This window comes from Bufo gargarizans, chromosome 9 (genome assembly GCF_014858855.1).
Source record: "Bufo gargarizans isolate SCDJY-AF-19 chromosome 9, ASM1485885v1, whole genome shotgun sequence".
Lineage (NCBI taxonomy): Eukaryota > Metazoa > Chordata > Amphibia > Anura > Bufonidae > Bufo > Bufo gargarizans.
In genome coordinates, this window is record NC_058088.1 from 175,634,140 (window position 1) to 175,706,228 (window position 72,089).

A 72,089-nucleotide genomic window follows, 5' to 3' on the forward strand; every position below is an offset into this window, starting at 1 on the left:
CCACCCTTTGGATTTTTGTCTTTTCCATCAGACCAGGAGCCGACGGGCTCCTTATCTCTGCTCTCTGACATCTTAAACACGCCTTATAGCTCAATCTTTATCTTACTGATAAGAATGCGGCAACAAGTGTTCATGATCTCTGATTTAGAGTAGTTTAGAGATAAGGTTTATTAGATGACTGCACAAAGTGAAAATACCAGTCGCACAGCTAGAAAAACTGTTAACCCTTTGTGACAGAACGGCTCAATATTTTTAATAAAGGCCAATTGGAAAAAAGATTTTTAGCCAAAAATAAGTAAAATGCAATCATAATTTTAAAAAATGTGCCTACTAAGGTGTACATGGCCTTTAAGGCTTGCGTGCACCTTACATACTATACTCTATGACTTTAGCTTGCTGCAGCCATATTCACTTTGTAGCAACCTTCTATAGGTTTCAATACCATGAATTATCAGCATAAGTGTAAATTAGGAAACCAATGGATCGAAACGTCTAGAAGTAAGACAGCGGGGAATGTGGAAACTTTTGATTCAGGCGAGCGACAGATGTATAATTGCTCAATAAAAAGAGAATAAAAAAAACATTTACAGCTCCCCAGTGTTTGTGGTGCAGTCAGCTCGCATGAGAAACACTGAGCAGACGAGGGGATGGTTCAAACATTCGGTTAGACAGGAAATATGGGAGTTTTCTGGACGTATCTGTCATTGTTCTATTTTTTATTGTCAGAATTAATGAGGGGCCTGGTCATCTTCAGACGTCTATGTAGTTTGGAGCATGAAATCTTATAAACTCACTCACTCACCCTTTTAGTTTGGGAGGAGAGGAGAACATTGATTGTCCAGGGAGTACTACTTTCCCAAAGATCACTGACCTCTATGAAGAACCTATTTCAGGTATTACACATGATGCATGCCATGCACTAGACATCCAAAGCACATGCTCCCATGGTAGGCCAATAACCGCTGGTATAAGAGGCTGTGCAAAAGAGCCTCCAGTGCGCAAGTGAAGGTGATAACATATTTGCTTATATTGGACAATGCTCTCTTAGTAGTTTCAGCTCCAGCACTTTGGTGATCACCTTGTTGCTCATATAGGTCAATGTTCTCCTAGAAGGTCCAGCACTTTGGTGAGGAGCTTGTTACTCACAAAGGTCAATGTTCTCCTAGAAGGTCCAGCACTTTGGTGAGGAGCTTGTTACTCACAAAGGTCAATGTTCTCCTAGATGGGCCAGCACTTTGGTGATCACTTTGTTGCTCATATAGGTGAATGTTCTCCTAGAACAGGGGTCAGCAACCTCCATCACAGCTGTTCTGAAACTACAACTCCCAGAATCCTCCTTTCACTTCTGTGGGAGTTACAAGAACAGCCAAGTAGGTTTTCATGCTGGGAGTTGTAGTTTCACAGAATGCTGAAGGTTGCTGATCCCTGTCCTAGAAGGTCCATCACTTTGGTGAGAAGCTTCTTACTCACATAGGTCAATGTTCTCCTAGATAGTCCAGCACTTTGGTGATCACCTTGTTGCCCATATTGGTCAATGTTCTTCTAGAACAGGGATCAGTAAACCATCGGCACTCCAGCTGCTGGGAAACTACAAATCCCAGCATGCAACATGCTTAGCTTTTATTATAACTCCCATAGAAGTGAATGGAGCATTATGGGAGTTGTAGTTTCAGAACAGCTGGCGCTGCCGGAGGTTGCTAATCCCTGTCCTAGATGGTCCAGCACTTTGGTGATCACCTTGTTACTCATATTGGCCATTGTTCTCCTAGAAGGTCCAGCTCTCTGTTGATCACCTTGTTGCTGATGATGGTCAATGTTCTAGAGATCAGCACAAGGAATGTTGATCACTATTGAAAAGCTAGTAGTCTAACAGGGTTAGAGCAAGGTGGGGGTTAGGGAGGTAGAGTAGAGAGACAGTCATCTGCAATAGAATAGCTGAGGGTTTCTCGATAGAGAAGCACACAGTACAACATCATGGGAAAGGTAACAAACCTCATTTATCTTTCAAGATGTTCTATAGGGAAGAGAGTGGCTTCTCGATGAAAATAAAAGCCTTGAGCCTTGAGGCGGTTAGCACATTAACATTATGTTAACCACGTATAACATAGAGAAATTAATAGATTAGGTGATTAGAAAATATGGCTGCCTTTGTCCATAAACAGAGCTACTCTTGCCCTTGGGCCATGTCGGGTATTGCAGCTTGGGATCATTCAAAGAAAGAACACAGAGTAAGTTGATTGGGTCTGTCTCTGGAACCCCCTCCTATATCAAGAATAAGACCTCTATGATCCGTTTCGATCTTGAGAATGGCTCCCTGTCTCGTGGCTGCTGTGAATGGATAGGTGGCCATACATGAATGACTATGAGAGTTCCAGAAATAGCCAAGAAAGCATGCTCAACTATTTTCATAAAAATTCCATAGAAGTGAGTGGAGAAAGCCAGGCGTGCGGGACCACCTATCCATTCACAGCAGCCATGAGACTGGGTGCCATTCTTAAGATAGGAGTGGGTTACAGGTGGGACCCGCACCTATCAGACATTGTGTAATGTCATGCCCGCCGGCATCTTCCTGCTCCTTCCCAGCTGGAATGCTCATTGGTTACATGCTCCAATGTCTTGGCGATCTTGGCCTGATGGCATCTTTTTGCTCCTTCCCAGTGGGCACACCACCAGAATAGCACTGCTCCATCCCACTCCATGCTGGGTTGGGGCCTTCACCTTGCCTCCAGTGCCTTGAGCACCTGTTCTCCTGCTAGCTTCTTTTAAAGACCCAGCACGTGCATGTCCTAATCTGCCAACCTATGGCTAGCCTCCCCAGAGGATTTAAAGGGGTTTTCTAGGAATAATTACTTTCTATATAATGCCCACAGCCAACGACTGGCTTCAGCAGTGATGTGCTGCTTGTGGCCATGTCACAACTGGAGCCAGTGGTTGGCTGCAGCAGAGTATGTGACCATGCCCATGCAGGATCGAATGTAAACTGCAGGGAACTAAGACATGGATGCAGTGGGGAGGACTGGAGCGATGGAAGCAGGTAAGTATGAATATTGTGTTTACAGATGCATACTGTGGGCATTAGATAAAAAGCAATTATTCCCGGGAAACCCCTTTAATAAGGGTCTGTCACCAGGATCAGCCCTATTAAACTAGGCATATAACCTGGTAGAACGATACTTTTATATATTTTTTGTACTGTGCCTGATCTCTGCCTGTTTAATGGATTTAACCTTGTGCTGCCTGCCCTGACTTTTGGTCTGTTACCAGACTGAACGAACTCTGTCTGCCCTGACCTCAGTTTGTCCACTGACCACAATTTTGCCTGTCCCTTTTGGTGCTATCCACAAGTGTCTCTTGAGCTGTCACTGAATGGAGACTACTCCAAGAGGTAGCAGCCTGGTGGTTCCCCTGCAGCAGAGACCAGATTCCTGTATAGGGGTGAAAGACATGGGGAGGAGCCACTTAGGAGTAGCCTTAAAGGGGTTCTGCAGTTTGTTCAAACTGATGATCTATCTTCTGAATAGATCATCAGCATCTGATGGGCGGGGGTCCGCCACACGGGACCCCCACGATCAGTTGTTTGAGAAGGCAGCGGCGCTCCAGCAGCGCCGTGGCCTTCTCGCTGTTTACCGCAGGCCCAGTGACATCACGACTTGTATCATTGGCCTGGGCGCGGCTAAGCTCTTTTCACTGGAATGGAGCTTAGCCCTGCCCAGGCCAGTTGATACTAGTCGTGACGTCACTGGGCCAGCAGTAAACAGTGAGAAGGCCACGGCGCTGCTGGAGCGCCACTGCCTTCTCAAACAGCTGATCGGCAGAAGATAGATCATCAGCCTTCTCAAACAGCTGATCGGCGGGGGTCCCGGGTGTCGGAGCCCCGCCGATCAGATGCTGATGATCTATCCAGAAGATAGATCATCAGTTTAAACAAACTGCAGAACCCCTTTAAGCCAAATCCATTCAGAGACGCAGTGGTTCCACACCCGCTGTATTACACATTTATGGCAGGTACTAGATTGAGATGGGATACCCCTTCAAGGCTGAGTTGTTATCTACACTGATACATTGTACCAAACCCAGCAGTAGTTTGCAAAGGACATAGGATGGATGGATGGGAATATAAATGCAGAATGTGTCCATGTACTGACCAATAAGCCATCTGACAATAAATCTTTATTAATATCTCTGGGCATGAGCACCAGCACTCACCCCTTTATAATACATTTCCACATCTTGGGATCAATGGTAGTGGAACAGTATGGTAACAGTTTGGTTGCCTGCACTCATGCTCAGCTCAGTCCTCTCTAAAACCTTCTTTTTACACATGAAGTTAAGCTGGGATGGAAGCTTCTTTGGTTTCTTTGACCTCCACATTTTAGTACTCTTCTTCATATTCTTCGTGTTGAGGTCGCAGGATGACGCTGTAGTAGGTTTTAATGCAAGAAAATGCAGTCGGTGGGATTAGACGTCGGTCGATGTAGTTGTTTTCCAGATGCACAGAGACCAGATTGGAGTCTTCAGATATTCTGGTATCACAGATTGAATTGAGAGGTACATACCTATGGAGTGTTAAAAAATAATTATATTTCAGATGAAAATTATATTAGGAAGAAAAGTCGAAAGAGGGTGCATTCCACCCTGACTACTGCCTATAAGGGACCATTTTGGTGTAGAACCCCTGTAAGATACAGATTTAGAGACATAGAAAGTGGAATCTATACAGATGACGCAACTGTTTTGGAGCTCCATGGCCCTCTACGCTGTTTGTATAGAGCACCTTTTTAATATGCAATACTCCATCTGTATAGATGCTGCTTGCCACCCCAGTTTTCAGGCTGCTCTGCAGTATTAAAAAGGTAACTTCCATCATCCAGATGTTTTGGTAGTCACTCCATGTGTACTAAATTCTGTACAGTATTTAACTTCCCTTATGGTAGAGGGTCTCACTTAACACTCTCTGTCAGACCAGCAGTCAGACCGGGGAAGAGTGAGGGGTGGTGACTAAATTAAAGCACTAAACTCCCCGTATGCTATCCCAGTAATGTAAATGGACAGGGCGGCTCACATTATGCTAATCAATGCACTGCTCCTCTGTAGACATTTATCTAGGCCTATCCAGTGGACAACAGAGCTGTCATTCTGACAGTCATTCCAATCCTCCACCTACTATTCTAATGATGATTACCTAGCAGATAAAACCTTCTTGCTGCAGCAGTGATGCAACCTGAAATTATTTTGCACTCCCATTGAGGACGTTTATCATTCTGTACTGACTGCTTCCGATGGACAATAATTTAGACATCAGCATTTAGACCGGGGAAGAGTGAGGGGTGGTGACTTAATTAAAGCACTAAACTCTTCGTATGCTATCCCAGTAATGTGAATGGACAGGGCTGCTCACATTATGCTAATCAATGCACTGCTCCTCTGTGGACATTTATCTAGGCTTATCCTGAGGACAACAGAGCAGTCATTCTAATCCTCCACCTACTATTCTAATAATGACTACCTAGCAGATAAGACCTTGCTGCAAACTGAGATTATTTTGCACTCCCACTGAGGACGTTTATCTCTCTATGTTGACAGCTACCGATGGACAATAATTTGGATTTAATGATAATGGCCTAATACCTAAGAAATTAAAAAGTCTAAAGTTTTAAGAAAAAATGGTTTTCTACCAATGTAATACCCCTTTCTGATGGAAGGGTCCCCTTAACTAAATGCATTGCCTCCTCTTCATGGCATTGCTCCACAGTATTTAGCCCTGGGCTACTATGAGCTTGTTTGTTTTCATGTTTTTTTGATAGGACACAGATCTTGGCATCAGATCCAACTTTATCTACTGGGGGCCATTTGGTGCAATCCAGAAGAATACAACATAAAAAAACCTGTGTACTGGTTAAAATCACTCAGGCAACCTAGAACAAAATATTTAGTAAAGTTGCAAGACGTCACATAAGCAGAAAACTAAAGACATCTGAAGGTGGTTAAACACTGGATTTCCTAAAAATCCTAATATTATGAATGTTTCTCTATTTAAAGGGATGTCCGGGAATACACACTGATGATCTACCCTTAGGATAGGTTTTGACCTGTAGGGGGCCAAACTCTAGAACCCCTACAATCAGTGAAAAGAAGAAGAAATACTCTTCATAACACCACAAGATCTGATGCTGCTTCTCTAGAGCTTCTTCTCAGAGCTTCTTCTAAATGGTATTTGGCAATCTTTGTCTACTAATTATTCCTATTATGACCAATAATAGTTTCATAACCATGTGTTTAGTGCATTGCCCCGGAGGTTGTTGCCTTCTGTATATCATCTTTGACTGCACCCACTTGGCCTCCATAACTAATACAGGCCACAGCTGGACGTGCTGCATCCCTTCTGCCTTTCGACAGAACTCTAAAACCAAAGTGCAGAGAGTTTCTAGCGTCGTATATACACATATGTATAGAAAGCATATGGAGAGACTCAGAACTGAATATATGTGAGATAAAGAGGTCAACATGGAACAGACATTTTTCTGGGCTTTCCATCAGGAATCCCATTGAGGAACACTAGGGTAAGTATCTCCCCAGCCTTCAGTGACTTATAACAGGGAATATATTACTTCAACCATACGGTAGTCCAGTAGAAATGGGCTTTAGGTTTAGTGTACCTCTCGGGATAATTGTTTGATTTCACCCATGGGTCTAGTTTTTACCCCTTTCCACTTCTGCTCAATAGATTGAACTGAGCTCTGATGGACATTCATGACTACAGGATTTTCTCAAATACGTTAGAATTCCTACCTCTCTCATAATTGAGATTGTTGGCTACTTTTCTGTCCAGCTTTTTTCCCCTGGTAGTCTACATGGTGCTATGGAAACTCACAGAGAGACAGGCAAAGTGAAACCACTTCAAAAGGCCACCTCTTTGAGAAGAGCACCCCTTTGTCTAGACCAAATTTTTTTGACAGGTTTTCAGTTCTTTCATATACTCTGCATACTGGTGTCACAATCCACAGGCTTACCCCTCTGGGTGTCCCGCATCTTCTTCCTGTCCGAATGGCTGTGGGTTGTGTGTATGGTCTCCTAAACAACACACCCATGACTCTAACCAAAGCTCCCCAGATATTTTCAAGGACCGTTCCCCATTGCTCCCTTCCTAAGCAAGTAGGTTATTTTGTTTCATAGGTCTGCAATGATAGCTTCTGTTCCTGTTCTGTTTAGTATCCACCTGTCTTGAGTTCTGGACCAGGTTTTTTTTGTCCGCCCCCTGTCCTGCTGCCCATTCCAACTGCTGCCTTATGACTGAACTCTGCTCGACCCGTGCACCTTCTGACTATGAATCCTGTTTGCTGCCTCGGTACCACAATTTGGTGACTTCTGCCTTTCTATGCACCAGCCATTGGTAAATGACACTACTTCAGTAGGATGGAAATTTCCTGTTGGGAAGTCCATACCCACTTGTGGGAGTTAAGGGTGAGAAGCTCCAAATGCTTTAGACTCTGCTCCCTGGTTTAGCCCTGAACGATACAGTGGTTCCACCTCTCCCATTGGCCACATTACAATAGGCTATGGAAAAACGAACCTTCTAGAATACCATTTTTATGCAGTTTGGGTGGTCATTTATGTTCCAACCATCAGTTCTATGATGACAACTTAATTATGATTTGTTACAATGAGAAGCATGTGACCTACAAAAATATTGAAGAAACCATATCTCACCTTATTTTATTAAAGCTGAGGCGGAGAACCTGCAAGGACTTCAAATTCAGGATGCCACGTGGAATGCTCTGAAAGATTGTTGTTATCCAGCAAGAGTTCATTCAGAGATTTGTAGAGGCCAAAAAATGATACTGGCATGAACACCATCATCTCTTAAATGATTGTGTGACAGATGCAGAAATTCCAGCCCAGGTTTCATATGAGCAAATACATAGCCGGGAATAAGCTCAATCTGGTTGTGATGTAGGATCAGTTGCTTTACTCCTCGGGGCAAAAACGATGGCACATGTACCAAACGATTATGAGACAAATCAAGAGATTCCACATTCCTGGGCAGACAAAAATGGATATTTACATTGATGTTAGGCTACTAAGTCAAATGGGGCCCCTTATGACCCAGTTGTAGACACCACTTCTTTATGTGGATCAGATGACCTTTGATAGATATTCAATTCCTTGATGCATAATGGTCATCATTAGAGATGAGCGAATTTCTTGAAAATTTGATTCGGCTGATTCGCCGAATTTCCCAAAAGAATTCGCTTCGTGACTTATTACTTAGTTTTTTTTGTAAGTAGCTGGTGCAATGACAGGGAGCTGCGATAGCACCGCTCCATCATTGTACCACTGAGATGCCACGTTCATACATGATTGCGGCATCTGAGTGTAAAATTAATAATAAAAATTTAAATCAAACTTACCGCCTCCATTTGTTCGCGATGAGCAGGCCTCCGCCATCTTGCTTGAAGATCTCGACTGAAATCCTGTACGGCTTGAGATTACGTCATCGCGCCGGCTGGCGGCCCGTCGCGAACAAATGGAGGCGGTAAGTTTGAATTGTTTTGTTTTTTATACTATTTCAGGTTAAATCGATTGGCTGACACAAAGCACAAGGAAATTCGGCTTCTAGGTGAATCAAATTTATCCTGAAATTCAGGATCGAATTCCACAAGATTTCGGCCGAGATGTTCAAGCAAGATGGAGGCTGGCGGCCTGTCGCGAACAAATGGAAGCGGTAAGTTAGAATTTTTTTGTTTTTTATACTATTTCAGGTTAAATCGATTCGCTGACACAATGCACGAGGAAATTCGACTTCTAGGCGAATAGAATTTATCCTGAAATTCGTATCGAATTCCAATTCGTGGGATTCGATTTGCTCATCTCTAGTCATCATCTTGGAGATGACCAACCTGCTAGAAGATCACTTTTCAATGCAGTTTTGGCAGTTTTCACTGCATATTCCAGCATTGAAAGTGTGAGCTTTTGCATAAAACTTTGAGGCTGAAGCTAGCTAAAGGCTACATCATCTTGGTCATACATTTCACTTCTTCTCTAGTAACGTCTTCCGTGGTGGAGGAACCTGATTACTTCCTATGGTGTCATACCCCCAACAGCTAGGTCATAAATATCTGATCAGCGAAGTGCGAATCCCCCAGTACCGCCAATCAGCTATTCGAAGAGGCTACGGCGCTCTGGTGAGTGCTGCATCCTCTTCCTAGACCAGTGACATCAAATTCATTGGTCCCATGACAGCTCAGTCCCATGGAAGTGACTGGACCTGGGCAAAAAAAATTGATTGGTGGCGTGGCCTGGTGTCGGATCCCCACCGATCTGATATTGATGACCCATCCTGAGGAAATCCTTAAAACATGACCTATTGGAGGAACTTAATAAAAACATTAGGGTGACAGTACTTTTTTATAAAATGAAAGGCCATAATAGGTCGAAAAGAAATTGAAGGAACCCATAATTCTTCATGGCAAAATCCATAATGACTACAGGCAATCTCAATTGTTGGCAATAAAAAAATGCAGAATGACCAGTACCATTGGGCCAAGCATGGTAAAGGAGCCCAGGGTTTACATGATGTGAAAAATATGGCAATTATTCATGTTTAAACCAATGCCCGTAATTTATTTTAAAAAAAACTAAATACTTACATGAGATGAATCCAAGCTCGAGGGGCGATGCGGTCCTCCTGAAGCCTGTTGTTACTCAGGACAATAACACTCAGGTTGAGGGTTTTGTTGAGTAACCCTTCCGGTACGACTTCAATGCGGTTATTGTCTAAATGCAGTTCCTGCGCCAGACAAAACGGTAAATCTGAATATTTGATCTGTGAACAGACATCTGTCACGTATTAGCAGGCCTGTGATTTCTGGGAGCTGCTGCTAGGATTCAATAGCTACATCTCTTTTGATTAAAGTCAGACATGGAGAAGACGTACAAATGAGATACACAACTCCACTTAGGATCAGCCTTGTGCGGATGGAAGCGATGCAGCTGGGTGGTTCCACCGTACGTTTAGAATAAGGATCTGTAGATACATTGCCAAGGCTGATGATGACCCTTATTTCCCACTTAAGACCTTTATTCTATCACCACCCACATGCAGGAAAAGACCACCTGCACCAACAATAGTTGAGTATGAAGGTCAGTGTATACAAAAAGAGGCAGAGGCAGAATTCATTTAAATCTGGCCCCCAAACAACGACATACACAGTTATCATAGGGCCCCATCACAATACTTAAAGGGAATTTGTCACCTGGTTTTATCATTTTAAGCTGTCACCATGTAGTTCCCCAGCCCGCCTTCATTTTAAGCCCAAGCACGCCTCCTGATCCAGAAATATCCTCCCACAGCCGAGGCAAACGGTGCCGCCCCCTCCGCTACGTCATCTTTAACCTTCCAGATACACCCCGTTTTTCTTCATGTCTGCCGCCGGAAATCTGGCGTGGGCGCAGTGCCGCCGACTGCCTGCGCCTGCGCGATCATAAAGCTCCTGAGGGCAACAGCCTTAAAATTGTCACTGGGAATGTGCCGAGCCCAGTGACGTAATCTGAGTGCTGTTGCCTCAGGAGCTTTATGATTGCGCAGGCGCAAGCAGTCGGCGGCACTACGCCTGTGCCAGATTTCTGGCGGCAGACATGAAGAATAACGGGGCGGATCTGGAAGGTTAAAGATGACGTAGCGGAGGGGGCGGCGCCGTTTGCCTCGGCTGTGGGAGGATATTTCTGGATCAGGAGGTGTGCTTGGGCTTCAAATTAAGGTGGGCTGGGCACTGCGGGGGGGGGGGGGGTGTTAATGGGCTCCAGAGATGAAAAAAAAAACACCTTGGAGCTTTATTTGCATAACAGAAAAAGAGCTTCTTTATCAAAATGACAACACGAAATGAAAAAAGAAGACCACTACAGGAAATAAGGTAGTTTATTGAACATGCCAATGGTGACAGCTTAAAATGATAAAACCAGGTGACAGATTCCCTTTAAGGCCCCCAGTGAGTTTTCTGACAAATGTACTAAATTTTTAACTTGTAGAGACTTATTTTAAATGGAAAAAGTCACACTTTGCTCACTCGGAGCGGGTACTTTATTAATGACGCTCATTCCGAACACCATATTTCTCAATGTACTTATACTAGACACCTTGCATAACTACATTGATACAATTCACTGCTCCTCACACAATATAATATAAAAGTGTCTCTCTGCAGCCACCACTAGAGGGAGCTTAATTCATAGGACTTTATACAGTTACAATTGAACTTGATGGAAGCTGTAAAATCTGCAGTAAAAGGCAGATGTTTTAACTCCCAATGGGCCACACAGCAGTGACGTGGACTGCCTTCATGGTAAGTATGCCACTGACTATGTACCACAGAGGTAACCAATGGGACACCTACAGACAAGGATCCTGATTTCCATATCTCTTATTTTAAAGGGGTTATACCACGAAATGTATATATCCGCAGGATAAGTGATAAATATCATATTAGAGGGGCCTGACCACTGAGACCCACAGTGGTTCCTAGAGCAAGTTAGTTTGCATGTAGGCCCAACGCTCCATCTTCTTCTATGGGACTGATGGAGCATAGTTTATGGAAGTGAATGGAGGACTTCCACTCCGTTTAACATTTGGAAATGTATTATCTACCTTGTGGATGGGTGGTAAATACTTTTTGTGGGAAACCCCTTTAATGGGTGATGTGAATCTGTGCAACAATGCTTTCTCAACATAATATACGACCCAAGGACCAGGGAAGTATTGGGGTAAACAAGCAACAAGATGGATACAACCATGTACCTATGTAATCTACAATTACCCGACCCCATATTTGCCCTCCCCATTTAGGCACATATGCTAGCAAGTTATTCAATATAACGCAGGGGCGTAGCTAAAGGCTCGGGCCCTGGTGCAAGAGTTCAGCTTCGGCCCCCCTTGCCTTAGTGCTTTGTGGCCAGGGGCAGGGAAGTAGATAGCCTTCATGCTGCCTGGGGCAAAAATTGAAACGGCACCCCCCCCCCCCCCTCCTCTCATGCACAATTCTTGACCTACGCCCTTCCCTCCAACCAGATATGTAACTCATGCACTCATATGTAAGCCTGCACTTTCTATAATACCGGTGTCTTTTTATGTGATACAAAGGTCTTTGGGCCCGGTAGCGACTACTACCTCTGCACCCCCTATAGCTACGCCTCTGAACATACGTGTAATTTTTGTTTGTGAATACTATAACAATTCGGACTGCAATGTTGGCTTCTGGTGAGACATCACGGGAGATGCGGACTCTGCTATTTTGACTCAAAAAGGATGCTTGTTTTCCTACGGTCCAAAGAAAACAGTAGTTCTCTTTCCCCTGTGAAAAAAATAACCCTTTGCTCAGATTTTTGGAAGTAGAACACAATTCTTGTGGTTTGTAGACTCCGGAGTGACTGTTTGCCTTTATGCACACTCATGCACTGTATGTCCACACATAGCTACAGGAAAAGACTTGCCAGTTGGCATAAAAGATAATTACCAACCAGGATCATGTGTTGGTTACTTTGGCCAGGACTGAAGACCCAGTGTTGACCACAAAAAATATCACTGTATAAAGAATTCAGGCTGCTGGAGAACTATGTAGATTGTAGGGCTGTAAATCTCCAGGAACCATGTTTTGGAGATCCATAAACAGATGGTATAGACCAGTGATGGCTAACCTTGGCACTCCAGCTGTGGTGAAACTACGACTCCCAGCATGCTCCATTTATTTCTATAGAGTTCTGAGAGCAGCCAAGCAAGGAGGGCATCTTGGGAGTTGTAGTTTTACCACAGCTGGAGTGCCAAGGTTAACCATCACTGGTATAGACAATGTCTTTTTGAATTGTTGCAGGCTCTATTGATTTTGATTATATTACCATTCCCTACTGCCAGGGCCAGATTAAGTGCATGATAGGCCCGGGGCTGTCTACCCAACTTGGACCCCTCCCTCTATTTTAGTTTAGGTTTTTTTTTTGTATGAAGAGGCTGCGGTGCTTCATGAGTGCCACAGTCTCTTCCTAGGCCATATGACATCTTCAGACAAATAAAATACCCCAAATTGGGTCCTAAACTGAAAAATTTGGTTGCCAAATTTAAAATACATATAATTATGTATGGAGGAGAATACAGCACCACATACCTCTTACATCCAGGGACATCTCCTGTCATGTAGACCTTCTCTTTCCTCTTCTCCTCCATTTGACCCAGACCACTATGGCAAATTCTTTCAGCCACATCTCGTCTCTACAGTTTGTAACACAGACACGTTAGATTTCTAAATTTTTCCATCAACCCTCTCATCCTGGTGTCCCCACAATGTCATCCTGCTGCCACCCCCAATACTGTGCCCGTTTTGCTCCCCAATGTCCAAGGTACTATACTGCTGAAAAAATTGTGACCCCAGTAGACATAATTAGAGTCATTTATCAAACTGGTGTAAAGTAGAACTGGATTTCCAAAAGAGCTGTCAAATATGAAAGGTGGAATCTGATTGGCTGCTATGGACAACTAAGCCAGTTCTGCTTTACAGCAGTTTGATCAATTACCCTAAATGTTCCTATAGTGTCTACAGCAGCTATAATGTCCCCTAGAGACCCCCAGTAATAATACCACCCTCTATTGTGCTCCAGGCAATAATCCCTGTATAATGTCCCCAAAAATAATAGAATTGACCCTACAGTGCCTCCCCAATAGCAACACCCCCATATAGTAATTTCCACCACACTGCCCCATATAGTAATCCCCCATAGGTATTTGCCCCCACACAGTAATTTCCCCCAAACTGCCCCATATAGTAGTTTGCCCCCACACAGTAATTTCCTCTACATAGTAATTTGCCCCACACTGCCACCACATAGTAATTTCCACCACACTGCCCCCACATAGTAATTTCCCCCACATAGCAATTTCCCCACACTGTCCCCACATAGCAATTACCACACACTGTCCCCACATAGAAATTACCCCACACTGTCCCCACATAGCAATTACCCCACACTGTCCCCACATAGAAATTACCCCACACTGTCCCCACATAGCAATTACCCCACACTGTCCCCACATAGAAATTACCCCACACTGTCCCCACATAGAAATTACCCCACACTGTCCCCACATAGCAATTACCCCACACTGTCCCCACATAGCAATTACCCCACACTGTCCCCACATAGAAATTACCCCACACTGTCCCCACATAGCAATTACCCCACACTGTCCCCACATAGAAATTACCCCACACTGTCCCCACCTAGCAATTACCCCACACTGTCCCCACACAATAGTTTCCCCCACACTGCCCCAACATAGTAATTTGCCCCCACACTGCCCCATATAGTAATTTGCCCCCACATAGTAGTCCCTCCCATAATAATTTGTCCCCACATAGTAATTTGCCCCCACATAGTAGTCCCTCCCATAATAATTTGTCCCCACAGCCCCCACATTCTCCCCCCATGTACTCGATGTCTCTTAATATGTCCTACTGTTTATCCCCCACCCCCCACATGTCTCCCAAAGTAGGCACATGAAATAAAAAAATAAAAAAATGAAAAGCGAAATACTCACCTATGTCCAGGGCCAGGCGCTTGCTCGCAGAGGAAGGCGGGATGAGGCAGTGCTGCGTCCCGGCACAGGCGTGCAATGACGTCATCACGCATGCCTGCGCCGGGATTTCAGTACCTGAAGCCTATGGCGGTGATCGGCGACGGGACAGGGAGCTATGCGCTCCCATGCCCCGCCGCAGTATGTGGGCGTTTGGGTCGGCGTTGGGTCCCCCAGCGGTGCTGGGCCCAGGGCTGCCGACCCGAACGTCCCTATTGTAATCCGCCACTGCCTACTGCTAAGTGTCACAAACCAGCGGGTGTGATTCTGTATGGGACTGAGGTATCGTTATAGCCATCCCTCGTCCTCATACTGTAAAAGAGATCTGACATATGTGACACTGAGCAAGCAATTGACTTGTCGGGAAGGAACGCTTTCTTCCTGACAGTCGGCCGCTCCATCTGCCGGGTTAAACCCACCTTAAGGGTCCATTCACATGTCCGCAAAATTTTGCGGAACAGGTGCGGACCCATTCATTTTCAATGGGGCCGGAATGTGCTGACCGCATCTGCATTTGCGGATCCGCACTTCCGTTCCGTCAAAAAATAGAACATGTCCCATTCTTGTCCGCAATTGCGGACAAGAAAAGGCATTTTCTATGAGAGTGCCGGCGATGTGCGGTCCGCAAAACACATACGAATGTGTGAATGGACCCTAAGTGTGATTTATCAGCTCCCTAAAAGAAAACAAACATAGATGGAAGTGAGGTCACTGCATAGAGTACTGGCAAAATGGAGACACCCTACTGCTTGTGAGAGAAATGCATCTAGCTGTGCAGCTAAACCAGGGAATAGTATGGCAGAAAGAGACTTTAGGGAAGCCCAAACATAAGTGTTTCTTCACAGTTATGACTGTACAAAGAAGCACAGCCATTATGCAAACTTTTTTTTTGAAAACTCAGGTATGCTTTAAGGCTTGAAAAAATAGCACCATTTAAGTTTAAAATATAACAACGGTGGACAATCCCACCATCAAAATTACTGTCACTCTCTGCAGAGATTTGATGGGATAATCATCCTTTGCTTAGTACAGAGTAAGAAATCATATGTAAGACGTATATGGAGGATAAAGACAGTGTGTGAGTCACGGAGCGAGAGCCTACACAGAGCCATTATTTTACTGGAAGCCATAATGATTATGTTTATTACCAGCCTGTGAGTGACATTCCCCACATTTATCCAGACTAGAAATATGTACTTGGTATAGGTATCATTTAGAAAAAAGGTCATGTCATTTAAGACGGTGTGGGCGGCAGACACGAGGGCCTCGGCTTTTAAATGTAGGGTCTGATCTGCAATGTAAAAAGGAGCTGGTGTCGAGAAATGGGCACAAGGTGGGAGATAACCAGCATGAACATTATGCAACCCTTTCTGCCTCGGGGGGCATTAAGAGGCAATACTTTTGTGAGGGAGAACTAAGGGAGGCATTCTCACTGTGAGAGGGGCATTAATGGGATATAACTACTGACTGGACATTCTTGCTATGAGTGGGCACCGACGGGGCATAATTACTGTGTGGGAACACTAAGGATTGATTCTAGTGTGTGGGCATTCTACTGTGTTGTGCCACTAAAGGGGCATTTTTACTGTGAGAGGGGTACTAAGGAGGCATAACTACTGTGAAGGGGGCATTCTTACTGTGAGGGGTACTAAGGGAGCATTCTTACTTTGATGGTGACTGTAAGGGGGCATAACTACTGTGTGGGGACACTAAGGGTTCATTCTACTGTGTTTGGACATTCTACTGTGTTGTGCACTAAAGGGGCATTTTTACTGTGAGAGGGGTACTAAGGAGGCATAACTACTGTGAGGGGGCATTCTTACTGTGAGGGGGACTAAGGGGGCATTCTTACTGTGATGGTGACATAAGGGGGCATAACTACTGTGTGGGGACACTAAGGGTTCATTCTACTATGTTTGGGCATGCTACTGTGTTGGGGCACTAAAGTGAAATTCTTACTGCAAGAGGGGCAATGAGGGGGCATAACTACTTTGAGGGGAACATAACTACTGTGAGGGGGCACTAAGGGAGAATAACTACTGTCAGGGGACTTCCTTACCATGAGTAGGCATTAAGGGGACATAACTACTTTTGGGGGCACTAAGGGTACATTTTATAGCTTTCTGCTGTGTTGTGGCACCAGAGGGGCATTCTTACTGTAGGGGAAGCCTAAAGGGGCATTCATACTGTGTTGTGGCACATAGAGGATATTTTTACTATGAGAGGGCACTTTACACGGGCCAAGAATCGCATAGATCATCGTTAATGACCGTTCATGCTTGTTAGCAATGATCGAGCGGTGTAAATGTTCTACCAATTACCCGATGAAGGGGCGAAACGTTGGATGAACTAAAATCCTCGTTTCCCGACAGCAGATCGTGTTATGCTGCCGGGAAACAATGAGTCTGTGTAGGGAACAGAGATGGTATTAGTGAACTACTCCTCCCCATACTCTGGAGGAGCTGGCTGCATGTAAATACAACATTCTCCTCCACCAGCGAGCAACAGATTGTCGGGAAGTAACACTTCCTTCCCGACAATCTGCTGTAATATCATCCCATGTAAAGGGACGTGTAAAGGGGGAATTCTAAGGGTCCCTTTACATGGGACGATATCACAGCAGATTGTCGGGTAAGGAAGCGTTCCTTCCTGACAATCTGCTGCTCGCTGGTGGAGGAGACCTCTGTATTAGTGCCATCGCTCTTACCTACAACGAATCGTTGTTTCCCAGCAGCAGGCCATGTTTACAACACGATCTACTGTTGGGAAACGAGAATTTTCACACCAACAATCCAATTACCGGATGAACGAGCGCAACGCTTGGCAGTATGTTGACACTGCCAGATCATCGATAAAGAGTGGTACTATGAACGCTCGATAGCGATGATCTATGCGATTTTCGGCCCGTGTAAAGGGGCCTTTACTGTTAGGGGGATAAAACTACTGTAAGGTGGCACCACGGGGGTATCTTTACTCTGAGGGTGCACAAAAGAGACATAATCATTTTGTGGGAACACTTTATTACAGTATGCCTTCAATGTCAAACAAAGAGGACACTGTCAAAGTGTGTGAGGCACAAAGTGGCACTATTACTGAGTAAAGGCACAAAGGAGGCTAAGCAGGATTGGGCATGTACTGTATGGATGAAAATTAGACTAAAGGTGTAATTTAACATAATAAATTTGCCATGATGTGCTGCACAAGCCGTAAACTTTACCCCTCATTGCTTTCTTTGAAGGTTGGGAGGCATGCATCAGCTCGATATGCCCTAATAGTGTATTTGATAAGGAAATGGACATTTAAATACCTTTTTAAATTTGGTAAATCTTTCGATTTCCAATCTGTACTCTATAGGGGGAAGACGAGGAAGTAGAAGCACCTGGGCCCACATGCCTGAGGAAAGGCCGCATAAGAAGACATCAGTTTGATATGCGCCGGACCTATTAAAATTTTTAACAGGGGCTGAGGAGCTTTAAGTTATACCTCTGGGACTATGTAGTGGGGTGACATATCCTGTGGCCAATTTGTGATTGGCCCTATGGTCACATTACTAAAAGAGAAGAAGACCTCTCTGAATGTATCATCTGTCTGGATAAATTCACGGCTCTAATACTCGAATGAGCAAAACCTATTTTCACACCCCTGTCATTTGACTTTCTGGAAGCTTTTAATTCAACAATAAATGTTCCAAGTCAGACTGAACTACTCTTTAGAAAATTCAATGGTATGATGCTAGGGAAACGAAAAAGTGAGGGCCAAAGAAGGAAATAGCCACGTAATTTAGCCCATTCTGGCTAGATCCCTCGACAAATATTGAGCAGCCAGGTGGAGCGTTTGCGCAGACTGAGGTTGGGGAGAGCAATGAGAAGACAACGTGCACTTTCCATACTATATGGCTTCAAAGTCTCTATACAAACACTAAATGTGAAAGAGCCCCCTGTACCAAAGCTAGGAAACCAAGGAAATCTGGAAACCAAAGAAAAACTGCAAGTGTTCAGTCCAGCAGCTGCAAAGCCGCAAAAGATAGAAAGTTCGAGGAAGATTTACTACACTGTCTGTGCAGTAAACTTCTAGTAGTCTTGAATTTGATAATCCAGAATGTCTGATGATCTGATATATTTCAGATCCATTAATATTGGATTAAAGGAATGTCCTATAAAGAGTGCAATTTTTTACAGAAATTAGGTCCTACTGTGCCTTTCACTTAAAATACAGGTGAAAAGAACTGTGCCATATTCCACTGAAAGCCATATTACCAAGGCACTCAAGCATGGGGGAAACAGCTCACTACAGACATACATTGGCACCATATGGATAAACATGAAGTTGTACATGTGCCTCTAGGTGCATTACCATACAAACTCTGGTGGACTTCAAGGATGACAACTAAAGACGTGTTGTATGGTAAAATTGATACAGTTTCCACTAAAATCCTCCTGGTATTTACCCCTGCACACCTACGCTTAAGGGTCTTTTATTGCCAAAGCACATATACTCCATGGTATCTATCACCACACACCTAGACTAAATGTCTTTCATTGCCAAGGCACTGATACCTCATGGTAGTTATTCCTACACATCTAGGATAAAGGTCTTTCATTGCAAAGGCACTAATACCCCATGGTAGTTAACCCTAAACAAGCAGATTAAAGTCTTTCATTGCCAAGGCACTGATACCCCATGGTAATTATTCGTACTTCTAGGGTAAAGGTCTTTCATTGCTAAGGCACTAATACCCCACAGTAGTTAACCCTAAACAAGCAGATTAAAGTCTTTCATTGCCAAGGCACTGATACCTCATGGTAATTATTCCTACTTCTAGGGTAAAGGTCTTTCATTGCTAAGGCACCAATACCCCACAGTAGTTAACCCTAAACAAGCAGATTAAAGGTCTTTCATTGTTAAGGCACTGATAACCCGATGGTAGTTATTCCTACACATCTAGACTAAAAGGGAACCTGTCATGTGGATATTTGATTATAATCTAACTAATTATATACAATCATTAACTACTAAAAAGTACCTTAGATGTATTCACTTACTGGTGTGACAGATGCTTACCTCATAATATACACACAAAGATGCCACATGTCGCATGCTAATGAGCTGATTTGAGTCCAGCGTGATGTCACTGAGTCCAGCATATTTTTAATTAACAGCTATAGCCACTCCCCTGCCCACTTGCTGCTGATTCATATGGAAAAAAACTGTCAATCAGCAGCAGGTAGGCGGGGCGTGTCAGGAGCTCATAAATATGTATGACTCATCATTATCAGCTGGAGCTTTTCAATACAAGATGTTGGCAGATTGACTGGGTCAATTAAAGAAAGTGACCCAGCATTTTGCTAAGAGAATCAGTCACTTATTTATGTTGCCCTTAGTTTGGACACCATAAAACTGGTGACAGGTTCCCTTTAAAGGTCTTTCATCACCAAGGCACTGATTTCTCATGGTAGATATTCCTACACATCTAGGCTAAAGGTATTTCATTGCCAAGGCACTGATACCCCATGGTAGTTATCCCTACACACCTAGACTAAAGGTCTTTCATTGGGATGGCACTAATACCCCATGGTAGTTATCCCTAAACATCTAGATGAAAGATCTTTCATCGCCAAGGCACTGATACCACATGGTAATCAACCCTTCACACCTAGACCAAAAGTCTTTCATTGTCAAGGCACTGTAGTTATTAAAGGGGTAATATTCGAATTCGCAATATTTTGTATTTTTATATTTGAGAATTCGAGAATTCGTGATCTCCAGTCATTATTTTCTTGATTGCGAATATCGGCAATCGGAAAATTCGCGATACGAAAATTCGCGATCAACACTACTCTTAAAGTCAAAGATATTGCAGCCTTCTTATTGGCCCACAAGCAAGAAGCAGTGAGGGATCATGGGTACTGATGAAAAAAAACTTGAATATCTGCGATTACGAAGATATAGCAGTATATTCTACATATTCGCGAATTCTCGAAGTGCCAATATTCACGATAAAAATTTGCACTTAGAATATTCGCGATCAACACTAAGGGGTATTTCAATGATTTTATCAGCTAATTCAGAAGTAGCAAGAGCACTCCGATGTTACTGTATGCATGTGTCACGACCATGTTTATGGCCGTGACTCCTTGGGAGCCGCATACAGTTGCCCGCGGTTTGGGTTGTTGTGTCAACCGCAGCTGGAGGCATAATGTTGTTTGCCTCAGGTGCGGTTGCCGCGGACAACAGGAGTGTGTGCGGTTTCCTTGGAGTTGTGTGCGTGTATGTATGCACTTTTGTATGTCTGTGTGCACTCTGTTTTATGTGTGGTGTGCACTGACATCTTTTCTTTACTGTGGCTGCCCGTGGCAACATTTGGTTGTATGTGTACATGTGGTGGCAGTGTCCCGGCCTTCGGGCTGACTCCCAGGACATGGTTGCCACCCATGTCGTTGCCTGCGGCAACAGCCACAGTGTGTTCTTGTGTTGGACACTTTCCCTTTAAGTTGGTGTTTCCCTTCCCTGGTGCTGGAAGGGTTAACTCCCTTCCCAGTGTGTGTGTGAGTCACTGGGTGTGTCTGACTGTGGGGTGTGGCTACATGGGCTATAAAGTCTCAGTCCAGATCAGTTCTCTGGTGGGGTACTCCAGGCATGTTGCTGGAGTCGTCCTCCTGGTATCCTGTAACCATCCTTCTAGTAAGGGCCACCCTTCCGGTCATAAATCCATTACCTTGATGTTTTGTTGATGTCCTATGTCTTTGGGTTTTTAGTGCAGCTATGGATGTCCTGGTTCCTGAGTGTTCTTATGTGTGTGCTGTTTGTCTTATGTTTGTGTGGACAGCGTTTTCTGAGCACGGGTTCCAGTCAGCAAGGCTGTGGCAGGTTAGTGTGGAACTGTTGCGTTCACCTGTCATATCCATAGATCTGTTTATGTTCCCCATCTCCATGCTGCTTGGCCAGTGCAGACTCCTGTTCCTCCGTGCCGAGGAGGAACAGGTCGTCTTATCCTGCTCCTTAGTTCAGGGCCATCCTGAGGGCTTGTAGGGACTATTACGTTCCAGAGTATGAGCCCTCCTACCATCAGGGTCGGCTCATATGGACAGGAGACAGGGTCAGTGTTAGGGACGCAATAGGAGGTGACCTGCTCCCTAATTCTGTTGCCGAGTAGCGACCGGACATCTTCTGGCATCGCACGGCTGAGGGTTTTCCCCATCCTCAGCCGTGACAGCATGACCATCAATCCATGCAAATACCTCCTCTCCGTGCTTGTATTGGTGAGAGGGCAAAGGTCTTTAGCCAGGTTTTAGTAATTGTTGGGGGTCCCATCTGTGAGACTGGCACCAATCTAACATTTATCACCAATCCAGTGCAAGAGAGGAGAGCGTTTTCCATAATTAACATTTATGGTACAACAATTTGATCACTAGCACCCCACCCCCAGTTTCCTGCTTGGTCACTTTACCATTGAGCTCTACTGGAGATACAGAAACAGTTGGGTTGCGCAGTATAGTGGTGTTCTTAGTAAATAAGGAAGTAGCTAGCTTCTCCATTTACTTTGGTTAATAGAGCTAGTAGCTTAAGGCACAGAGATGATCAATATCCCAATTTGTGACCACTCTATATTGAACTCTATCATTGAGAAGTAAAAGCTGGAACTATAATTCACTGGCAGCCTCAATGAGGAAGGAAGTAGCTAGCCTTTCCATGTATTTGGGTTTCTGTATCTCTGGAAGCCTAAGACATAAGTTCATGGAAAGAAAAGCATGAGATTTTACTGTATAACCTTTGCAATGTTTGCTCAGATCTCTGAAAAGTAAGCTTTCAGTACCTGAATGGAGGCCGGGAGTCCTGATGGTACCGCACGGAAGTGATTGTGGTTAAGGCGTAAATATATCAGCTTCTTTAACGGCTGAAAAGTCAAAGGGGAAATGTTTCCATCATGAAACCCATTGCCCTCCATTTCCAGATTTAGCAAGTTACCCAAACCTAGAGAAAGAACAAACAGATTATCACACCAGAAAATTTAGAAAAATAAAATTGTAATACGTTTTTGTATTTTTTGTCTCTAATTCAATGATTTGCATGTAATTATATTAAGACCTGTTTACAGGTCTCTTTGTATAACTCATTACTGATACATGGATGGACGCTGAATGGGCCATACAGGACTACTAGGGTTTTACACTCCTCAACATTGAAATTGCAACACCAAGAAGGAACATTTGTGGAATTATGGAAATCACAGGATCAATAGACATCTTAATGACATGCAAATGACTCATAAGTGGAAGCAAAATATTCAAAACATCTAAGTTTATTCAGTGCACTTACAAACCTTAGGATAATAATGGTTGCCTGAGCAATGTTCTGCCAGATTGAATGCACCTGGGCATGTAAATCATCAAGATCAGCTGCTGGCAGCTCCCTTTGCAGTTACTGACCAATGATGTCCCAGATCTGCTCAATGGGAATGAAATGCTACAGACGATGGTAGCACGTTCAATGGAACACCTGTATCTGCATGTCTGGCTTGTAGCCCAATGTCGTGCAGAGGTGTTCTGATGGTTTGTGTAGACACTGTTTGCCACCCTAGGCTTGGGATGTGAAGTCCAATGTCACCTGCAGTACAGAATAGATCACTACGTGCCATTGTTCTAATCAGACAATCCATCCGTGCAGAGGTTCACCTCTCTGCACCGTCTGCTGTCATTCATTGTTCTTCCAACCACCAGAAAACATAACTTTGAACAGCTCTGTAATCTCGGCCTAGGTGCATAGCGATCTTCCGGAGTAATAAACCATGGTCTCTCAGTTCAAGGATCCTGTCCTTCTCAGTTTGCGACAAGTGGTGATAATTGGAACGTTGACGAACAGTAGGCATCGCATAATCATCCCACACGACTTGATCAGATTTTTTAGGTTTCATGTGGCTAAAAAAACCTTGAATCCGGCTTTTATAACCCCCTATATGGCACAGATTGGAGCTAGGTGCATGACATTTTCTGAATTTACAAAACCTTATGGCTTGTCCTTCTTGTTATTTCAATATTGAGGAGTGTATAAAGATTACAATGGGGTAAAAACGACCACTAAAGGTTACTGCATTTATAGAATCACCCCATTCATGGTCCAGCAGCATCCATAGCTCTTGGCCACCATGTTCTCATGCCTTTGATTATTTGACCCTTCTCTATATGTCTGGATTTCTAACATCGACTAGTTTGACTTTGTCTTATAGTTTGTGTCCCCCTGTGCACTGTGTTTTTGGCTACTACACTTCTTTTTTTTTACTCTGACTAGCATGTCTGCTACATTTTTGCTATATTCTTTAGCATTGCAATGGTCTGATTAATCATGATGTCTACATGTTAACCTATAGCTATTGACTAATACTTGCGCCATTAGGTTTTTTCACTCTAGGTTCTACCAACACTACCCAGAGAATCAATCACAAGATAACCAATGCACTTCAAAGGGGTTTGTCTCACCATAGACATTGATGGCATATTGCAAGGATGTGCCACCAATGTCTAAGCAGATCCTAATGTTGTGACCACCACCGATCGGTAGAAAGAAGTCCACTAAGAGGACATTGTGCAACTTTGCCTCTGGTCACTTCACTTCATTTGAAGACCGTATGGTTGGCCTATTATAGTCAATGGACAGAGACAGCAGACAAAGGGACACAGTGCTGTTCTTCCACCTTTGTCTCTTCGATCTAGTGATTGTTGAGGATTACAGTGGATCTCAAATGATTATACATGGCAATGTCAGTGTCTGTCTTGTCACATCCCCTTTAATTCTAGAGGCTAGTAGAGTTTAGAGCCTAAAAACTTACAGGAAAAAGGCGTCCTGGTTTCCTGGACATCAGTGGAACCAGGTCTTTAAGATAACGTCACTTTACTTCATTGAAGACCGCATGGTTGGCCCATTATAGTCAATGGACAGACAGCAGAAAAAGGGACAGGGTGCTGTTCTTCCACCTTTGTCTCTTCAATCTAGTGATCGTCGGAGGTTACAGTGGATCTCCAATGATTATACATGTCTTGACACAATCCCTTTAATTCTAGAGGCTAGTGGAGTTTAGACCCGAAACACCCTAAATTTACAAAAAAAAGGGGGTCCTGGTTCCCTAGACATCACAGAACTAGGTCTTTAAGATATTGTGAAAAATCTGCTTTGGTAATACGGTAAATCTTGACCATTGCGTCCGTTCATCGGTTAGACAGCCCCACACAAGTCATCGCTGGTCCTGCCTCAGGAGTGGTTTCAGAAGACATGTAGCATATGTTAGAACAATACGAGGAGGTATTACAATCTCAACTATACAGTACGCTGTAATGTTTTCTGTTTACACAGCGTATTTCATCATAGGATCTGCATAGTGTAAAAGCAACAGTAAACCCTATCCTGGAGCATCTTCAAGAAAATCTGGAACTTGAGAAGCACACGGTGTCACATGAACACATGATAAATCCCCATGATATCTAACACATGTGCTGCAAACCTCAAAACAATATTGCACAATCACAGCAGTGACTAGGACAGATAATGGTTACGGAAAGTTTAAAAAATAACAAATTCTAAAACAAGAATAGGACATTTTACTTCAGATTGAAAATGGGTAAAAATAAGAAAATAGTTCTAATAGACTTAATGAAATGTTTACTCCATCCAAAAGTTCACTGATGAGTACATGTACTGCTGGCGGAGGTAGCGAGACACAATGAATCCGGTGGAGTGGAGGACTCTATGGTGTCCCCACATGGGGATAACTAACAGATAACTAACTAACCTTCCGGAATATCCCTTTAAGCCCTTTCCTCAGTAGAAATGTCTCATTTAAAGTTTAAAATGGGACCCTCTCATAACATTTGAATGTCAATTGACTAAAGATGGTAATGGAACAATCACACTCATTTATTTGGACCATATCAGGGCATAATATCTTTGGATATACCCAACATGATATGTGTGAAAGGCCAATATGAAACCTGCGGAAGTCAATGCCCCTGAGATCAGCATTCAGGATTGAATTTATCAGAGTACATTAGTAGTTTTTGAGGACTTCATGTAAAACAATTTAAAATAAGGGTTCTAATGATTCAATTTGGCATCAAGGATAGACTGGCCCATCTTATTACCAGGGGTCCTAAGGTACAGTACGTAGGCCGACCTTGACGTAGTAATGAGATCAAGTTTTAACAGTGCCTATGAGGTCCTAAGAAAACACAACTTCTTCTAAAGTTAACAATGCATGCTTGATAAGTTCTAGAACTTTTTGTTTTCAATAACACAAAGAGACTATCTTTGAGATTTTTGCCTTGCATATTCCCAAAAAGTTTTTCCTCCATGAACCTGAGGAAAAATGATAACAGTCTTAATTGATATGTGGGAAACACATATCCTGTGTAGCGGCATGGTAGGACCTCACAATCATGCACTTTGGTAAGCTCAAGGTCACCTTCTCGAACACTGATGGGTATCATGACCTTTGAAGGTTCCCACTTGAAATCTTGACTTTACCATTAGTCAGATAAATGCCCAGTATGCTTCTCAGTTATCCAGCATTGGACAGAAGCCCTTTGGGCCCACTATAGGAAATGATTCTGAGGGCCCATCCTCTGTGTACTTAGAACCTTAAGGGCCATTTTTATTATTATTTTTCATTATTGTCAGAGGTTGGGTCCCCCAGAGGAACCTCTGGTGCTTTGGTTGACCAGTCCCACCCTGCAGTTATCTATCACAAACAGCCTTGAATCTCGTAGTCAAGTATGGGATAATGACGCACAGGGTATTACTTAAATCTTAAAGAGGTTATACCATGATTAATGTATAAAATGAAAATCAGACATCATATAGTACATGACAACCTCTTTCTAACAAAGCTAGAACCAGCCCTGCACCTCACATGGATCCAGAGATCTCCACATTTATTGTTCCAATTGCTATACTAAATTTCTATCAAGCTAGCTGCTTAGGGGGTATGTCCTTTCTGCAGCAGCTAAGAGTGTGTGTCCTTTTTGCTTTAGCTCAGAGGGTGTGTCCTTTCTGCTGTAGCTCTCTCCCTATCACAGCTCAGAAGGCAGTTGAAGGATGGAACTGAGCATGTGCGTCCACTCCAGTAAAGTGGACAGAGAAATAAGAAAAGAAAAAACAGCAGGTGGCGCTATACAAGTATATTTTATTGAATAATTCAGTGGTTATTGTACAATTTTAATTACATGCAATTACAAAAGTATTCAGATCCAGGTGCTGGTTTTAAAACTGAAATATATTTTTTTGTAGGAAAACCTCTTTAAAGGGGTATTCTGGTAGGTACAAGTTATCCCCTATAAACAGGATTGAGGATAACTATCAGATCGGTGAGGGTCCTAACACTGGGACCCCTACTGATCACGAGATTGGGGGCCCCGTATCCCCTGCAGGTCCCTTGCTGCTCCCCTAAATTTACAGGAGCGGCCGGTCGCACATGTGCGTGGCCACTCGATTCAAGGGAGTTGCGGAGATAGCCAAGTGCTGTGCTATCTCTGGAACTCCCATATACTATAAATGAATGGAGCTTATGCCCTATTAGTCGCTCCATTTATTTCAGGGAACTGCAGGGGGTACGGAGCCCCCATTGCCATGATCAGTGGGGGTCCCAGCCCTAGGACCCCCACCGATCTGTTAGTTATCCCCTATCCCGTGGATAAGGGATAACTTGTACCTTCCGTAATATCCCTTTAAGCCCTTTCCTCATGTACGAGAAGATCAAGTAATCCCTATCCACATTTCGTTCTTACCACGAAAGCTGTGATGGTTTAGTTCTAGCAGCTTATTGTCATTGACTTTCAGTTCCTGGAGAGATGTTGGGAGTTGTGGTAGTACAGTCAGATGGTTACCATCCAAATTAAGCCTCTTCAGTTTGGTTAAATTCTAAAATACAAGGCTTGATTATTTCTACTGTTTAATGACAATGATTTAGTCAATACAAGTCTAAAACATGTCACAGTGAAGAATCAGAAGGCACTTATAATTTTTATGAGAAGCCATTTTAATTATCTCTAGATATGGGTGCATTCACATGACCATATGTATTTGGCAATCTGCCTAACATGGATCCGCAAAAAATATGGTTGACGCCCTTGTGACATCCGTGTTGCATCGTTTTTTTTGTGGCTCAATTATAACAACATCTGCAAAACGGGCAAGAATAGGACATGTTCTTTTTTGCGGGGCTACGGAACGGTTATACGGATCAGCGAGCGGTGTGCTGTCCGCATTTTTTTTTTGCAGAGCTATTGAAATGAATGGATCTGCATCCTATACGCAAAAAATGTGCATCAAATGCAGACCAAAATATGGTCGTGTGAATGCACCTTAGGTATGACATGAGGTTCTCCACCCAAATGTAAGCCAATAAAATATTTAGATAGTATGGTTTGAGTACTGCTAGGCCTCCTTGCCCCTTTCTTGCCCTTGATCTGTAGGTCCAAGTGATCTGAGAAAGATTGGTTGGCAGACCTTCATAGTACCCTAAACAGTCCATAAAGACTATGGATTTTAGGTAGTGTACTTATAGAAACCATACTAGTAGACATGACTCAAGTATAACCCAGTTCTTCAAAATAAATGTAGGTGGAGAACTTTTAAGTAAAGGTCATGCTTGAAAGCACCTTGACTTAGGTCATTTTTCCAACGTAGGGAGACTCTCCCTCTTCACCACAGGATCGTCACATATGCATGACCACTGGTGATCCCACTGCTAGGACCTCCACGATCTTTACAACAAGGGCCCAAGTTTCCCGTTCCTCCCTGCCACATGACGAAGTGAAGTATGATTGGAGCTGCAGTCAAGAATGTGTGCTGTCGCTCCATTTATAGTCTGATTTATAGGACTGAGGGAAAAGGCAGAGTACCTAGGTTAGGAGTAAGGTGGGACTTGCAACCCCTTTTCTAAAGTTTTGTGGGGGACACCCCCTGTGCTCATACATTTATCAACTATCCTGTGGATAGGTGTTACATGAAGTGGTGTCAAAAGAATGCCTATGGGGCAAGCTCATGAACATAGAGAGGTAAGCTTACGCTGATCAAGAGAGTAAAAGAAAAGTCAGATAAGGAATCCATGGTCCAAATGGGACATGGCTTTAACTCATGAACTGAAATATCTTCTGTATAGCATAATATTGAGGGTTCATGCACATGGTATTGTCATGTTCTTGAGGCTAATATTAGAGGAAGCCAATTAACCTAAGAGTATGTTTTTGACCACCAAAAACTCCCTCGGACATAAGGAGAACATGCAAAGTCCTTAGCTGTTGTTGGCCCTTGGTTGGGTAGAATGTCCCAGGACTCAGGATGTGCTGCAATTCAAAAGTGCTATTATACATTTATAGTGGCCGGGTTTGGGGTGGTCCTAAAGCTACGCTGGGTCCCCGGACACTTTTGAGGTGTCACCACGTGTTGCTGCTCTCCAGAAGGGATAATAAGGGGTAGTCAAAAGGATGCCTATGGGGCAAGCTCATGAACAGAGGTAAGCTTACCCCTGCCTCTTACTTAAAAAAGGGTGAAACCCATATCTTGTTTTTTTCTTAGAATAAGCATTTCATTCATAAACTTCAAGTAGCAATTATAGAGGAATGGCACAATATAGAGTTGTAAGAATAGATGCTCCAGAATTGTTATTACATGGGGAATGCAAGTAGTTACTAAATGAGACATGTCAGGAGAGGTACAGCTCCTTTTTAAGTATTGCAATGCCCATCAAAGTTGTAGTTTCCTTAAATATAGTATTCAGTTGTCATACAGAACCTTCAGGAGAGCATGGTTGTGTATGATGCGTTTTATCCTTGCAGTGGAGGCCATCTATGCAGCACATCAGCACATCAGCCTGTCCTTTACATCCTAATGCAGGGGTGCACAACCTGCGGCCCGGGGGCCACATGCGGCCCTCGATACCATTCTGTGCGGCCCTCAACCATCTTTCATGTATTTTCCCATTAGATGGGAGTACTAGAAGTGTAAATAGACATTTATGGTATATACTGTATGTTCAATATGCCATGAATACAGTAGTTCAGTTGGTAATACCATTTTTGGCCCTTGGAATTGGTTCAGGCTGAACATGTGGCCCCCAACCAGAAAAGGTTGTGCACCCCTGTCCTAATGAGTAGGGCTTGAATATGTGGACAGGACAGGATCTAGAATATGTAAATCCACGTCTCTGAGAGCCTTACCTTGAAGACATCATATGATAAGCCTGAGTCACCCAGTTTGTTCTTACTTAGGTCCAACCACTCTAAGTTTGGGAGGCCGGCAAAGGCCCTAGCGGGAAGCTTGGAAATCTCGTTCTCTGGAAGAAAAACATGAAAATAAAACAATTTTGTTTTACCTGGATTTATGCCATAACCGTCCTGTATTCAGGGGTGACTTTAAAGGGAATGCAACTAGCCTTGATGACCTGAGCACCTAGAATCTGTTCCCCGATCTCACCACTAGCGCTTATATACCTAATGAAATTTAGACGAGGGTGGTACTAAAGCAACTGTGCAGTAGAGTCATATGGGCACTGTATGGCTGTATAATTTGGGCACTATATGGTATAGTATAAGGGGGGTCAATTGACCATATTGCACAGGGAATCAACCAACCTAAGGCTAGCCCTGGCTGCATTTTTATATCAAATATCCTTTGGGATCACATAATGCAAAACAGATGTTGGCTTATTAGATCCTTTACTGATTGCTTTGATTGCAGTCCTTTGTAGTTGAGCATTTGAAGAAGCGCTCCTGAAACCATCACCAGAGGGGCCTAGGGACATGTTATTTGGGCTTCTTACAGTTTTGGAAGTACTATATGGTTGCTATTACATGTGCAGCTTCAGCTGTGGGTTCCACACCTCCAAGCTGAACAACCTTAAACCAAAGCAAGTACAAATGTGACTCAGCAGCCAGCAGTAACTGTGGTGTGGTACCGCCAACTCAGCCGCACACTTCTATTGGTACTCTGGTAGTCCTTGATGCTTATACAAAGCCAAGATCCAGAGAATGAAAGAAAAGTCAGATAAGGAATCCATGGTTCAAAAATGGGACATGGTGTTAACTCATGAACTGAAATATCTTCTGTATTGCATTATATTGAGGGTTCAAGCACATGTGTATTGCCATGTTCTTGAGGCTAATATTAGAGGAAAGCCAATTAACCTAAGAGTATGTTTTTGAACACCAAAAGCTCCCTCAGACATGAAGAGAACATGCAAAGTCCTCAGCTGTTGTTGGCCCTTGGTTGGGTAGAATGTCCCAGGACTCGGGATGTGCTGCAAGTGCTGTTATCCACTTGCAGTGGCTGGGTTTGGGGTGGTCTCAAAGCTCTGCTGGTTCCCACAGGACACTTGGATGTCACCATGTGTTGCTGCTCTCCGAAAGGGGATGGTAAGGCACAGTGCACCCCAATGGGAAATTAGTCCAGAGAGTCAGGGTCTGCAGTAAACCAGTGTGCCTCTTTACTGGAGAAACTCAAGTGCAAAACAATACAGGCAAGACACTGTCACGTGCTGAGGAACGGCCTAAGCTAGCTGTCCCTCTCTTACAAGCCTGGTATCCTCTGCCAAAAGGCTAGTAGCCCTGGATCTATGGCTTATTCGTCCACCTGGCCCTCTGGTCAAAGGGTTGGTGGCCAAGGGTCTTCTTCTGGTCACTGTTGCAGTCTGGCAGAGTCTGTCCTACTAAGCACTGGTCCCTATCTGCAGACAACTAGGGGCTCTAACTTCTCTCCTTATATACAGTTTCTAACTGAACTACAGTAGAACCTTCTATTAGGAAGGGTGTTGCAATTTCAGTCTGTCATAGACTTATGTAGAGTTTCAGTACAAGTCTATGGGAATGTATGTTTATGGTAAAGCAGTGTTTCCAGACATAAACAAGTCTTCAAACTTAAACAACAGTGCTAAACCAGACAATCAAAAGATCAGTGTGTCTGGTTATTTCCCTCCAAAACATTGCATAGTCCCTTATAGTAACATCTCAGTACATAGATGAAAAGTTCCAAAGTCTCTGAGTATTAGGTGGCTGTGTATTAACCCTTTCCACAGAGCAGTGCAGATATAGGGGGTTATTTACTAACAGAAATACAGTCTATATTAAGCCTATTTCTGGTGCAGAGTGTGGATCCAAGGTTCTTTGCCGCGCAATCTGCGACTTTTCCCCACTCATGCCAGGTCTAAAAATGTGGACATAGCATGGCCGGGGAAAGGGGACAGGCCGGCAGGCCCATCTCAATTATGAATTTCTACGCCAGTTTTAGGCATTTAAAATGGTCTAAATCTATGTCAGCAAGAGAGCTGACGTAGATTTGGAAGCCGCGGTGGATCCACCGAAGTTATGTAGAGGCTGGAGCCTCTACATAACTTCTACGGATCCACCGCCAGCGCAGGGCCTTATTAAGACCCGCGTCTAAAACACTGGTCTTAATAAATGACCCCCGTAATGCAATAACAGTACAAATGAGCAGGATATATTACAATAAACATATAAAATTCAACAATAAAATTAATCACGTTTAACAATAAAAAACTGTATAAATGTATGCAACAGCATAAATCACAGTGAAAAATAACCCTTCCTAGTGCACTAAAGTAGTGAGTTGATGACTTTGCAATAATAGCAAGGGCAGATGTCCACAAAGTCCAAAGTACCCTTGCTACAGGGCATTACACACTAATTAATGGAACCTACAGCAGAGGTGGCACACCTAGCTCTGGTGCTCGAGCATTAGTATTATGTGGGGGATCTGACAGGGAACTTTCTTGGCACCTCTTTTCCTTCTAGTTTAACATTTTCTCCATAGAAGCAGGATGGGCCATCTAAAGCTTTACTGAAAAGAACTGAAAGGGTACAATTTCCTTTGACCTTGAGGAAGATACAGGAGGACATACTTTTGGATGCACATGAAAGTAAACCTTGGAGATGAAGAGATAGACCGTAGAAGTCACATGAGAATTATTGGGACAAATAAAACCTTCTTGGCTTCTCTCATAAAAGACTTTGAAGCCATCAAAACAATTCACAAAATGCTAAATACACAGGTTTTCCGTATTAAGTGGCTTCCAAAAAGAGGAGAAAAAGAAAAACCTGCCGACCTAGGGAGATCCTGTCAAAGTCAAACGTCCCTATAAACTGTTACAATCAATGTTCTGACCTGAAATCTTCTGTCACCTTGTTAAGAAGATAAGCAATAAAAAATGTAAGGCAATACAAAAGTCTAAAAAATAAATGCAAATAGCCTGGACTCAGCTACAGTTCTATAAAAAACAAAACTCCTCCATAAATATCTGGGCTGCAGGTGGTGACCACATGGGTGATGGACACATATAAGCAACAACTGGCTTCAATCAAATTTTTGTTGACTCAGAGATAGAAGCAAGAGATCCAGAATAGTTTCACGTTTCTATGCGTGCCAGTCCATTTATGAATGATTCAAAAACATCAATTTTGTGTAAATGCCTATATAATCTTCAGTGCTTCATACTAGATGCCCATATCTTTGACCTTGGAGACATTTATGGAAGTGGATCTAAAGAACTAAGCATCAGGGGCATGCACAGCTGGGCCCCATAGAATGTAGTAAGGCCCCCACCCCCCACCTTCTCCACAGTTTTCCAACAAAGTTATGATTTTCCTTTACTAAATTAAAAAATCACGCTCTGCCTCACCTTAACATCATTTTCCACAATGTCTCCAGCTTCCCATCAACTCCTTCTCCTAGTTCAAAACATTTTCCTGAAGCCACCACCAGCAGGAACTCAGGTAATAGGAATTTTATACAGTTAACACTGAACTTAATGGCTGCTGTAAAAATGTATTTGAACTGAGCTCCAGGTAGTGGTGTTTGCAGGGAAGTGCTGAGTTTTTTAGTTTTTTTTGTCGAGGACAGGGAGAAGGAGTTCAGTCCCCAGGAACCATAGCAGTGGCATGCATGGTAAGTATGCCACTTCTTAAGATCCAGTTTACATGGGTCCTAGGTACATTCATAAGGCCTATAATTGACATGTAAAAGGCCCCTAACATTGAATTTTTGATTGGGGGAAGTCCGCCCATTAGGACATCAGGATCCATGGAGCACATTCCTATAGTTTTTATTTGACTTTTCGGTATAAGGGGCTGTACCTGATAATGCTGCTCATCCAACTGAATTGAACAGAGCTGATGTGCCTATGGAAGCAACAAAGAGGACATGGTGCTCACAAAAGCTCCACTGTCCTTTCAGTGAACTGATCATCACTCAACCCTCACCAATCAGATACTGTCTATATGAAAGACAGACAGACAGTGATAGTCCCAAAAGGACAAAACAATTGAATACATAGCAATCTCAAAATATAGTGCTACTAATAAAATTGCTCCCTGATGCTGTAGGAACATTTTGATGTCTCCAACCTATGAATCTTCAGTGACTGAAAAAATACAATTCCAACCATGCCCCGACCGCCCCAAGGCCTTTCAGTAATTTGTCCTTGGAAGGCAGTGTGATCTGCAGCCATTGTCCGAGCAGGACTGAGCTTTTATGTATTGTTTGTTCTGATGGATTGTGCAGCTATATTCTTTCTATTTGAAACAAAAGGTTGTTAGCCCATTTTTTTTAAATTGTTGGCTTTCTCCCAACCAATCATCGGTGGTGATCTAAAAGTATGTCAAAGGCAATAAAAATAAAACATAGGCCCTCCAGGTTTTCGTCTCATTTGCACCGTGTTCATGAAAAGAAATGTGCACAGCCATGAAGAACATAGTGAGCTTTATGCACACAGCGTGCAGCCAAGAGAAGACCTCTACATGACCTATTTATCCCTTCTACCCTCCTTCTTTCTGAAAAATGTACAATATAGGACACCAACACTCACTGAGTGTGGGACATAAAAGGATTGTACCCTGCTTTCAAAACACATTTTCCGCAATTTGGCCACAATCATTCAAAAATCCCAATACCCTATATGAGCAAAGAGTTTGCTACTACTAGTACTTCTAAGACCATCTTTAGACAGAAGGTGGAGAAGACGGAGTACAATTACCTGGGTACTGTAGCTGAGGTGTGCACGTGTATGGGGAAGTCAGAAGTAATCGCTGTTGGTCAAACAAACATTTGGACTGCACCTTTCTAGGTTTGTATGGTCTTGAGTAGGAGAGTAGGGGGTGGGAGATAGAGTGCCACAACTGTGAATTATGTGAGTGGAGGAGAACATTGGCTCTCCATGGCATTATTTGGCTTCTACATGGTGGTTTTAGTTGGCCAGAACATGAAAGTACTCTTAGGACATAATGTGGTTGTACTATGTGGACATTCGATAGTAGCAGTTTATGGCAAGGAGAAGAAGACCTTCATTTTTTTCCCAAAGACTTCAACAAAACTTATTTCTAGGACTTACACTGGATTTACAATGGCAGGTAATTATTGGAAAGGAACCGTTCCTTCCAGATAGCTGCCTTCTCATCAGTGGAGGTGAAGAGCTGCATTTACACGCAGCAATCACCTCCTCTGTATGGGGATGAGCGATGGACAAAGCCATTGCTCGTCCTCGTACAGATTCATTGCTTCTGCTCAGCAGGGTGCTGTTCACACATCAATGTGTTGCCCAGAAACAATAATTTAATCTGCTGCACGAAAGATCATTTCACCTGAAGAAGGAGCATTTTGCTAGTTCATCAGGTACTCGGCAGCACATTTACATGGGCCTACCATTAGGAATGAGAGCTCGTTGTAACATTTGTTCCCGATAATCAGCCCAAAAGTTGAGCCGTGTAAATCCAACATTAGATATTAATAACTAGAGATGAGCGAATTCTTGGAAAATTAGATTCAGCTGCTTCACCGAAATTTTACCCAAATTTTTTTGGTCAGTAGTGGGTGCAATGACAGGAGATGGCGATTGCGCCGCTCCCCATCATTGTACCCCTCAGATGCCAGCAATCATACATGATCTCAGCATCAGGATATAAATAACAGTGTAAAATCAAAAACAAAATCTAACTTACCCGCCATCTTGCTTGAAGATCTGGTGCGAAATTGCACAGCCTGAGATGATGTCCATCACTGCCTGTCGGTGGCCGGCCCATCGTGAGCAAATGGATCAGGTAAGTATGATTTTATTTTTTGTTTTTTTACACTATTTCAGGTTAAATCGATTGGCTACCAAGAAGCACAAGGAAATCCGGCTTTGCAGTGAATGAAATCTATCCTGAAATTCGGATCGAAGTTCACTCCGTGGATTTCGATTCGCTCAACACTATTAATAACCTATCCTCAGCAGATCAGTGGGGGTATCAGTTGTCAGACCCCTACAAATTTCACAATTAAAACCTGTCCTGAGTATAGGTCATTAAAATCTATGTCAAAGAAAACCCCTGTAAGGCCTCATGCACACGACCATATGTATTTTGCGGAAAAGGAATCCGCAAAAAATATGGATGACGTCTGTGCGCATTCCGTATTTTGTGGAACAGAACAGCCGGCCCCTAATAGAACAGTACTATCCTTGTCCGTAATGCGGACAATAATAGGATATGTTCTATTTTTTTGTGGAACGGAAATACAGACATACGGAAACAGAATGCACACGGAGTAACTTCCATTGTTTTTTTTTTGCGTACCCATTGAAATGAATGGTTCTGTATACGGTCCGAAAAAACCCCAGAACGGACACAGAAAGAAAATACGTTTGTGTGCATGAGCCCTAAAACTGAGCCCCTACCAAAGGTCAACCTACTACAGTGCATTGTATATGATAGTTAAGGTGAGGACATAGTGGGAGATTTATCAAAACTGGTGTAAAGGAAAAACTGGCTTAGTTGCCCCTAGCAACCAATGAGATTCCACTTTATGGGTTGGAAGTCATAGGATACCACTTAAAGGGGTTTGTCCATGTTTAGATATATCTAAGATATAAAACCTTGGATAAACCCCCGTTTTGGAGATACAGCTTCCTGACTGACGTAAGTGTTGTTGCACTGCCCTGGAGCAGGGTCTCTAAACAGTGCGTCTAAGTCTAAATATTTGTGGACATTTGCCCCTGTTTCCCATATACAAAGTCATCAACTCCTTACTTTATTTCACTTTAAATGGTTAACTTGCACTGACTTATAATGTTTAATATTGTGTAACTGCATTTTATTTCTGTTGTTTAGTGCTCTCATTAAGAGAAACAAAATAAGAGTATTGCAGGTTATGATGTTACATAGCGAGCTTTCGAGACATCACCAGACCCTTCATCAGGCATATATATATATCCTGTTCATTTGCACTGTATTTGCATGGCACTGTGGGAAAGAGTTAATGAATACTGAGAGATTTTTGGGACTTTCTAGCTAATAGTGAAAAACTAATAATTTTCCTCAATTACCATAAAGGTTAAGGAAGAGCATGTTTTGGAGGGGAAAAGCCAGACTTGTTTACCACCAAAAACAGACAGACTGACCTTTTGAATGTCTGGTTTAGCTATGTTATTATTTCTGAAGACATGTTTTTGTCTGGAAAACTGCTTACCATTCCTATTGAAGCTTTAATGCAAGTCTATGGCAGACGATAATTGTAACATTGTATTTATTTGTGCTGAGTTTCTCCACTCTACCCCTCCCACTATAATGTTCTGGTTCACCTATAAACTGTATATAAGGAGAGCAGTCAGAGCCCCTAGTGTTCTACAGTTATGGATCACTGTTTTGAAGAAAAGTGCCAGACTGCATAGTAACAAGATCCCTGAAGACCCTGAGATGACAATACTCTGCCACAGATCCTGGATCACCAGCCTTTGTCCAGGGTACCAGCCTTCTGAGTGAGAGAGGGACAGCTAGCTCAGGCCTTTCCTCAGCATGAACCATTCTTCTGCCAGGGAGGAGACTGAAAACTCCAGCCCAGTGCCTTGACTGCATTGTTTTGCACTTGAGTTCCCCCAGTAAAGACACTGGGGCACACTGGTTTACTGCAGACCCTGACTCTCTGGACTTATTTCATATTGGGGTGCACCACGCTTTACCATCCCTTCCAGAGAGCAGCCACCTCTGGAGACACCTCAACGGCGTCCAGGAGATCCAGCGAAGCATTGGGGTCACCTCAAACCCGGGCACTGTATTGTCAGGGTTACAGACTACAAACAAAACCTACTGACTCTGACCTTTCAGTCATATGTTATTCTCCTCCATCTGTCCCCTTTTCTACTGTTATCAAGAAGACGGGCAGAGGTGTGGAGTCAAACATGACTGCAGGATCAAGGTCCATAACCATGGAGACACAAAGGATCTGTATGGGAGCTGTGTACAGAAAATGACTTGAAGAAAAAAAGAACATTGAAGCAAAAAAATAAATAATAAAATCTAGCAAGCCATAGGAACAATAAATCAAAATCTGCTTTGACCTAGTGGAGGGTAATGGGTGATTCCATATCCTCTCTGTGCTTATGTCATTCGTCATGTTGAGAAATATGTTTTAGTTACAGGAGAAAGTTGATTCATCGAAGCTCCAGATGTACATCTGGAACAGACCATGTGGTTTGCTAAAATGTCTCCTTTTTTTATCTTTTTTTGACCACAGCCTATATAGCTAAAGCCAGCTTGACTCCAGCGCAGTCATGGCTGATGCTTTACACCTTGTGTAGGTAGGTAGGTTGAGTACTTATCTGCTGTGACGTGTGATGTATCTTTGCTCCTTTTTGTGAGGAGGCTGATTTCATAGGAAAGCTTCTGCCTCGCTTCTACCTTACAGAGGCATAAATATTACCGACGCCCCCTTAATATGACAAGAGTATGGTAGACAGCATGGCTCCATGATTCCACAGCATCGATTTCACATCTAACCAGCTGGGTAATAACACCTCCACCCAATAACACAACCAGTGCTGCCAACCTGTGCCAAGCATACCATCTGTTTCTATTGTGGCCTGGGCATTTCAAGTTATTTTATCACAGCCAATTGTGACAGTGCATCTAGTAAATGATAGATGTGTAGATGTATATATGTGAAGTTATTATCTATATACTGTATATAAAGAAGGATGTATATATGTATGTATGTATGTATGTTCCGCGATCACTCAAAAACACAACCATCGATTTCAATAAAACTTGGTATACACATCCTTGCTACCTGGAAATAAATCTTGTTGGGGGTCACAACTCTCTAGCACATACCATTCCTGAGATATTCCCAAAAAATGCAAATATGGAACATCACATGACCTACACATGGTCACATGTCCCTTATCAGCCAATATAGGCTCACAGCCACGCCCCCAATCTGGTTAGGCCATGCCCCCTCCCACTCTGCAGCAGACAGGGGTTGAAAAAATGAAGGTAAAAATCAACTTCTGTCAGCTGCAGGGGTGGGAGGGATGGTGACTTTCTCCCTGCAGCTCATGCTCAGACAGCACAGTGCTGCTGTCTGAGAGTGAGCTGTTCAAAAGGACATCCCTGTGTCCGTCCAGGCCCTACGCCGGACAGAGGACAGGGAGTCTGAAAGCCGGACTGTCCGGCCTAAAACCGGATCTCTGGCCACCCTAGGGGCAGGCAGCTGTGCAGGTCACAGTTAAGGGGACGGTCCACTATGAGGTCAGTGTTAAGGGGCAGATTGCTGTAGAGGCCACTGTTAAGGGGACGGGGTGTTGTGGAAGTCACTGTTAAGGAGATGGGGTACTGTGGAGGTCACTAATGAAGGGATGGCCGCTGTGGAGGTCACTGTTAAAGGGGAAAGCTGCTGTGGAGGTCACTGTTAAGGCGGCAGGATGTTGTTGAGGTCACTGTTAAAGGGGTCGGGCTGCTGTGGAGGTCACTGATAAGAGGGTGGGATGCTTTGAAGGTCACTGTTAAAGTTGCGGGCGCTGTGGAGGTCTCTGTTAAGGGGACAGGGAACTGTGAAGGTCACAGTTAAGGGGATGGTCCGCTATGGAGGTCAGTGTTAAGGGACGGGGTGCTGTAGAGGTCACTGTTAAGGGGGCGGGGTGTTGTGGAGGTCACATTTTAAGGGAACAGAGCTCTGTAGAGGTCACTGTTAAGGGGGTGGGTTATTGTGAAAATCACTGTTAACAAGACAGGGTACAGTGGAGGTCACTAATAAAGGGGCAGCTGCTGTGGAGGTCACTGTTAAAGGGGAGGGTGCTGTGGATGTTACTGTTAAGGGGGCATGCCACTGTTGAGGTCACTGTTGAAGGGGCAGGGTACTGTAGATGTCACTGTTATAGTGGATACTGTAGATATCTTTTAATGACATACACAAACATTAAATGAAATAGATGAAATATACCCGTGCGAAGCCGGGTCCTTCTGCTAGTAGTGTGCATAAAAATGTAGGCAGAACAGAATATTTCAAAGTTTGCATTGAAGGAGGCATTGGATCCTCTCCCTGACCTAAAAGTATAATCTAGCATCTTTGTTATGTAATATATTGATATGTAATGTGCTCCAAGCATAACTATGTATAGATGGCACAAGCCTTGTAGGAGGTTAGGTGTGGGCTGGCCCCACCCCAATCTTAGGTACCGTATATACTCGAGTATAAGCCGACCCGAGTATAAGCCGAGGCCCCTAATTTTACCCCCAAAAAATGGGAAAAATTAGTGACTCGAGTATAAGACTAGGGTGGGAAATGCAGCTATAATGCAGAGTGTATGTGTATATAATGCACACACTCTACATTATATACACACATCTGCAAGAGGGTGATTCAGATTGATGGGAGTCTGACTCTGACTCCCTGTATTTAATGCAGAGTGTGTGCATTATATACACACACAGTCTGCATTAAATACAGGGAACCATCCACAGATCTCCCCCCTAAACAGTGCCATCCACAGATCCCCCCTAAACAGTGCCATCCACAGATCCCCCCTAAACAGTGCCATCCACAGATCCCCCCTAAACAGTGCCATCCACAGATCCCCCCTAAACAGTGCCATCCACAGATCCCCCCTAAACAGTGCCATCCACAGATCCCCCCTAAACAGTGCCATCCACAGATCCCCCCTCCCCTAAACAGTGCCGTGATGGCACTGTTTAGGGGAGGGGGGATCTGTGGATGGCACTGTAAGGGGATCTGTGGATGGCACCAGCACCAGGGGAGGGGGGATCTGTGGATGGCACTGTAAGGGGATCTGTGGATGGCACCAGCATTCCAGCATTAGTATGACCAGACCGCAGAGTGATCAGTGAAATACAGCTTTATAGACACTGCTGCAAGGTGAGGGACTACAGCTCAGACACCACCACCTACCTAAACCATCTCTAGGTCAGACTAACATCAAGCCTGCATTACAGTAGACACATGTATCCACAAGTGCTGGCTAATGCCAACCTGTTGCAACCGCCCACCATACCTCCTCATCTGGTGCCAGAGAAACTGCACTTTGTGTTTATTACTGCTGGGTGTGCTGCAAGTTAAATTTTGTACTAAGTAAAGAGAGACCGTGATACATTTACTTCTGGCCTGATTCTTTAAACTACCTTTCTACTGCACCAATAATCAGAGAGCAATGGCCTGATGGAGTAAACTGTGACACAACATCTCATCGGGGCCACTACCATTCCCATCCTCTGGATCGGCTCCTGAGGGGCTCTCTGCAGGTACAGTACTGACACATCTCTGATAACTGTACTGTTCCTGTACCGTGCACCTGTGTGTCCATCACATGACCAGGACAGATTTGTATCCCCTAGAAGTAAGTGCGTGAGTGAAGATTCCTATGGAATGACAGCAAGCATAGATCTTGAAAACAATGATCAATTGATACTGAAAGTGTATTGGCAAACTGTATAACAATATACAAAGAAAAACTGAAACTGGAACACCCCCTTTAATGGCACATATGAAAAGCATAACCCACCAAGATGCTAAAGCTTCAGCAATTCTCCCTACGTTTTACAATGTTCTGCAAAACATTTAGAACTCATTAGACAGACGAATTTCTTCCAAACAATTTTAGAAATGCATTTATTGGGAGAGAAATGTGTGCAGCGACTGCTGCTGTAAATCATACCTTACTACAGTGTTATACAAGTGTCATATTAATTAATAATAGTAATTATTACATTTTTTATATGGCATAAGGAAAAGTAGGGATGTGGACTTTAACCACTGTATTGCACGTGGTCAGAAGATGTATCATACAACGGAACTCATTTATAAAGCAGTCTTCCGATTTAGGTAGGGCATGTCCCCAACCTAGGGCCTTAGAATCACAAGTAGTGCGTATAATCCCCTTTATCACACCCAAAAATTTATATAGACTTTACACCTCTAAACCAATACAGACCAAGACCCCTAAATACAGACCATACATCTAACCCCCTATATTAATACAGATGCAAGCTCCCTAAACTAATACAGACCCCAGGGTAGACCCCCTAAATAACTACAGACCTAGGCTCCCTAAATTCATATTGGCCCCTGACTAGAGCCCCTAAAAAATATAGAACTAGGTTTCCTGAAATAATACATATGCCAGACAAGACCCCCTAAATAAATACAGACACAAGCTCCCTAAACTAATATAGACCCAAAACTAGACCGTCTAAATAATAATACATATGCCAGACAAGACCCCCTAAATAAATACAGACACAAGCTCCCTAAACTAATATAGACCCAAAACTAGACCGTCTAAATAAATAAAGACCCAGGATGCCTGACTAATACAGACCCAAAACTATACCCCCAAATAACTAAAGACTTAGACTCCCTAAAATATTACAGACCCCACCCTAGACCCCCTAAATAACCACAGACTCAGGATCGCCGACTAATACAGACCCCAGACCAGACCCCCTAAATAACTACAGACCTAGGCTCCCTAAATTCATATACAGGTCCTTCCAAAAAAAATTAGCATATTGTGATAAAGTTCATTATTTTCTGTAATGTACTGATAAACATTAGACTTTCATATATTTTAGATTCATTACACACCAAATGAAGTAGTTCAAGCCTTTTATTGTTTTAATATTGATGATTTTGGCATACAGCTCATGAAAACCCCAAATTCCTATCTCTAAAAATTAGCATATCATGAAAAGGTTCTCTAAACGAGCTATTAACCTAATCATCTGAATCAACTAATTAACTCTAAACACCTGCAAAAGATTCCTGAGGCTTTTAAAAACTCCCAGCCTGGTTCATTACTCAAAACCGCAATCATGGGTAAGACTGCCGACCTGACTGCTGTCCAGAAGGCCATCATTGACCCCCTCAAGCAAGAGGGTAAGACACAGAAAGAAATTTCTGAACGAATAGGCTGTTCCCAGAGTGCTGTATCAAGGCACCTCAGTGGGAAGTCTGTGGGAAGGAAAAAGTGTGGCAGAAAACGCTGCACAACGAGAAGAGGTGACCGGACCCTGAGGAAGATTGTGGAGAAGGACCGATTCCAGACCTTGGGGGACCTGCGGAAGCAGTGGACTGAGTCTGGAGTAGAAACATCCAGAGCCACCGTGTACAGGCGTGTGCAGGAAATGGGCTACAGGTGCCGCATTCCCCAGAAACAGCGGCAGAAGCGCCTGACCTGGGCTACAGAGAAGCAGCACTGGACTGTTGCATGTCATTCGGAAATCAAGGTGCCAGAGTCTGGAGGAAGACTGGGGAGAGGGAAATGCCAAAATTCCTGAAGTCCAGTGTCAAGTACCCACAGTCAGTGATGGTCTGGGGTGCCATGTCAGCTGCGGGTGTTGGTCCACTGTGTTTTATCAAGGGCAGGGTCAATGCAGCTAGCTATCAGGAGATTTTGGAGCACTTCATGCTTCCATCTGCTGAAAAGCTTTATGGAGATGAAGATTTCATTTTTCAGCACGACCTGGCACCTGCTCACAGTGCCAACACCACTGGTAAATGGTTTACTGACCATGGTATTACTGGGCTCAATTGGCCTGCCAACTCTCCTGACCTGAACCCCATAGAGAATCTGTTGGATATTGGGAAGAGAAAGTTGAGAGACGCAAGACCCAACACTCTGGATGAGCTTAAGGCCGCTATCGAAGCATCCTGGGCCTCCATAACACCTCAGCAGTGCCACAGGCTGATTGCCTCCATGCCACGCCGCATTGAAGCAGTCATTTCTGCAAAAGGATTCCCGACCAAGTATTGAGTGCAGAACTGAACATAATTATTTGAAGGTTGACTTTTTTTGTATTAAAAACACTTTTCTTTTATTGGTCGGATGAAATATGCTAATTTTTTTAGATAGGAAATTTGGGTTTTCATGAGCTGTATGCCAAAATCATCAATATTAAAACAATAAAAGGCTTGAACTACTTCCGTTGGTGTGTAATGAATCTAAAATATATGAAAGTCTAATGTTTATCAGTACATTACAGAAAATAATGAACTTTATCACAATATGCAAATTTTTTTAGAAGGACCTGTAGATCCCTGACTAGAGCCCCAAAATAAATATAGAACTAGGTTTCCTGAAATAATACAGATGCCAGACAAGTCCCCCTAAATAAATACAGACATAAGCTCCCTAAACTAATATAGACCCAAAACTAGACCGTCTAAAGAAATACAGACCCAGGATGCCTGACTAATACAGACCCCAAACTATACCCCCTAAATCAGTGTTTCCCAACCAGTGTACCTCCAGCTGTTGCAAAACTACAAAGGCTGTCCAGGCATGCTGGGAGTTGTAGTTTTGCAACAGCTGGAGGCACACTGGTTGGGAAACACTGCCCTAAATACAGACCCAGGATGCCTGACTAATACAGACCCAAAACTATACCCCTAAATAACTAAAGACTTAGACTCCCTAAAATATTACAGACCCCACCCTAGACCCCCTAAATAACCACAGACTCAGGATCGCCGACTAAAACAGACCCCAGACCAGACCCCCTAAATAACTACAGACCTAGGCTCCCTAAATTCATATAGACCCCTGACTAGATCCCCTAAATAAATATAGACCTAGGCTCCCTAAACTAATACAGACCCCAGACTAGACCCCCCTAAATAACTACAGGCCTTGGCTCTCTCAACTAATACAGACTCCACACTAGACACTTAAAGGGCTCCTGTCACCCCACTAAAGTGTTTTTTTTTTTTTGGCTAGTTACATTCGTTATAGTATATAATTAGAATATAATGGTGTTACTTACTTTTATGCGGCCGTTTCTTAAGAAAACAAAGTTTTATTATATGCAAATCCGGTCTCTACCAGCAAGTAGGGCGTCTACTTGCTTGTAGCCGCCGCAAAAAAACGCCCCCTCGTCGTGTTGATTGACAGGGCCAGCCGTGATCTCCTCCTCCGGCCGGCCCTGTCAGTATTTCAAAAATCGCGCGCCTCTGTTCATTCGGCGCAGGCGCTCTGAGATGAGGAGGCTCGTCTCCTCAGAACTCCCTCAGTGCGCCTGCGCCGATGACATCACCGAAAGAGAAGACGTCATCGGCGCAGGCGCACTGAGGGAGTTCTGAGGAGACAAGTCTCCTCATCTCAGAGCGCCTGCGCCGAATAACCACAGGCGCGCGATTTTTTAAATACTGACAGGGCCGGCCGGAGGAGGAGATCACGGCTGGCCCTGTCAATCAACACGATGAGGGGGCGGTTTTTTTGCGGCGGCTACCAGCAAGTAGAAGCCCTACTTGCTGGTAGAGACCGGATTTGCATATTATAAAACTTCGTTTTCTCAAGAAATGGCCGAATGAAAGTAAGTAACAACATTATATTCTCATATATCGCACTATAACGAATGTAACTAGCCCAAAAAAAAAATATCACTTTAGTGGGGTGACAGAAGCCCTTTAAGTAAGTACAGACCCAGGAACCCTGAACTAATACAGACCCCAGACTAGACCCCCTAAATAAAAACAGACCCAGGATCCCTGAACTAATACAGACCCCAGACTAGACCCCTAAATAAAAACAGACCCAGGATACCTAAACTAATACAGACCCCATACTAGACCCCCTAAATAAATACAGGCCCAGGCTACCCTAAGGCAATAAAGACCTACTAGACTCTTCTAAACTTATAAATACACCCTAAATAAATGACCCAGATAGAAACCCCTAGAGTAATACAGACCCCAGACCCCTTGTTCCTGCTCCTTTCAGTCTGCTTTTATCCTGATACTGTCCTGATACTGGCCTCCATGTCAGGAGTTGTCCACTTTGGACACCTTATTTGGTTACAAGGGACTCCTAATAACAAGATGATCTTAGGTTGTCCTCCTCCTGGAACCCCCAGTTCTCAATTGTAATCTGCGGGGGGACCTGGTAGCAAATTTTCAAATCCCATGCAGCTTCACCACAGGAGAACTGAAGCATTACAAAGATGTCATTGAAATGAATGGGCTATCTGTGTAAAGTAGAGACTTCCCGGTTTCTCCAAGGACACTCTTTCCAGTCATTCTCCAGTCTAGGTAATAGGTTCTGAAATTTACACTTTTACATCTTTTGTTACACATAATCCCTCTGGAGCTCAAGCCTGAAAAATAATTTTATAGCATAATATCTACTACTGTCTATCTACGTATCATGAAACTGATATTTCTCTTACCGGCCAAGTAAAGTGTCTTCAATCCTAGGTCAGTCATGAGAGGTAAGTAGGTCATCTTTGTGTTGGCACAGGCGATGGCAGATTCAGACAGGAGACAGCCGCTAGGTAGAGAGGGGATGTGATGTGGTGTTGGAAGAATGAATGAGGGTCCATTGGGCATGGTTGGGGTTGGTGACAAGAACCCTATATCCTCAGGTTTGCTATTAGTTTCCATATGTTGAGTCTTTGGTTTCTTTGTGCTAGAGATTTGTGGCGTCCCCTTTTTTAATGCTTTGCTTTTTGTTTTTTCTGAGGATATAAAAATAGAAAGATGTGATTATAATAATTATTATAGTATATTATGCATACATCTTCAGAATATTGCGCATTGTCGTAAGGGGCACTATAGGATTCATGTCATATAGCTACATCAATGTTTATGTTTTATTGTGTTCCCAGTATAACTGTGTATGGATTAGTCGGGGTTAACAATCCTGACTCTTCCCCTGTAGGAAGTTAGAAGGAAATTAGGTAGGACTCTCTCCAGGAAGAGAGAAAAGAAAGAAATAGAAGGTCTAGAATCTGCATGGCCGATCACTGGAGTCAGTTCGTAAGGTATTTGCTGTTTAAAGGGTGTCTACCACTTTGATTTCACATAATTAGGTGTCAGACACTAGCGATCCGCTAGTGTCTGCTCTGCCAAACTATCCTGCTATAATAGCTTTTGGGGCAGCCGTTTACCTAAAAAAAGAACTTATATTGATATGTAAATGACCCTCTAGGTGCTATGGGGGCGTCATTAGCACCTAGAGGATCGGTCTACCTTCTCAAGATGCCGCCGCCCAGCGCCTCCCTCCAGCCCGCCCATCTGCTTCAGAATGCATCAAACCTGCCTCTTATATCAAACACTTTGTCCCGCTGGACAACCCTTAGGTGCCAATACACATTAGATTAAACTGGCCAACGTCCAGATGAAAGTTTGTCTTTTCTTAGGAAATTGGTACTTATATCATTCCATCATACAGTGGTCCTCAACCTGTGACTTCCCAACTATTCTAAGACTACAACTCACAACATGTAGCTGTCAGGGCTTTCTGGGAATTAGTTCTGCAACGGCTTAAGAACTATAGGTCGAGAACCACTACCAAAATATCACATGACCATTGGCCACTTCCCATCTAACCTTCTGTTGGCTGTTTCTTCTGAGGGGTCTTCAAGCCTTCGACATCTGATTTTTTCTCCTTGTTTTCCTCTTTCTTTGGCTTAACGAGCATCACTCCTTTCTTGTGGACATTGGTTTCTTGTTTTTTATTATTTATTTCCTTTTTTGCAGGAGATTTCCACTGGGTAACATCAAGCGGTCTGTTCATTGCTGGTGTTTTCTTTGATTTCAATGGCTTTATGGATGTTGTGTTAATATTCTTTGTTGTGTTGAGTCCCAGAGCTGGTCTGGATGTTATCCTTGCAGTTTCCCCTTTGACCTTCATCTGCTTTGTGTTCTTTTTAACGTCCTTGTTTTTTTGCGCTATTATTTTTCCTTGGTTAAGCGTCGCTGCTGACTCAAGTGGAACTTGTGTAGTTTCTGCAAGGTACAACATCTAGATTACAGTGATATAGGTGATATATTTAGGCACAATGACGGCTGTAGCAATAGTCATGAGATTTACGGGAGACACACTAATAACCATAAATGACTGCCTTAGTAATTACAATGGCACACACTGAATAGACTCACCAAATTCTACCAACACTAGGAACCCCCATAGTTTCACTAAAGTGATCCCCATATGGGCATGTACATTTGGTTCAGTAGCCATTTCTTCTGTGCAGTTGTATCCAATAAGTCAACATACATAAGACATTGTACAGAAAGCCAGTCCTCTGGGATGTACCCCTTTACAGGAGGACATACAGTACAGACCAAAAGTTTGGACACACCTTCTCATTCAAAGAGTTTTCTTTATTTTCATGACTATGAAAATTGTAGATTCACACTGAAGGCATCAAAACTATGAATTAACACATGTGGAATTATATACATAACAAAAAAGTGTGAAACGACTGAAAATATGTTATATTCTAGGTTCTTCAAAGTAGCCACCTTTTGCTTTGATGACTGCTTTGCACACTCTTGGCATTCTCTTGATGAGCTTCAAGAGGTAGTCACCTGAAATGGTCTTCCAACAGTCTTGAAGGAGTTCCCAGAGATGCTTAGCACTTGTTGGCCCTTTTGCCTTCACTCTGCGGTCCAGCTCACCCCAAACCATCTCGATTGGGTTCAGGTCCGGTGACTGTGGAGGCCAGGTCATCTGGCGCAGCACCCCATCACTCTCCTTCATGGTCAAATAGCCCTTACACAGCCTGGAGGTGTGTTTGGGGTCATTGTCCTGTTGAAAAATAAATGATGGTCCAACTAAACGCAAACCGGATGGAATAGCATGCCGCTGCAAGATGCTGTGGTAGCCATGCTGGTTCAGTATGCCTTCAATTTTGAATAAATCCCCAACAGTGTCACCAGCAAAGCACCCCCACACCATCACACCTCCTCCTCCATGCTTCACGGTGGGAACCAGGCATGTAGAGTCCATCCGTTCACCTTTTCTGCGTCGCACAAAGACACGGTGGTTGGAACCAAAGATCTCAAATTTGGACTCATCAGACCAAAGCACAGATTTCCACTGGTCTAATGTCCATTCCTTGTGTTCTTTAGCCCAAACAAGTCTCTTCTGCTTGTTGCCTGTCCTTAGCAGTGGTTTCCTAGCAGATATTCTACCATGAAGGCCTGATTCACACAGTCTCCTCTTAACAGTTGTTCTAGAGATGTGTCTGCTGCTAGAACTCTGTGTGGCATTGACCTGGTCTCTAATCTGAGCTGCTGTTAACCTGCGATTTCTGAGGCTGGTGACTCGGATGAACTTATCCTCCGCAGCAGAGGTGACTCTTGGTCTTCCTTTCCTGGGGCGGTCCGCATGTGAGCCAGTTTCTTTGTAGCGCTTGATGGTTTTTGTGACTGCACTTGGGGACACTTTCAAAGTTTTCCCAATTTTTCGGACTGACTGACCTTCATTTCTTAAAGTAATGATGGCCACTCGTTTTTCTTTACTTAGCTGCTTTTTTCTTGCCATAATACAAATTCTAACAGTCTATTCAGTAGGACTATCAGCTGTGTATCCACCTGACTTCTCCACAACGCAACTGATGGTCCCAACCCCATTTATACGGCAAGAAATCCCACTTATTAAACCTGACAGGGCACACCTGTGAAGTGAAAACCATTTCAGGTGACTACCTCTTGAAGCTCATCAAGAGAATGCCAAGAGTGTGCAAAGTAGTAATCAAAGCAAAAGGTGGCTACTTTGAAGAACCTAGAATATGACATATTTTCAGTTGTTTCACACTTTTTTGTTATGTATATAATTCCACATGTGTTAATTCATAGTTTTGATGCCTTCAGTGTGAATCTACAATTTTCATAAAGAAAAATAAAGAAAACTCTTTGAATGAGTGTGTCCAAACTTTTGGTCTGTACTGTATATCTTCCATGTTTCCACTTATCCACTCAACTGTTTGGAGGGTATTGTGGTCTCTTTCAGAAGAGTGTGAATCGGAGGGGTACTACAATGTTGTATATAGTTTTGTATTGTTTTAAATTATATTGTTACGTATTGTGTATTGTATTATATGGCCATAACTAGCAGTAAGGAGTGGATGGCAGGGGTTGATGGGAACAGGGCTTGGCACCCTGTTCCTCTCCTCTTGGTAGGAGTGGGCTGTACCTTCTTCCTGCCAGGAGGGGGAGTTCCTGTTGAGCTAAAGAGGAGGAAGGAAGCACACGTCTGAGCTCCTGCTCCTAAAAATGATTCTCCAAAGTGAATTACAGTTATATTCTGCCTCAGGTAAATGCTTGAGAAGACAGTCAGCCGAGCATACAGCTATATCAACATTGGAAGACACTGCTGTGAGGTGAGGGACTACGGCTAAGACACCCATCACCCTGAACATTACTAGGCAAGTACAACCTAAGTGTTAAATTGCAGCCATGAACCCTGCCTCCATAATCCTGCTATTGAATGTATTTGAATTCCTACACTGCACTTAGTAAAAAGACTTTTATACATTTAATACTGGCCTAGTTTTTCAAAACTACATTTCCACAGCACCGATCCCCAGGGAGTAACAGCCTAAGGGAGTATACCGTGACACAACACTTCATCAGGGCCACTACCACTCCCATTCTCTGCACTGGCTCCTCGGGGCATATGTACATGACTGGTTTGAAATACTATAATGCTTCATTTATTAACATACTATACTTCTTATGTATACATCACAAAGTGAACTAAGTCAGAATGGATGACTCTACAAAATACAGAATCCCATTAGAGTAGTAGATACATTCCTACTGAAGAGTATATACCTGTCTTCACGCAGACGGGGCAACATTCACCAGGAGGTATTTGTAATTTACTGGCAGGACAACTGAGATCTTCTTCACAGTCAAGAGGCTCGCACACTTTCTTTCCTTGGTCACATACACATATGGTACATTGTTGAGGGGACCAGGCCGCTCCATTGTACATGATCATCCCATTCACCAAGCACTGTCCTTTTCCTGGTAGATAATCAAAGTAAAAAATTCACATAATGAAGACAGATATACATGTACTTATGTAATAATATCTAATTTCATTTGTCGCCAGAGGTCAAACTTTCTACTTATGACTAGTGTGAAGGTCCTCGGTATACTCTCTGCAGCATCTTGAGGCCATTGACACCTGTTATTTCTAAAAGTAGTAGCGCTACCTCTACTTCTGCTCCATTTACTTGATCAAAAACGTCACTAGGAGCAGAGAAACTACCATGCCATGTTCCATGAGATGACTAATTGCCAAGAACTGCATCTAGGTAAGAATAATTTTGTAGATGATACCATATAGAGGTACCATGTGATAATGAGCTTAGTTCAGAGCTGCAGAGATTTTGTGTGCTTCTACAGAGACTCTAAGGCTTACAGGAAAAGAAACCTCTATTCTTCTAACCTCTCTTGGATCCATTCGTGCTTTCACTGCAATAGAATCAATGGAAATGGAGGAAATACCCCATACCAGATTTGTATCATCCCCTTTTTAATGGGTAGAGAGATGTTGTCCACCATTATGTTAGTAAAGATGTAAATAAATGATGCAAAATAAAGAAGAATTTCGTGAAATTTAGATGGAGTACTAGTGCAGGACCCTCAAATATTTTAGGTAAATGTTGGCAAAACTCGTTAATCAATGAGTCAATCATCTAATATGTATGGTGGTCTGCAAACTCTCCTTGATTGTGTTGGGTAAAATAAGAATCAGGTATGCTGGATTTCTGTGTACATGGGACTGCAGGGGTTGATGTCAATAATGGAGACAGGACACGGAGAACAGTGTGATCAATAGTTCTTTACTAGGGGACCAGCCAAGAGGATACCAATTCTTTGTATAGAGAGGCACAGTCTTAAATATTACTGCTACAACAATGACATTCAGAGGTGGGGTTTAGTAGAGCAAGGTACATTTTTTAGGTGCTGGGTGCTACTACTTTAGCTGACCAGAACCAATACACCCGTAGTGCTTTCCTTCCTGCAGCACCCCCAAGCTGTGGAGCTGACCTATAAGTGTACGACCACACAGTCAGGTTTCCTGATGCAGTTTTGGAAGCCAAAAAGCAGAAGTAAATAAAATAAAAAATAAGTTGTATCTGTATCGAAACCTCCACTATGGCTGCACCCCTCAACAAGATCGACATTTGAAAAAAGAGAACAACTGTACACGACCACAGACACCCAGATAGAGACCAAAAAACGTAGGGGCTTCTCCACAACATTATCTCTGCAAAAGACAACTGTCGGCCAAAAGACCATATCGGGACCTTTGCAGGTGGTTAGGTATATGGTGGTTCTCTGGGTTCAGTATGGAGAACCTGGTGATGTCACCGGCACAAACGGGTGTTCTCTAGCACTGCCGGAGGCTTTTTTGGAGACAGGTACTACGCTACTTTTCATAGTATCTGCCTCCAAAACAGCCTAGGGCAGCACTATAGAATGCCCATTTGTACTGGTGACTTCACAGGGCTCATTGCTAGGCGGAAGTCTCTGCCTAGCATAGTGTGCGCGATACAGCGCAGGGCAAGGGGGAGCATCGGAGCAAGGAAATACTCTGAAGCTCCACTCATATATAGTAAAAGAATAAAGAATAGCTCATATTCGGGTTCAGCCCTTATTACCATTTTTCATCTGCAGGTTGCTAAATGTACGCCTAATTTGGTTGCTATCCTTGACACTGACATGTTCCTATGCATAAGACATCACGCTGCCCCCAATCCTTTCTATTCTCCCCTGAATTCATGATATTATTTTCTAATTATTTTTTACAATTTCTTTCTTCTGCTCCCATAGCAATAAAACTGTCACCTATCAAATCATATGTACAGCATCGCTGCAGCAATGGGGACACTTCTATTGCCCTCCCATACATAACTGCATTTAACATCAGCCATCGGACTGTCGATCCGTGTGATAATATATGCGGCACTGGTTTCATTTACTGGAAGTGATCCTCGCTCATCAGAAAACCGGAGTTATTAGGAAAGGATCCAGAGCCTGAGTGAAGTCAATGGTTTGTGCCAACTCCTTGGTTTAGTGATGCCAAGCATCTGAAAACAATATTATAATAGGAAAGAGGGAGCGGAAGAATTATCACTGCATTACTTGGACTTGTAATGATTAACACTTTCCTTAGACAGTACAAGACATTGCAATTTTCTGAAGACTGTCGATGACCTGGGACCACTAAAAGACAAGAGAGAGTGGTCTCTGTAACTGGGAATATGTTATTAAAGGGTTAACCATGCAGTGACTTGCCAGAGGTTAAAGGGTTTTCTGTGACCCAGTGGTTCCCACAAAACCCACCTTAAATACACATCTTATACAGTTGCAAGAAAAAGTATGTGAACCCTTTGGAATGATATGGATTTCTGCACAAATTGGTCATAAAATGTGATCTGATCTTCATCTAAGTCACAACAATAGACAATCACAGTCTGCTTAACCTAATAACACACAAAGAGTTATATGTTACCATGTTTTTATTGAACACACCATGTAAACATTCACAGTGCAGGTGGAAAAAGTATGTGAACCCTTGGATTTAATAACCGGTTGAACCTTCTTTGGCAGCAATAACTTCAACCAAACGTTTCCTGTAGTTGCAGATCAGACGGGCACAACGGTCAGGAGTAATTCTTGACCATTCCTCTTTACAGAACTGTTTCAGTTCAGCAATATTCTTGGGATGTCTGGTGTGAATCGCTTTCTTGAGGTCATGCCACAGGATCTCAATCGGGTTGAGGTCAGGACTCTGACTGGGCCACTCCAGAAGGCGTATTTTCTTCTGTTTAAGCCATTCTGTTGATTTACTTCTATGCTTTGGGTCGTTGTCCTGTTGCAACACCCATCTTCTGTTGAGCTTCAGCTGGTGGACAGATGGCCTTAAGTTCTCCTGCAAAATGTGTTGATAAACTTGGGAATTCATTTTTCCTTTGATGATAGCAATCCGTCCAGGCCCTGATGCAGCAAAGCAGCCCCAAACCATGATGCCCCCACCACCATACTTCACAGTTGGGATGAGGTTTTGATGTTGGTGTGCTGTGCCTCTTTTTCTCCACACATAGTGTTGTGTGTTTCTTCCAAACAACTCAACTTTGGTTTCATCTGTCCACAGAATATTTTGCCGGTACTGCTGTGGAACATCCAGGTGCTCTTGTGCAAACCGTAAACGTGCAGCAATGTTTTTTTTGGACAGCAGTGGCTTCCTCTGGGGTATCCTCCCATGAAATCCATTCTTGTTTAGTGTTTTACGTATCGTAGATTCACTAACAGGGATGTTAGCCTATGCCAGAGACTTTTGTAAGTCTTTAGCTGACACTCTAGGAATCTTCTTCACCTCATTGAGCAGTCTGCGCTGTGCCCTTTCTCCATTTATAGACAATTTGTCTTACCGTGGACTGATGAACAGCAAGGCTTTTGGAGATACTTTTATAGCCCTTTCCAGCTTTATGCAAGTCAACAATTCTTAATCATAGGTCTTCTGAGAGCTCTTTTGTGCGAGGCATCATTCAATTCAGGCAATGCTTCTTGTGAAAAGCAAACCCAGAACTGGTGTGTGTTTTTTATAGGGCAGGGCAGCTGTAACTAACACCTCCAATCTCATCTCATTGATTGGACTCCAGTTGGCTGACACCTACCTCCAATTAGCTCTTAGAGTCGTCGTTAGTCTAGGGGTTCACATACTTTTTCCACCTGCACTGTGAATGTTCACATGTTTAATAAAAACATGGTAACATTTAATTCTTTGTGTGTTATTAGTTTAAGCAGACTGTGATTGTCTATTGTTGTGACTTAGATGAAGATCAGATCAAATTTTATGACCAATTTTTGCAGAAATCCATATCATTCCAAAGGGTTCACGTACTTTTTATTGCAACTGTATATACATCATACCTACCATTCTGAAATTGCATAGGACCAGCCTCTCTGGAACCCAGTCACATAACGCTCCTCTTCTCAAAATCCAGCTTCCTCCAACTTCACATTCTTTATCAGGTTTCCAGATTGGGCTATGGATGAGACATGACATCCTTTGTGGACAGGGTCAGAACTATTCCTCTCCCTGACGCATGTGCAGATTAGGTGAATTCACGAATTTGCACATGTGCCGGGAGAGGAAGAGTTTTGGCATGTTTCATTATGGCAGAAGTGATGTTCCTCCCATAGCCCAGGCTGGAAACCTGTTAAAGGACCTGACATCGATGGAAGCTGGATTTTTAGATGAGGAGTGTCCAAGAGGCCAATCCACACAACTTTACACCTGTAAGTGTGTGCTACCACAGAGCAGGAGGTGTCTGCAAATGGTTTGTGCTATTTAATGCTATGTAATGTAATGTTATGTTATGTATTGCAACCAGTATATTTATGTATGGATGGCACACCCAGGGTTAATATGCCTGGCTCAGCCCTTGCAGGTTGCTAGGTGGTGGCTGGCTCCACCCCTGCTTCTAGTCAGTGTATAGCGAGAGTTCAGAGAGGAAGGCAGCAGTGACCTATGCTCTCTCTTCTCAGGCTCAAGAAAGCTACAGGGACTAACAGATCTCTGCAAGATCTACAGAGAAAGAGAGAAAAAGAAGACGAAGAGAAAGGAGAACTTAGAATCTGCATGGTCAAGCATAGGAGTCAGCAAGGTAAACCCGCTAGTACAGCCATTCAGACTTTGCTGCAGTAAGTGGCACCGTTAAGACTGGAAAGACATGCCATCAAAACCCTGTATCCTGTAGTGGACACTACAGCCACCATTGTAGGAGTACTACTGCCCGCCATAGATGCTACTGGGAGAGACTTTAGCAAGATAGAGAAGAGAGAGGACCATAACTTCCATCCTTGCCTAAATTCATACATCGCTATCTAGGAGAAAATTGCACTGTGTACAGTCGGAACTGTGACTGCTATAGCTGAGTGCACTACAACTCCCATTTTGCACAACAGTAAATTCCAAATGTCTACAAATGTCCAGACTTTAAACAACCCCTCCTCCAGGGCACTAAATTTCCAGCCCACATGCAGAGTGGCGCAAACCCTAAAAGATAGAACAACAGCTGCGTGCAACAGAACAACCCCAGGTGCAATCTCTGCATGTGAGACCTGTGTTGCAACCAGAGTCACCATGTAGCCTCAGCCTAAAGGTGCAGGTTCATGAAAGGTGAACAACCTATAATACAACTTTCTAACACAGTTAGAACTACCGTCCCTAGCGGCTGAATTTTTTTACAATTGCTCATAAATTTAGTAATATATGCTTACTTAATATGCAGACTTGCTTAACTACCAATTACTTAATATGCAAGTGTTACCACCTGAATTATTTCCGTTAGCTTTGGGAAAGATCCAAAAATGCTGCAGGGTTGGCGAAGGATATTCTATTTCCTGCAGCTTACCTGTTATCCTTCAGTAAATTGCAGGGTATTTTAGGACAGTCTGCTTACAGGGTCAAGAAGAACAATGGAGAGACATACTAAGATAGATAGATAGATAGCATCTTACCTGCAACTAAGGGATCGCCCATTGTTGCAGCATCTCCTTTCCTTTGCCTGGTGGTGCTGTGCTCAGGAACCTTTTTAACTGGTGGCGATCTGTCTTCTACAAGATTGGAGTTGCTTGTCTTTGGGGCCTTTTGATGAACACCTATGCTAAATTTCTGGGCCCACCCAGTGCACCCCAAAATACTGAAAACCAACAGGGTAACAGGTAGCTTCATGATGTCTAACTTGTCCCCTTAATTCTTAAAAGTTGGATGTTGGTATCTGCTCCTCAGACCTGCAAAGTGACTGCAAGAAGTTTAACCCAAGCCTGTTCCAAGACGATACTCCCGGGAGGGCTTAACCTAAACACAAGGTGAACTCCTTTCTCCCTCCCCTTCGTAGAATGTATTTTCTGCCCAAACAAACACTTCCATCACTTGTGCTCCCCTTCCTCTACGAGGGGCACACAGCCCGGGACGGTCTGTCTATGCTTTGGAAGTATTGGCTGAAGCTTATGGTTTTTTATCAAGCTTGGGAGAGATTGGATGTTTCTGAGTGTTTTGAATATGAAATTGCTGCAGAGCATCTTGCAGCTAGGTCTGCGGCCTAGCTCCCATGAATAGGACCTCTGTTTGTTCACAAGCAACACTCAGTAGGATTTGGGAGGTTTGGAATTACGCTTAGGTTAATACACAGCAAGCTTTCTCTGCTATTTCCTGTGCAGAGCTGCTGTGTAGACAGGGTGTTGTAGCTCCAGCATATGGAAACACAACACATCTTAACTTCACCGATACTGCTTCGGGGGTCAAATTAATTTAGACAGATTTTCTCCTTTCTGTAAGCCTTGATTAAATAAATCGGTGAATTAATGTATGTATTTATGGATATTTATGCATTTTCCCCCCAAATAAATTTAATTTATTTATTTTTATTCTGCGGGGTTGTCTGCAATGCATAAGCACTTGAGGTGTTCACATTTTATACAGGGCCTATTATATATAAGATATAAGCAGATTCACATTTACACCCTGGTTGGCTGAACTCCCTGGGAATGCAATCCATTGGAGAAAGGACTATCTGAGAAGCATGCCGTAGAAATGTAATAGCATCAACAACACATTCTGAGATGATATGTAAGCATCATTTATAGCTCCTTCTTAGGGCTGCTAATCTCTGAAGATTATCACCTTAAAGGTTATTATTACATATATTAGTGGTCACCTTTAGTTTAAAAAGTCTCGGGCTGAAATTTTTATTCCCTTACCCAGTTCACAACCTACTCATAGTTTCAGGCTTTTCTCATGTGGAAGGCTCCTTTCCAGTAATACATGATACATTTGTGTGTCCAGGATGCTGCTGTCTTAGAAGGCCATGAGATGGTTAATGAGATAAAGTCAAGGGGGTGTTGTTCTGAGGCATAGGGAGCTTAAAAGGGAAAACCAGGTTCTTCTTTTGCCGGATGGGGTACATTTAAACCAGAGCATATTCCTGGCTGGACTGCAGGATGGGGTAAAAAGAGCATTGGCTTTGTTGGATGGGGTTGGCCGGAAGTCAGAGTACATTTACTCTGCCTTCCTCTTTGGTGGTAGTCTGTGCCTGAAGAAAAAAAGGGAGTTCCTCATGCTTGCTGTCCAACAGCTTGCATTCGGATGAGATAGAGAACATTGTTGGTATTTGGTGTTTGGCTTAAAGGGCATGGACTTAAGGATGGTTTAATTTAATAAAGCTGTGGCCAATCCCACTTAACCCAAAACATTGGTGTATTGTCGTTTTTTTGTATGGAAGGTGGATAGTTGATTTTAAAGTGGAAAAAAGGGAGTTTGCTTCAGAGGGCTTGTTAGGTGTGATGATCTCTGCATTCTCCCCCTGCAAACCAACTTGTGTGTGTTTTCCTCCCTATCTACACCCCATGTGAGCTACTTCCTTGAATGTCCAATGCTACATTGGGTCCCCCGGACACCATTGAGGTGTCTCCAGGTGTTGCTGCTCTCCGGAAGGCATGGTAAGGTGTGGTGCACCCCAATGGGAAATAAGTCTGGACTTTCAGGGTCTGCAGTAAACCAGTGTACTTCTTTACTGGAGGAATTCAGGTGCAAAACAATAAAGGTGAGTGATAGGGTTGGCTTCTCAAGTCTCCTCCCTGGAAAAGAAGGATTTGATGCTGAGGGAAGGCCTAAGTTAGCTATCTCTTTCTCTTAAAAGGCTGGTCCACGGTCTGTGGCTCAGTAGTCCAGTTAGCTCCTTTGTCACAGGGCTGGTGACCCATGGTCTGTGGCTCAGCGTCCCATCTCAGCATCTTTTTTTGGTCACTCATGGAGACTGGCAGAGTCTCCTCTCCAAGCCCTGGTCCCTAACTGCAGAACACTGGGGGGTCTGACAGCTCTCCTTATATACCATTTCCAGCTAAACTAGAACCTTCTAATGGGAGGGGTGGAGTGGAGAACCTCAGCACAAACAAATACAATGTTGCACTTTCTGTCTGTCATAGACTTACATAAGGGTACTTTCACACTATCATTTTTGTTTTCCGGTATTGAGTTCCGTCACAGGAGCTCAATACCGGAAAAAAACTGATCAGTTTTTCCCTAATGCACTCTGAATGGAGAGCTATCATGACCGGCGTGCCGATCACATACGTGACGCAAAGGGAGGGAAATGGGAAGGCCCTGTCCAAGGGAGAGGTAAAGGTGGTGACCCCTAACTCACCTTGAGGCTGGCACCTGACTGCTCTGACGTCCCTAGATGGGTTCCTCACCCGTACGCCGATCACGTGCCTAAACCCTGGCTTTCCCTGAGATGAGCCCTACGTAGTGAATAGGGCGGTGGGAACACTAGTCCGCACCACTAATACTAAAGGAAAACACCAAGGAGGGACAGACAATACAGACAAAACATATAATCCCAGGTGGGCGACAACAGTGGACAACAAAAGCCCAACAGGGATCCGGAGGGTAACGCTCTGGAACAACAACCAGGAATCACAGCTACACAGCTCCAGTGGGTCAGTATAGAAGTACAGGCAGGAATCTCTATATCTGGCAACCAGAGAAGTGGGAGAGGGGAATATAAGGAGGTTGGGATTGCTGGACAAGAAACAGCTGAGGAGAAGAAGCTACGGATCCCTGAGTGAGACAAAAAGTATTGCAAGGCAAACCCAGAAAACTACCATTAAGAAACAGCACTATCTTTAGACATAGAGCGCGCAGCCACCCGCTGCGACTTCCTGACCCCGGGTATAACGGAGTCAGACGTGACTCTTGACACCCTCGTGACAAGAGCATTCCGTTCAGGATGCATCAGTTCAGTCCCTCTTATGTTTTGTGGACAGAGAAAATACCGCAGTATGCTGCAGTTTTCTCTCCGGCCAAAAATACTGAACTCTTGCATCAGATTAGAAATGAGATAAAAATTCCACCACTTTTGTTCGTAGGATGTGTCTGGTATTACAACTCAGCAGCGTTCAAGTTCATGGAGTTGAGATGCCATATCAGACACAGTCTATGGAGTATGATGGTGCTAGGTTGAGAAAAAAAAGTTATCCCTGGTTCCTGATCCAACATAACCCCTTTAAGCATGGCCCAACTCTGACATTCACTGCACCTAGTTCTAACCAGAAGTATCATTGTCAAGATGATATGATGCTACCACAGTGATGAGATGACCCTCAAGTGGATGACTCTCCAACAACTCCCGCAGTCTTGCTGATAAGTCCTGCACAGTGTTTTTTTTTTAACATGGCTATTACAGTATGTCATATACGTAATTCCCTGCCTACTCCCATCCATGGATCTAAATTGTATATCTCACTTTGCTTCAAAATGCAGGTTTCTGGTCATGAAACATCTGTTGTCTGACTAACATTTAAATTGTCTATTTTAAGTGAAACCGGGAAGCCCTGTTTATAGCAACCAGTACAACAGAGCTTTATAAATGTTGCTGTTTAGAGTTGGCCATAAGTCCTGGAAGTAATGTCTAACTCCCAGTTCATGGAGCCCATGATGGTCTAGAATGCCCAGTGAAGCCTAAGGGATAGTAAATACATTCTTGATAGTTTCCCAGCTGTGTTTGAGCTGCATGTGTCCATTATGGGCCGTGTTCTTTCTTATTCTTGATGAGAACTCCTACTAAACTGGTGGTCTCCAACTTCTGGAGCTGTTGTGAAACTACAGCTCCTTGCATGGCTGTCAGGACGTTGTGGAAGTTGTAGTTTTGCAACAACCGTAGGCTCCTGTGCTAGACTCAACAAATCAGGCATAGTTTCCTTTACGTTACCCTCGCCTTTCCAAATTCTATGGAAACAGCAGTTGTTGATACTGCAGTGTGCAGTCTACCAGGACCTTCACACTATAGCATGTGGTATACCATCACTGCTGACTTAACTGTTGGGACTCTTGGGATTCCTCCTCCTGGAGAGGAAGGTCTCCACATCCTCATCCTCTGCTCCCTCAGGTTCTATGAAAACACAAGGAGTGGACCCTGTTGAATCTATGGGATAGAAGTAATAACAGCCAGGATATCGGAACTCCCGCCTAAAGAAGGTCTCCATACCCACGTTCTCTGTTCCCTCTGTATCTAGGAAAGCTCCCCCAAAGAATGTCTTCTCACCCATGCCTTTTACTCCCCTATGGTTCTATGAAAGTCCATTCTGAGAGGGTCTCCATATCCAATTCTTCTGATCCTTCTGAATCTAGGAAAACCTGCTCGGAGAGGATGTCCACACCCTCATTCTCTGCTCCCTCTGGATATAGGAAAACTCAAGGGGTAGGCCCTGCCACTGCTTGGTTTGCTCAGCCAGAGGATTGATATGGCATACTACCAGGGGCTGACTGGGCCGGGGGGCAGGGGGGCAATTTCCCCCCGGGCCTCTCTGTTAGCTCATTGTCCTGGCCGGCCGGCCGGCTGGGCTGGAATGATCTGTAACTGAGTCTGTCAGGCTCAGCACTGCGGCCTGCGGAGGGAGACGGGGAGCAGGGGAGGCGTGCGGCCAGCAGCCTATCAGAGAGGCCGCCGGACCGGCGCAGGCGACGCAATGGCATCATCGCGCCGCCTGACTGAGCCGCTGCGCGGCCGTAAAGTAAAGACATCGACAGCAGCGCTGGAGGCGGGACGGGAGTATTTCAGTGAAGGTGCTGGAGGTAGGAGGTAAGTATAAGTCTGACTGGCTTTTTTTTCCTTATCTTCTCATTTCTGTCACTGATAGGGGGCCCTATCTGGCTACTGGCACATTATAGGGGGGGGCCCTATCTGGCTACTGGCACATTATAGGGGGGCCCCTATCTGGCTACTGGCACATTATAGGGGGGGCCCTATCTGGCTACTGGCACATTATAGGGGGGGGCCCTATCTGGCTACTGGCACATTATAGGGGGGCCCTATCTGGCTACTGGAACATTATAGGGGGGCCCTATATGGCTACTGGCACATTATAGGGGGGGCCCTATATGGCTACTGGCACATTATAGGGGGGCCCTATATGGCTACTGGCACATTATAGGGGGGTCTCTATATGGCTACTGGCACATTATAGGGGGGCCCTATATGGCTACTGGCACATTATAGGGGGGCCCTATCTGGCTACTGGCACATTATAGGGGGGCTATAGCTACTGGCACATTATGGGGGGGTATGGCTACTGGCACATTATATAGGGGGGGCCTATGGCTACTGGCACATTATAGGGGGGCCTATGGCTACTGGCACATTATAGGGGGGCCTATGGCTACTGGCACATTATAGGGGGGCCTATGGCTACTGGCACATTATAGGGGGGCCTATGGCTACTGGCACATTATATGGGGGGGCTATGGCTACTGGCACATTATATGGGGGGCTATGGCTACTGGCACATTATATGGGGGGCTATGGCTACTGGCACATTATAGGGGGGCCTATGGCTACTGGCAGATTATAGGGGGGGCCTATTGGCTACTGGCACATTATAGGGGGCACTATGGGGACATTAGCTCAACGGGGGACATTACAAGGGTGTATTTTTGGCACTGTCTATTATAAGGAGAATTATTTCTACTGGGGGGGCATTATGGTGGGCTTTATTACTCCCCCATGGTATGAGCCCCTAGTAGCAGCACCAGCCTCTCCCTGCTCTGCCATCTCTCTGCCCCTTCTCCAAATCCTTATTATGATATTTTTCTCATTAGGATAAAACACATCAGCTCCGCCGAGCCCCCGGCCAAAGTGTGGAAGTGGCGTCCGAGATCCCCAAGGGTCAAGCCAAGTAATTGTAAGTTTTCATATGAAATATGTTTATGTTATACACATAAAGCATATACCGTGCCCCACAATATACAGTTTCTTCTGCAAAAGTCATCAGGTGTCGTGGGGGGGGAGGGGGAGACACAGAGCAGCACCCAGCAGGGAGGAGAGAATACACAGATGCAACACTGTATCAGCCAGAAAATGATACTTTCGGCATTATACCAAAAATGCAATTTTCGGCGGCTGATATATCGGAGCATCCTTAGTCTTTTTTGTTTTCCTGTGTTGTAATTTACATGGCTGACGAAAGTGTCAAGGGGGGGGGGGGTCAGGAGGAGGCAGGGGAAATGGGTAAGCAGGAGGGGGGCTCAGTGGGCCTCTGGGTGTTACTTGCCCCCTGGGCCAAAAGTTGCCAGTCAGCCCCTGCATACTACTATAGCTTGTCTCCTGAGATCACTGATGTTGTGACTGTAGACTACAGATACTTTGGCAGACCACACACTACAGTGGCACTCTGAAAAATACAGGGTGGCCCACAAAAAATTTGCCCGTCTCCTGCGACAGTATGACAAGATGAACAAGCAAGTGAACACATTATTATAATACTATTTAGACTCTGAATACAAAGTTTAACTGGTGGTTTTGTTCCTAGGTACTTGTCAGCAAAGGCCTCTTGTGTTTCCTTAATCGATCTAGTAGCTGTTCCAGGGAGAACACCATCTTTCTGACAGATTAGCCCACTTTTATCAAACTGAATAATAAATCAGTCTTAGTTGCCCATAGCAACCAATCAGAGCTCAGCTTTCAGTTCTTATAGCTCTGAAAAAAATGAAAGCTTAGCTCTGATTGGTTGCTATGGACAACTAAGACAGATTTACTATTAGGCAGTTTGATTTGGAGATTTTGGAGGCAGACTACATTTTCGTGGGCCACCCCGTATAAGCCCTGACACAATTCTGTGGGTAAAAAATAAAAATCGTATGGTTGCGCTCGCTTGACCCGCTTGATAAATAACTTGAGAAGTGTAGTTTCCAAAATGGGTGCACTTATTGGGGTTTTTCACTGTACAGGTACCTCAAGGTTTCTGCAAATGTGATGTAGCACCCAAAATGCATTACAGCAAAATCTTCCCTTCAAAAGCCAAATGGTGCTCCTTCCCTTCTAAGCCCTGCCATGTGCCCACACACCAGCTTACGTCTACACTAATGCCATTTCCATACCCAGTTGAACCCAAACCTATGAATTCAAATAAGTCTCAGCATGAGTTGGGCAGAACATATTGGGCACTGAAATGCCAGAACTGTGGGGGAAAAAAATACAATTTTCATTTTGCAGTATCCGCTGCAAATTAATTTTTGCAAACTACCGGCAGTGTCAAACAAAATGCTCATTCCACCTCAAAATATCTTGAGATGTGGAGTTTTCAAAATGGGTCACTTCTCACGGGTTCCGTTTAATATTTTACCCCAGAGACCTCTTAAATGTCCAGCATCCCACAGGGGAGCGCTGGAGAGGGACTACCGCTAGCCACCATGATCCAGGCCTCTATCTGCCTCTACTACTACTACTACTCCCCTCCTCCTCTCCACCACGCACCTTCCCCTACTGGGCATGTGGCAACTTTAGCACTGATTTCCTGGTAAAATATGGTGCCTCACAGAGGCACTGATCAATGGCGCACTAAGGGGTAGAGTTATGAAAACTGGTGCAAAGGAAATATGACTTAGTTGCCCATACCAACCAATCAGATTCCACTTTTCATCTTTGGAAAATTAAAGGTGGAATCTGATTGGTTGCTATGGCAACTAAGCCATTTCTACTTTACAGCAGTTTGATAAATCTGTCTAAAAGTGCCTATGGACCCATAGGGGCCCCATGAGCTGAAAGCCTGCTCTAACCAAATGACACAGCTCCAGGGCTTGTCACAGATACACTGGCATGAACCATGCACTGTCACGAGCAAGGCAGATTTTTAGCCTCCGCGTGTAAACAGTAGGCCACATGTATGAAGCTAAAAAGGAAGCCGTCTTTGTTGCCCATGGCAACCAATCACAGAGCAGCTTTCATTTTCCAAGAGCAGAATTTGAAATGAGAGCTTCACTGTGATTGGTCAACATTGGCAGCAAAGGCCGCTTTCCTTTTAGACAGTTTCATACTGTAGATCTCCCCTACTGTTTCTGCTGAATGACAGCAAGCTGAGATCTTAAAACTAGTGAAAAATTGAGACAATTTAAAATGTCTTAGTGGGAGCTCTTGTGTCAGCATGGTTCTCCTTCCAGATGTCAGCTCACAGACACTCCTTTAATCCTTTAGACGGGTTGTCGTAATCATCTGAGAATCAAAGCCAGGGCTGTCGTCATCTGATGAGCTGTCTCTTAAGGCGCGTGTCTCATGAACTAAGTCCACAATTCTTCTATAGGGTTACGCTGAGTTCTCCATGTTGGGTGGTTGCAAACGTTCAATACTCTTTGGAACTTTTTACCTTCATCATTTCCAGCAGACTGACAACACATGGACGAATTAATGTGTCCTCAGCCTCCTCCACTTCCAAAATATGTGCAAATGGTTATGAGCAATTACCCATATGAGATGTATGGAATAAAGTACGGTGCTGTACAACCTTACTCTGATGTATGTGTAGCACCCCAACCTGGGGTATGTGCATGGGGTAACTGTCTCAGAGATAGACAACAGAGGGTGGTTATTAATGGTACACACTCAGATTGAGTCCCCTGTGGGGTACTAGTGGGGTACCTCAGGTGTCAGTATTGGAGGGGTCACCATGACCAGTGGAGTACCTCAGGGATTAGTACTGGAGGGGTCACCATCACCAGTGGGGTACCTCAGGGGTCAGTATTGGAGGGGTCACAATCACAGTGGAGTACCTCAGGGATTAGTACTGGAGGGGTCACCATTACCAGTGGGGTACCTCAGGGATCAGTATTGGAGGGGTCGCCATCACAGTGGAGTACCTCAGGGATTAGTACTGGAGGGGTCACCATCACCAGTGGGGTACCTCAGGGATCAGTACTGGAGGGCTCACCATCACCAGTCGGGAACCTCAGGGGTCACAATTGGAGGGGTCACCGTCACCAGTGAGGTACCTCAGGGCTCAGTATTGGAGCAGTCAACTTCACCAGTGGGGTACCTCAGGGGTCACAATTGGAGGGGTCACCATCACCAGTGAGGTACCTCAGGGCTCAGTATTGGAGCAGTCAACTTCACCAGTGGGGTACCTCAGGGGTCACAATTGGAGGGGTCACCATCACCAGTGAGGTACCTCAGGGCTCAGTATTGGAGCAGTCAACTTCACCAGTGGGGTACCTCAGGGGTCACAATTGGAGGGGTCACCGTCACCAGTGAGGTACCTCAGGGCTCAGTATTGGAGCAGTCAACTTCACCAGTGGGGTATATATATACACAACAGAGGACAGTATACTGTATATATATATATATATATAGACAAACAAAAAACAAAGTGGCAGCACCGTCACTGGTGTAGACAAAAGGGTGCCGCTGGCCCAATATGGATATAAGCCAATCCAAATAGATAAAAATTGTAAAAAAAAAAAAGGGCAGCACTCCAGAAGGTAAAAATGCAAAAAATTACTTTATTTACCCAAATGGGACATGCGACGTTTCGGCTCTATGCAGGAGCCTTCCTCAAGCAGTGTGTAAAGACAAAATGCTGAGTATATATAGCATTGTGCTAAATCATATCAATTTACAAAACGTGTGTTCAATTCATAACAATTAAAAATCAATTTGATAAAAAATACACTGAGTGGGCTCTTTTGGATTTTGCTTGCTTGCTTGCCCCATTTTGGAAGTGTGTTTGTTAGTGCCCCCTGCTTAACCAATGTTTTTGTTTCTTCTTATCTCTAGAATCATGATGAGGATTGGGCCCGGGCTTGTCAGGAGTGAGCGGTGGTACATTGGTCAACTGGATTATGATGGCGCCTGAATAATTGCATTAATAAATTTACACTATGTGATTTTGCAACGCTTTTTTGGTACTTTCATTTATTATGGCAATTTTTCACACATATGCTCTAGCTCTGGGAACCATCTTTAGGCTATGTGAGCCACAATTTTGTCCTTATTTTTTATACCACTCGCATGTGATTTGCTATACATAGCACTACTGTGGCGCTTTCTCAGTGTCCAATACATGTGATTTGCATATTGCGGTTGGTTTTTCAGACTGTGTGATATTTGGAATTAGCATTTGGGGCTTTAGATCCTGCCTTTGAACAAATCTCCCCCCCGTAATCTAGAGGATGGTTCCTTGTCTGTCACGTTAGACGTCCAGGAATGGCGGCTCGCGGACAGAGGGGGTATTCTAACTTGTGGTTATGGGTGAATAACGTGTGCCACAATAGTTGGACTCCTCGTAAGACTAGGGGGCTCTTGAGTAATAACAATATTGAGTGACTGTTTTATTTACTTTTGGAGACTTGCGGTACCACCGCTATATATACGCTATATCCCCTTACTAACACTACGGTACTACCGTGCAATAGGTCACCATTCTACACCTCTCAGGCCCATTGCTGATCCATTCTTACAGTGCCGATATCCATACTGATGTTTTTGCAAGTTACAGTATGTCGCTGGGTTGAGCTGTATAATGCTTTTATCTGCTGATGATCCCATGCGACTGGTTGCTGGGACATTTGCTGTTAAGCGTGCGCTCCACGGTCTGGTGGAACGCCTGAGACATCGCGAGAGTTCCGATGACGTGGCCATACTTGCGATCACGTGATCGGGCGTGCAATCACATGACTTGTGAACTTTGAAAGGTCCTGTGACATGCGCAATACAATGATCAATGCGCGATCACATGACCTGTAAGTTCTGAAAGGTCCTTTGACATGCGCATTGCGATGAACAGTATGCCGAGATCCATGTGGACCTTCTCCATCGCCCACCCCTAGGACCTGCCTCATCAATATGTTTCTAAGGTACACCTGTACACTTTAGGTCATTATGAAGACCTCCACACATGTTTGTAATCACAATTATGATAAGGTGGTATGATTTTATTACTATATGATGATTTTATAAAGTGGCATTGGTAGCCACATCACTACACTGTATTTTATGGAATGAATTTGTACAAGTATATGGATATTGTTTTTATATTGATATTTTGAGATGATAGAATTTGACTAATGTAATTGATTTGATGATTATCTAATTATGTAATGCTGTATAAATATGCACATTGCACTGCTTACTATGTCACTGCTTGAGAAAGATCCCAGAAAGCGGATCGAAACGTCGCGGGTCTGGTGAATAAAGCCGTTTTCTACTTTTTTACGCCTTGGATGTGCTGTGGAGTTTTTACATTTTAAATATATATATATATATATATATATATATACACATATACCACAGAGGGCAGTATACTGTATATATATATATATATATATATATATATATATATACATACACACACTTCAGAGGACAGTATAATATATATATATATATATATATGTATATATGATAGTATACTGTATATATGCTACAGAGGACAGTTCTTTGTGCCTGTGAACAAGGCAGACATAGCAGAGCTGGAGAGGGTTCAGAGGAGGGCAAACACAGTAATAACTGGAATGGGAGGACTACAGGTCCCAGAAAGATTATCAAAATTAGGGTTATTCACTTTAGAAAAAAGACAACTGAGGGGAGATCTAATACTTATGTATAAATATATCGGGGGTCAGTACAGAGATCACTCTCATCATCCCTTTATCCCGAGGACTGTGATGAGGGGACATCCTCTGCGTCTGGAGGAAAGAAGGTTTGTACAAAAACATAGAAAATGATTCTTTACGGTAAGAGCAGTGAGACTATGGAACTCTCTGCCTGAGGAGGTGGTGATGGAGAACTCACTAAAAGAGTTCAAGAGGGGCCTGGATGTATTTCTGGAGTGTAATAATATTACAGGCTATAGCTACTATAGAGGGGTCGGTGATCCAGAGAGTTATTTTGATTGCCTGATTGGAGCCGGGAAGAAATTTTTTCCCCTAAATTGAGGAAAATTGGCTTCTACCTCATGGGGCTTTTTGCCTTCCTCTGGATCAAGTTGCAGGATAAAAGGCTGATCTGGATGGACAGATTACTTTTTCAGCCTTATAAACTATATTACTATTGTAAATAGTTTGTAATAACAATCAAGCTATCAAGCTGCAAGGTGGTGGGAAACACATTAGGACACCATCACCGTAGTTCAGTACAGGCATCGCTAGAAGCCTGTATCATATGTGTTTTTGCACTCAGTGAAGACGTTGCTTGCTCTATAATCTCTACCTCGTTTCTTCATCATCATTTTTTTCACTGCATAGAACCCCAGGGAGCAACGGCCTGAAGTAGGACACCATGACAAAACAACATCTTATCAGGGCCACTGCCACTCCCATCCTCTGCATAGGGATTGAAAACGTAGGTATATGTGTTTGCTGTGTATTTTTAGGTTTCCATCGGACTTCCAGTCTTCTTTGATAGCAGTCTCCAGTGCCGTTCTTGCCCTTAAAAATCACAAGAAACAAGATAGAAGCTAGGTGGACCCCATTATAGGTCAACAAAACCCATCAGGATCCCTCTGTATCCATTGAGAAATGGATTACGTATGGTACCATGAGGTAATGTAAATATACAACCTCGGTGGCAGCAGTTCTCTTGCCCCAAAAGGAAGCAACCTGGCCGTACCTGCACAACCACCAGCAGGACTACAATGATTAACAGGGACATACTCCCCCAGCAACAGCGAGAGGAGCCTCCATTGTCAGCAATTTAAAGAGTTTTTTTGGAACTCCTTGGGATAGGTGATCAATATCTAATTGGGAGTTGGGCCACAATCAGCACCCCCTGCCAATCAGATGAAGAGAACTGGAGGTTGAACTCAGACAATCCTTTTAACAATGGTGCCCCTAACAGAAAAATGAATCAGCACTAAATACAAATATACTGTATGACAACACTATCACGTGTAGATACTGCACACACAGAGTTTCCACGCGACTGTTTCCAGTTTTATGATTAACATTAACATCTAAAAAAAAGTTCTTGTTTTGCAATCGCAAGAAGCTGACGGTGGGAAAACGTCTTCTGGATGATTAAGATGTGAAACCTAGCCAAGAAACCATGAGAGCTGATGAAGTCAGGTACTGCCATATCAACAAGTTATAGCTACTTGTGTATTGTGCAATAGCTTATTCTGCTACTGAGGAGGCTCACCAGTCACTGAAATGACTGCAGAATAAAATGCAAAAGGCCAGGAGCACAGAATAGACACTTTTAAAGGGTGTTTCCAGGATTATGTAAATAAATCTTAAAGGAACACTTTCTGGTAAACTGATACAGGTTGTCAAACCTAGTACAGTACCTCAGGGGCGGAGCATCATGCAAGGATACAAAAAACAGTAAAGAAAGAATCCCTGAGTCATGCTCCGCCCCTGAGGTACTGTACTAGACATAACACAGTGTATCTATTAGTTGTGCCTTGAATATTTCTTTAAAAGATATGTACACCTTTGTGGGCATTTTTATTATTGCATTTTACTCATCCTGGCCTACAAATCCTTTTTTTTTGAGTTTATGAGATTAATGGGTTATAATATTTATAATCTATTTGCAGGCTGTCAGTTTCTGTTTTCTTTAAATCCCATAATATGACCGCTCATATGTAGCTCTTATCTCTGATCTCCTGACCTCATAAACACTTATTTAAGCCATATTCTTATCAGTTCCATAAGAATTGAGGTATAAGGAGTATTTAGGAGATTGTTAACCCGGCTATCCGTCCCTGCGATTCTGTCCCCACACGGAGGTACGGGAGCTGGGCTTCCTCACTCCTCCCCGCTGCTGCACACAGTGCAGACAGGAGCGGGCAGCAGAGTTCTTAGCTGTGGTCTGCTCTCCTGTTGCCAGCATCTCCCTCCTGGCTCTGGGTATGTACGGGCCAGTCTCTCCTCTTTATGTGAGGCAGCATGCGCACGCCTCCTAACTTCCCCAGCCTATGAGTGGTCTGCAAGAGGTATTTAAAGGCGCTTCCTTCTACAGGAAGGTACCTGAGCAACTTTGGTTCCTAGCCTTTTCTAGTTCCTGTGAGCGAAGGTGTTTCTTTGATTCCATTACTGTGTACCGGACCCTGCATCTTGTTTTATGGACCTTGCCTTACTTGTCTTATGGATTTTGGTATCTTGCTGCCTGCCCCGACCTAAGACCTTATTTACGGACTTCGCCATATTTACTCTGCATCCAAAACTTGTCTTGCCTCCGTCTCATTAGCCTCTGGCCACCTAGAACCCTCTGAGTGTCCCGTACCATCTGGAAGCCAGTCCAGTGGGTCCACACGTAGGTTCTGGTTTCCTCATGTTCCAACCCCACTCAGAGCTGGTGTACCCCTCGGGTAAGTCTATCCTCACCATCAGAGGTACTGTGAAGAACAAGGGGTACACTTAGTCATCTCCCTATGATGAGGTTGGTCACGTGGGACAGTGGGTTCGCACCCGCTGACTATTACAGAGATCAGAGATAAGAGGTACACATCACCTGTCAGTTGATGAGATTCAAAGAAAATAGACTGTGCCAGCTTGCCGACTGATTTTTAACCCTTGTATCTCAGAAATGGCTGAACATTTTTAATAAAAAACAACAGAAAAAATATATTTTTTTGGCCCAAAATGCAATAGTTAAAAAAAATTCTACCAAAGGTGTCCAAAGCCTTTAAGCCCTGGAAATTCAATATCTCTACAACCTAAATGCTGGCCACCAATGAATTTAATACAGGGGAGGGAGGAGGGGCCGGGGTGGGCCGCACTGCCCACCAATGAATTTAATACAGGGAAGGGAGGGAGGGGGGGCCGCACTGGCCACCAATGAATTTAATACAGGGAAGGGAGGGAGGGGGGGCCACACTGGCCACCAATGAATTTAGAAACTGGGGAGGGAGGGGGGCCGCACTGGCCACCAATGAATTTAAAACTGGGGAGGGAGGGGGGTCTGCCCCCTGCTGCCTGGCAGCACCTGATCTCTTACAGGGGGCTATGATATGCACAATTAACCCCTCAGGTGCGGCACCTGAGGGGTTAATTGTGCGGATCACAGCCCCCTGTAAGAGATCGGGTGCTGCCAGGCAGCAGGGGGCAGTTATGTCCACAGTTCTTAGTATATTCTAACTTGAAGCGCCCCATCACCATGGGAACGCCTCTGTGTTAGAATATGCTGTCGGATCTGAGTTTTCACACTGTAACTCAAATCCGATGGTATATTCTAACATAGAGGCGTTCCAATGGTGATAGAGACGCTTCAAGTTAAAATATACCATCGGATTGGAGAAAACTCCGATAGGGACTCCTGACTTTACATTGAAAGTCAATGGGGGACGGATCCGTTTGCAATTGCACCATATTGTGTCAACGTCAAACGGATCCGTCCCCATTGACTTGCATTGTAAGTCAGGACGGATCCGTTTGGCTCCGCATGGCCAGGCGGACACCAAAACGACTTTTTTTTTAACTTTCCTTCATGTCTGGTGATCCTCCCAAAATGAAGCCCATGGCCCTCTTTTTTTCAATAGAGCCTCTTTGCTCTTCTTTCCTGTCTAGTCCGTGCGTTCAACTTTTCCATTTTCAAACCAGGGTCCCAGCTGTAGTATAAATCCATATGAATGCCGTCCTCGCTAAACTAAG

The 72,089-nt window shown here is 43.8% G+C and overlaps 1 protein-coding gene across 1 annotated transcript; it reads right to left on the reverse strand.

Moving 5' to 3' along the window:
* Positions 1-4,188: 4,188 nt before the first annotated feature.
* Positions 4,189-56,545, reverse strand: LOC122919451 (extracellular matrix protein 2-like). The gene is given in 12 exon segments (XM_044268494.1): positions 4,189-4,556; positions 7,708-7,778; positions 7,780-7,842; positions 7,844-8,036; positions 9,648-9,787; positions 22,425-22,582; positions 27,382-27,514; positions 29,815-29,930; positions 46,093-46,380; positions 47,255-47,653; positions 50,489-50,683; positions 56,198-56,545. Coding segments are annotated over 12 exon segments (2,154 nt in total). The 5' UTR covers positions 56,412-56,545; the 3' UTR covers positions 4,189-4,372.
* Between the last annotated feature and the right edge of the window lie 15,544 nt (positions 56,546-72,089).